The sequence below is a fragment of the Triticum urartu genome, chromosome 2 (assembly GCF_003073215.2).
Source record: "Triticum urartu cultivar G1812 chromosome 2, Tu2.1, whole genome shotgun sequence".
Classification (NCBI taxonomy): domain Eukaryota; kingdom Viridiplantae; phylum Streptophyta; class Magnoliopsida; order Poales; family Poaceae; genus Triticum; species Triticum urartu.
In genome coordinates, this window is record NC_053023.1 from 625,513,676 (window position 1) to 625,585,764 (window position 72,089).

Here is a 72,089-nt window from a genome sequence, read left to right on the forward strand (position 1 = left end):
CCCTCTCTGTGGGCTCCGGCGTGGGGACAACTTGTCCCTCGGCTGGCAGGAGATGGGCGATCTCCTTCGCCAAATATCCGGCTGCCCGGAGCTTAGTAATGTCCTCCTCCTTGACAGTGGAGACCATCCACTTGCCCTGACCACCAGATCTGGACATGGTTGCTTGAGTGGAAAGGAGACGAGAACTTGGGCGCTGGAGCTTGAGATCGGAAACGCGGAGACAGAGAGAGAGCATGAGGAGAGGAGGAGCGAATCCTTATCCCCTTATAAAGGCAGCAAATATTAAACGCCTCCTCACTCGCCTTAGGGTTCGCCTGTTACCTAGGATTGTATAAATGGCACGGTTGAGTTACCCATGCCCGCATTGATGAGAATCCCGCAATAAGGGGGCATGATCTCTGTTTCGACAAGACGTGCCAATAGCAATCGCGTCTCGAAGCATCGGATGGCATAAGAAAAACGGTTCGAAATTATAACCGGACAGACGTGATGTCATGTTGGGAAAAAGCTATCAACAGATTAGATTTGTGCAAATATTATATTCTCTCTGTGGTTGTGTATGGTGTGCGTAACTGGTCAGGATACTATCATTGCATCCAAAGACTATCTTGCAGTTCAGAGAAAGGGGAACCCGCCTTACAATGCCGAAGACAATCAACGCGCCAGACTCCTCTTCATTGAAAGCCAGGTTCAGGGGCTACTGAGGGAGTCCTGGACTAAGGGGTCCTCGGGTGTCTGGCCTATTATCCATGGGCCGGACTGATGGGCTGTGAAGACATGAAGACCGAAGACTGCTCCGTGCCCGGATTGGACTCTACTTGGCGTGGAAGGCAAGCTTGGCGACCGAAGATTCCTTTTTATGTAATCGACTCCATGTAAACCCTAGATCCCCTTGGTGTCTATATAAACCGAAGAGGATAGTCCGTAAAGGACACCACATGTACTCATTACCATATTCATAGGCTAGACTTCTAGGTTTTAGTCATTACAATCTCGTGGTAGATCAACTCTTGTAATACTCATATTCATCAAGATCAATCAAGCAGGAAGTAGGGTATTACCTCCATAGAGAGGGCCCGAACCTGGGTAAACATCATGTCCCCTTTCTCCTATTACCATCGATCCTAGATGCATAGTTTGGGACCCCCTACCCGAGATCCGCCGGTTTTGACACCGACACTGGGCGCAAAAGTTTCTGCTTTTCAGCAAGATCAAATCAACTATCACCATAAGCCATCCCAAAGGTCTTACTTGGCACAAATACTAATTAAAACACCAAAACACAATTACTACAGAGGTAATAATGTGTATTTTATTCAATAACAGTAGCAAAACAAAAAACACAAAAATAAAATTGGGTTGCCTCCCAACAAGCGCAATTGTTTAACACCCCTCGCTAGGCATATTGTAATAGATCCAGGTATTGACATCTTTGGTATGCAATCCATAAGTAGCTCTCATAATAGATTCATATGGAAACTTAATTTTCTTTCTTGGAAAGTGTTCCATGCCCTTCCTTAACGGAAATTGAAATCTTATGTTTCCTTCTTTCATATCAATAATTGCACCAATCTTTCTAAGGAAAGGTCTTCCAAGAATAATAGGACATGTAGGATTGCAATCTATATCAAGAACAATAAAATCTGCGGGCACATAATTCCTATTTGCAATAATAAGAACATCATTAATCCTTCCCATAGGTTTTTTAATAGTTGAATCCACAAGATGCAAAATTAAAGAACAATCATCAAATTCACGGACACCTAACACATCACATAAAGTTTTTGGAATCGTGGAAACGCTAGCACCCAAATCACACAAAGCCTGGCACTCATAATCTTTAATTTTAATCTTAATAGTAGGTTCTCACTCATCATAAATCTTTCTAGGGATAGAAACTTCCAACTCAAGTTTTTCTTCAAAAGATTTCATCATAGCATCAACAATACGTTTAGTAAAAGCTATAGTTTGAATATAAGCATGAGGAGAATTCAACATGGATTGCAACAAGGAAATACAATCTATCGAAGAACAATTATCATAATTAAAATCCTTGAAATCCAAAAGAGTGGGTTCATTGCTACTTAAAGTTTTGACCTCTCCAATCCCACTTTTATCAATTTTTGCATCAAGATCTATAAACTTCGAATCAGTGGGACACATTCTAGATAAAGTTGACTTGTCTCCAGTCCCATCTTTATCAAGATTTATATTAGAAAACAAAGATTCAATAGGAGTCACATCAATCACTTTAAGATCTTCATCATTATTTTCACGAGAAATTGAAGAACACGCTTTTACAAACCAATCTCGCTTAGCACGCATCCTAGCGGTTCTTTCTTTACATTCATCAATAGAAATTCTCATAGCTTTTAGAGACTCATTAATATCATTCTTGGGTGGAATAGATCTAATTTTCAAAGAATCAATCTCAAGAGAAATTCTATCCATGTTCCTAGCCAAATCATCAATCTTAAGCAATTTTTCTTCAACCATAGCATTGAAAATCTTTTGGGAAGTAATAAATTCTTTAATATTGTTCTCAAGATCAGAGGGCATCTTATTATAATTTCCATACGAATTGTTGTAGTAGTTACCATAATTATTAGAGGAATTACTAGGAAACGGCTAGGACTGAAATTACCTCTATACACGTTATTACCAAAATTGTTCCTACCAACAAAATTCACATCCATAGATTCATTATTATTCTCAATCAAAGTGGACAAAGGCATATCATTAGGATCAATAGGAGCACTCTTACTAGCAAACAATTTCATAAGTTCATCCATCTTTCCACTCAAAACATTAATTTCTTCAATCGCACGCACTTTTTTACTAGTAGAGGGTCTTTCGGTGTGCCATTGAGAATAATTAGCCATAATATTACCTAGGAGTTGAGTAGCTTCTCCTAATGTGATTTCCATAAAAGTACCTCCCGTGGCCGAATCTAAAAGATTTCTAGATGCAAAATTCAATCCGGCATAAAAAATTTGTATGATCGTCCATAAACTTAAACCATGAGTAGGGCAATTTCTTATCATCAATTTCATCCTCTCCCAAGATTGTGCAACATATTCATGATCAAGTTGCTTAAAATTCATTATATCGTTCCTAAGGGAGATGATCTTAGCAGAAGGAAAATACTTGCAAATAAAAGAATCTTTACACTTGTTCCATGAATCAATACTATTTTTTGGCAAAGATGAAAACCAAGTTTTAGCATGATCTCGTAGTGAGAACAGGAATAGATTCAATTTAACAATATTATTATCCACATCCTTCTTCTTTTGAATATCACACAACTCAAAGAAAGTATTTATATGGGATGCGACATCTTCACTAGGAAGGCCGGAAAATTGTTCTTTCGTAACAAGATTCAACAAAGCGGCATTAATTTCATAAGATTCCGCACTAGTGGCGGGAGCAATCGGAGTACTAATAAAATCATTGTTATTGGCATTGGAAAAATCTCACAACTTGGTATTCTCTTGAGTCATAGTGACAAAACAAACAATCTAACACACAACCAACCAAAAAGCAAACGAAAAGACGAACGGAAGAAAGGCGAATAAAAAGGGAAATCTTTTTGTGTTTTTCTGAAAATTGTTTTAGAAGTGGGGGAGAGGAAAACGAGAGGAAAATGGCAAATAATGTAATGCAAGAGATGAGAATTTATGGTGCGTACTTAGTGACTGCGACTTGAACAACGTCGGTATTTCCCAAAGAGGACGGGATGATGCATCACAGCTACGGTAGGTATTTCCCTCAGTGATGAGACCAAGGTTATCGAACCAGTAGGAGAACCATGCAACACTATGTAAACGGTACCTGCATGAAAAGAACAAATACTTGCAACCCGACGTGTTAAAGGGGTTGTCATTCCCTTTTGGGTAACGGTGCTAGAAATTGTCGAGTTGACGGGATAAAAATAAGATAGATTGGATAAATAGATCGCGAATAAATGCAAAATAAAATAAAGTGCAACAAGGTATTTTTGGGTTTTTGGAAATGTATATCTGAAAATAAAAGAAAATACAAATAGATCTTGAAGGCAAATATAATAAAGAAGAGACCCGGGGGCTGTAGATTTCAGGCAATGATCATTATATAGGCATCACGTCCAAGATTAGTAGACCGACTCTTGTTTGCATCTACTACTATTACTCCACACATCGATCGCTATCCAGCATGCATCTAGTGTATTAAGTTCATGGAGAAACGGAGTAATGCAATAAGAATGATGACATGATTTAGACAAGATCTATCTATGTAGAAATAGAACCCATCTTGTTATCCTTAATGGCATCGATACATACGTGTTGTTTCCCCTTTTGTCACTGGGATCATGCGCCGTAAGATCGAACCCATCACAAAGCACCTCTTCCATGGCAAGAAAATTTGATCTAGTCGGCCTAACTACACCAAAGATTCGAAGAAGAAATATGAGGCTATAAGTAATCATGCATATAAGAGATCAAAAGACTAAAATAACTTTCATGGATAAAAACATATATCTGATCATAAACTCAAAGTTCATTGGATCCCAACAAACACACCGCAGAAAGAGTTACATCAAATAGATCTCCATGAGACCATTGTATTGAGAATCAAAAGAGAGAGAGAGAGAGAGAGAGAGAGAGAGGAAGCCATCTAGCTACTAACTACGGACCTGTAGTTCTAAAATGAACTACTCACGCATCATCGGAGAGGCACCAATGAGGATGATGAACCCCTCTATGATGATGTCTAGATTGGATCTCTGGTTTCTGGAACTTGTGGTGGCTGGAATTGATTTTCGTCGACTCCCCTAGGGTTTCTGGAATATTGGGGTATTTATAGAGCAAAGAGGCTGTGCGGGAGGCCACCGAGGTGGGCACAACCCACCAGGGTGCGCCTGGGCCCCCAGGCGCACCCAGGTGGGTTGTGCCCCCTCGGGGCACCCCTATGGTACTTCTTTGGCCCATCGTGTGTCTTCTGGCCCGGAAAATTTCTCCAAAGTTTTGTTGCATTTGGAATCCGTTTGGTATTGATTTTCTGCGAAGTAAAAAACACGCAAAAACAGCAATTGGCACTGGGCACTATGTCAATAGGTTAGTCCCAAAAAATGATATAAAGTTGCTATAATATGATTGAAAAACATCCAAGAATGATAATATAACAGCATGGAACAATAAAAAATTATTAATACGTTGGAGACGTATCAGCATCCCCAAGCTTAATTCCTATTCGTCCTCTAGTAGATAAATGATAAAAACAAAAAATTTGATGTGGAATGCTGCCTATCATGTTCATCACATATTATTTTCTTTGTAGGATGGACATTTGGACTTTTATATCAAAGCAATAGTCTAGTTTTGACATGAAGATTTCAATACTAAGCATATCAACAAGCAACCATGTCTTTCAAAATATCAACAGTAAAGCATGTTATCCCTAGCCCATTCACTACAAAAAAATACACTTCCATGATGATACGTGTTTGTCATAGTAGGTCACGTTTTCTGTCATGCATGTACATCCATGACAAATTTATGACAGAATCAAGATAGTCATACATGTGCTGTCGTAGAAGTATTCCATGACATTACCAAAATTATCATCACGGAAGTGTCCACTTCCATGATGATAAATCGCGCGTTACAGAAGTGATTTCGTCAAGGGTGACCGAAACGTGGCATCCACCGTAATGGAACGCCGTTAAGCTATCGGGTCCGGTTTTGGATCCGATAACCCGTTAATAGCCCCGATCAATGGGTATTTTCCACGTGTAAAATCATCATTGGCTGGAGGAAACACGTGTCAGCTCACCGTTTGGACACATGTCATCCACTCTTTGGACCCAAAGCACCTATGATACGTCGACACGTGGCACGGCCCAACAAAGGCCCATTCCTGTGAAAAGGCAAGCCTGTTAATGGCCTGTTCGCATATGGCCCATTTACAGCCCGCTAACCCAGGGCATCTTTACGGCCTATCCAAATTAGTCCTAGTAGCGTCATCTGGGCTAATATAATTCCAGCCCGTTTTAACTTCCGGCCCATGTATGGCGTATGACGTCTTTTGCCCATATGAGGCCCTTAGTAACCCTCGGCCCATTAATGGCCCGTGGTAAAACTGGCCCGTAATTAACAGTATATCACTTTATACCCATTAACGACCCATTATTTCGTTGGCCCGTTTCCAGCCCATGTTATCTTTCGGCCTTCTCAGGGCCCATTTATTCTTGGGCTCATTTCTAGCATTCGTTTACTTTCAGCCCGTTGCTGTCATTTTCTGCTTGTGGGCCAAATACAGCCCGTGGTTATAGTCGGCCCGTTTGTGGCCCGTTAATATGTTGGGCCGTTTTCATAGCATCATCAAATACGGCCTATTAACGACGGCCCGTTATGGTCGGCCCATGAACGGACGATTTCAACTCTAGCCCATTTACGGCCATAATGTGGTCTGTTATTGGCCCATGTTTGGCCAACCGATCATACGGCCCGTAGAAGGCCCATTGATGATACGGCCCATAGAAGGACCATTGTGTCTATGCCCCATAGAAGGCCCATTGTTTCTACGGCCCTTAGAAGGCACATTGTCTCTACGGCCCGTAGGAGGCCCATGTTAACTACAGTAAATATGTAGCCCATTGTTAATGTGGCCTAGTTTTAAAAAATAGGTTATTGCGGCCATTAGCAAATCGCGGAAAAAGAACTGCACTGACTACAAGGAAACAAATAAACAAGACAACAGAAATAAATAAGCAAGCAACTTACGCAAGGCTATCATGGCTATTACACATATTACATCCACTAGGCATCAAAGTTCGCCACAAGTGTAAATATAGGGAACAAAGCAGCATATAAACGCCGCAGCAAAACAAGTCCAGAACTCAAACCACTTCAGAAGAGATCAAGAAACAATATCAAGGGTACCCATAATGCTGGCAAGATGCTTAGCAAGCTTATTAACTTTCTCTTGTTTGGCGCTTAAATCCTCCAGCACTTGCTGTTGCACCAGAAAGTATGCATCTGAATTCTGCAGGGACTTCCTCAGTCCTTCGACTTCCTGTCTCATAACATCAGATCGATGTCTTTCAACTTGAAGTTGAGACTCAAGAAGTCGAACTGATTCAGGCAGCAAGTTCAAAGAGCTGGTGCCAGCAGTAGTAGCCAGTAACTCGAACACTACATCAAGACATGACTTTGGGGTTGTCTCAGTATCTTCAATATAGTTTATATCAGCTTTCTTGGAGAACAACAGGGATGTCTCACTATCTTGAACCTGATCTCCATTACTTCCTTTACCATTGCATAACGGGGTACTCTTCTCCAATATTTTATCCGCGTTCTAAAGGAGAAACAAACAAACACATCACAGGTTTACAATGTAGTATATGAAACTCATTTTGGTAAACCAGTTCAGTAGTAAGGTGGACAGGATAACAGCATGAAACAAACATATATCTATGTACTATGGTCATTGTATGGTCTATATCATTCTAGTTTATGTTGCCAAATCAAGATAGATATAGTTCGAATCATATCTATTTAAGACAAAGCAGCATAGACAGAATATAAGTGTGGGAAACTACACAATAATAACAACACTTGTAATGTGCTTGGCATGAGAACATAACTGTTTATTCAATTGAAACTGAAATCAACATAGAGCAAGTTACAATAGCAAACACGTTAAAGAAACAGGTTTAAAACATACCTGTTGCACCATTGGAGTTTCAATTGCATCATTCAAATTTGAAATTAGTTGGTATGAGTAAATACAGTGCTGCAAGAGCAAAGTAGTATGAACCATAGCTATGGAACCTGACCTGAGAACAATTCTTCTTCTGCTTCAAGCGTTGACTTGGGGTTCAGAGTGGTGGTCCTCGTGCTTTGGGCACTGCAGTTGCATTACTAACTGCTTGTGTTTGGGTGCTCTATGGTGGAGATGGTGATGTGTCAATGGGGACTGGGTTACTATCCGCTGGGGTTGGGGTTAGAAGGGGTGCAGCTGGTTCTCCATCCAACTGGGTAGGGGTACAATCTGAGTGAGTCTGGGTTTTGTGTGGTGTGGCTGGTTCTTGGGCAAGTACAATCGTGGTTCTATCTCCATCGACAGGTAGCACGATCTTTTCTGATGACTGTGTTTTTTACCCCACAGATACTACCATCACCCCCTCCAATTGAAATGGCTGATAAACAAGAAAATTAATTGAATGTACAGACATTGTAAGATAGACAGGTGCAATGGACAGTAGGGAAGAAAACGGGGCATGAAATAATTCACTTTTATGTTGTCTAACCAAACAGAATAGCAGGACATAATTTCAAATATATGATGGCTAATTAAACAGGATAGCATGACACAATTTCACATGTATGATGGCTAACTAAACAGGATAGAATGACATACTTCAAAATATTATGACTATGTAAACAGGATGACATGACATAACTATACGATGTGTCTATTAAAGTGGTTAGCATGCCATAAATCACAAACATGCCGTCGATGGAAACATCATGGCATAATATAATTCACGGATAGAATGACATAATTCAAAATATGTTGACTATGTTAACAGGATGAGATGATATAACTATATTATGTCTTTAGAAAATGGGTTGGCATGCCATAATTCAGATACATGCTATCTATGTAAACATCATGGCATGATATAATTCAAATATATGATTTATATACTAAGGAAGTGAGCAGAGGGCAATCGCATATATGATGTGTCAACTAAGGAGATGGCATTCAATATCGTGTATATGATTTAAAAACTAAGCATTGCAATACAACATATGCATGATATGAGTAATATAACCCTGGCAAGTTTGAGCATACACCTCAGGGGGATAATAGGACTGGTCATCTGCCTCCGAATCCTCCTCTGAAGCGCTATCTGTAACCCGTAACATATCTGCTTCACCAGGTAGCATTGTCTGCTCTGAAGACCTTGTTTTCACTCCAGATTTCTCCATCACCAATTCAAATGGCTTATGCACAGGAAGAGCAGTTGAATATACAAGCATTGTCGACAAAAGCAATGAGAAATACAAAAAAAGACGGCATGATATAATTCACATATATGACGCTTAGCTAAACAGCATGGCATTGCATAATTCACATATATAATGCCTTGCAACAACATAGCATTGCATAATTCACATATATAATGTCTTGCAAAAAGATGGCATTGCGTAATTCACATATATGTTAATTAGACACTAAACAGGTGGCATTCACACAAATCATGTCTAAACTAAGCAAATGACATAGCAATGCAAGATACCATACGCACGATATGAGCAATATAAACCTGCCAAGTTAGAGCATGCACCTCGGGGGGGGGGGGGACTGGTCATCTGTCTCTGAATCCTCCTCTGAGGAGCTATCTGTAACCAACAAGACATGCGCTTCGTCAGATAACATTGTCTTCTATGAAGACCTTGTTTCCACTCCTGATTTTTCCATGACCGTGCTGAATGGCTGATGCACAAGAAGAGTAATTGAATGTACTAAAATTGTGGACAAATTTAACACGTAATAAAAAATGATGTCATGATATAATTCACATATAAGATGACTAGCTCACCAGGGTGGCATTGTAAAATTCACATATATGATGGCTAGCTAAACAAGATGGCATTGCATGATTCACATATACGATAAAGAAACTAAACATATGGCATTGACACAAAGCATGTCTAAACTAAGCAGATGACATCTTTGATGTATACAGTAAGCAATGCAAGGCACCATATGCATGATATTACCAACATTAGCATGCCAAGTTAGAGTGAAGACCTCATAGGGTAAATAGGGGTGGTCTTCTGCTTCTGAATCCCCCTCAGTACAGTTATCTTCCTCTTGATTACGATCCGAAATGGGTGGAGGGGGGCTGCCTTTGCTCCCACCATGGAGCGACGTCTGCATGAAATTTTATTGCCACGCAAGGCTCGTCTCTTTTGCTCTGCATGTTCAGTTCCATTGTGTACAATAACTGACATGGATAGGAACAAAACATTGTGAGATTATGTAAGGAGTGCATGCAAAAATCCATAGTGAAGGTAGCAAACTGTGGATAGACCCAAAACCAATGATAGCAGGCAGATAATAGCTTTAGTTAAAACTGTGGATACACCCAACATGAAACTCATAGTAGACACCCGAAATTAACCAGATAGTAGACAGATAGTATTGATTGTTGCCCCAATATGTACCGATAGTAGACATGAAACTCATAGTAGACACCATTTAAAAACTCAAGTTTCAGCATAAGTTTGGACCTGAGTCGGAGTCTAATAGGTGAACACGACAATAAAGTAGCATGTCATCATATTAAGCGATGCATAACGTAAGCAGACACGGAAGAGTGCGGCCTCTCTTGCGGGCCTGTGTAGTCCTCAAGGTCATCTGCTCAGTTGATGATGGTAATGCAGTTATCATGGCTGCCGGCGATGGGGAAGAACATTTGAGGCCGCGAAAGATAGTCTGGAGAGCGGATCCCTGCTGTGGTGAACCCTTCTGTCGTTGGAGCAGCTGAGCTGGGGTGGAACACAGCACCACAGGAGCATGACAAACCACACAATGTTTTCTTTGACACATATCTGTAACAGAAGTAATTGTGTAAGGGCTTGTTTGAATTTTAGGATTCTAACAATGCAAGGATAGGAAATAGACAGGAATAGGATAGGAATGCACGTGTAAAACAGAGAATTTAAAAACACAGGATTTCTGCCAATCTGGGTGTTTGGTTCACAAGAATTGTAAGATCACAGGATGCAAAGAAGCATGGTGAGATTAAGTCAAACCACAAGAAGTGTACAACCTCTTTGGCGAAGCCATGTCGATCTCAGCGTGATTGGGTTGGCCGGTGAGGATGCTCCGGCTGACTTGGCTGTCGGAGGAGGGCAAGAAGATCTTAGGCGTCTGGAGATGGAGCCCGAGGTACTACTCCGCGATGATGGAGGGTTTCATCGTTGGAGCACCTCCGGTGAGTTGTACGACACCGAGGCTGAAGCATGACAAGAGAGACAATGTTAACCTGAGTGGAATTCTAATAGCATCTCCAATAGATGACGTAAAATACATAACCACAAAGTGCTAGATGTATACATCAGCCACTCATCTCTGAACTTAACAGTCAAAACTGAATTTACCTATCAAAACTGAACTTAACTGTCGAAACTGAATTTTGCTATCAAAACTGAATTTTACTGTCGAAACTGAACGCACTAGAGGTGAGGCTACAAGTCAGTCGACTGACTTTTTCATCTCTGGTTAGTCGATTTTGCAACCGTTGGATACAAAATCAAGGGCATGCAGTTCATTTCCAACCTCCACCCCCCTGAGCCATCAGCCACCACCGGCCAAACAGTCGCCCCCCGCCCCCCCCCCCCCCCCAAAAACCCCCCCCCCCACCGGCCCGCTGGCCCCCGCCCATCCCTGTAGGCCCCCCGTGCCGAGCTTTTTCTCCGGCGATCCCCACGCCACCGCCCCACAAACGCCGGCGACCACCGCCCCCACCCTAAACCCTAAGATAGATAGTGGGGTACCTCTCCAGCGAGTCCCCTCCCTGCTGCGGCTGGTTCTTCCGTAACTCCGGCGAGCCACCCCACCCCCTGAAAATCGACTGACCCAAAAGTCAATTCAGTCGATTGAAGTGTAGCTAAATCGAAGCAGCATCGCAAGCAAGAGCAAGAGCGAGAGCAGCAGCGCGAGCAAGAGCAAGAGCAGACCAGGCAGGAGACCGAGAGCAAGAGCAGAGCAGCAGCGCGAGCGAGAGCTAAAGCAGCAGCAGCTCCTACTGATGTGGACGTCGCTGCCGAGGGAGTGATGCCATGGAGGAAGTGGTCGGCAATGCCGCCGTGGATGGAGCCGCGCCGTGTCGGCTCGGGACCGAGCGCCGGCAGCATCGTGAGATTGAATCAAGAAGAAAATGCGGTGATTAGTGTACAACTTCTTTGGTGGCGCCGATTAGGCCGCAGCTTCATCCGAGGAAATGGTGATGATGACGCTCTTCCGATGGTGTAGGTGAAGACAACGGTGTGGGAATGGAGGTGGTGCAAAAGACAAGGGGAACGTCGGGGCAACTCCTTGGAGGTGGAGGACGGGGTGGCTGAACCGGCGGGACGATCAGATCGACGACGGATCCTCATCCTGTACAGTGGATGAGGGACGTCGAGGTGTTGCTGTGGACAACATCGTCGGGGAAGAGGCTCCGGCTGGGTGGCGGACGGAGGAGGGTGTGGGGCTTCGCGGGTTTTGTCGGCCTCGGTGTACGAATGGGTGGGCGGATGGGATGGGAGTGGGGAACCATGGCTTAGGGACGCGCTTGTCCGAAATGTGGGGTAAGTTACGAAAGTACCCCCACCTATTTGAGGCGGTTCTTTCGGTTCAGAGGTATCACGGGTATTTCTCGTGTCGGGATTTCACATGAGGTGGGAGTTTTCGCGCGCGTTGTAATTTTGGAATAGCAAGGTGTGGGTTGAGATGGAGGGAGTTGTCGGAGCACAAGGAGACAAAGATATATCTTAAATATTTCGGGCTAACAAGGCGCGGGTTGAAATTTCTGGACAAGCCTAACGTGTACTGTACAAAATTAATTCGCACTACAAATGTCATTCAAAACTTTGAATTCATGTTATGTTCACTGAAAATATTTCGCTACGTGTATAATTCATGCAACCTAGTACTCAAATGAACGTTTTAGTGCATTCCAAACGTATATACTACCGCTTCAATATGAACTAAATTTGAATTCATTTCTCCATTTGAATAAGATCTACAATAATGATTGTTGTGAAGTCAAAGCATTTGAATTCGTTTCTCTGTTTTAATAAGATCTACAATCGTCATTATTGTCAAGTTAAACCATCGTTTGTGTATTATCTTCACAGAACACCACATGATTAGTCTCGAGTTACATATGAACTATGTGTACTATATGAACTCGAACTCGATTTTTTGAATCCACTTTATGTTGATTTCAAATCATAGTACATTTCAAGATCTAGCTAGATCTTCACAAACTAAACCATGTCTCATATGTATAATGTGTTTATCACATTATGTATGGTGCCCCGCCCCCTACACCTACAAGTATTTAGATGTGAGTTGCAAACACCACACATTACCACAAATTCAACTAAAATGTGAGAATGTTCGATATATAGTATTGTTTAGATTGTTCGATATTTAGTTGTAAGCTGCAAACGCCACACATTATCACAAATTCAAATAAAATGTGAGATTGTTCGATGTATAGTATGGTTTAGATTGTTCGACATTTAGTTGTGAGTTGAAAACGCCATGCATTATCACATTATGGTATAACATGTGCAAAACCACAACAAGCGTATCACCGCTATATTCATGCAAGCATATGTTTAAAACACTATGATCCTATTCAAATATATGAATCCACTTTCATATCAAATTATGATCTTTGTTAGTCTCTTACACCCACACAATCCTCTAACCTTTGTAGCTACCACTAACTTTCTCTCGTGCATGCACACGCCCTCCTCGCCCTCCCCCTCCCTCAGAATTCTATCCATCGCGCACATTCATTTTTTTTCTTTAGTCATTCTCCCACAGTCTCCACAACTCCTTCCCGACACACACCGATCGATAAACCTCTCCAGCGATGTCTGCCTACAACATACACACGCACCTTCAATCTCCTCCTTTATGTGTCCTTGCCTCGTGTCTCTCATACGGTCCCACACACGTGTAAACTCTCGCCCCTCTTTTCATTGATCTCACAACCGCACACTACTCCCCCTATCTAGCTAGTAGCTGGGCCTCTCGCACCACCTCCTAGCTCCATTCTCTCTGTCTATCCGTCTCGCCGGGCCTTATTTTCCTCTAACAAATGGACGTACACGGACCGATCTCCCGCTATACATATAGCTAGCTAGGTCCTTATAACTCGTTTTCCCCACGTGTTGATCGATCTACCTCATTAGTTATGTCTCTCCCTTCCTCCGACGAACAACAATTGATCTACCGATCTAGTTAGGTTTGCTTACCAAACACATGGTTCCCCTTCATCATCCATGGATGTGTCCTGACAGATCTATCACGCATAGGCACACACAGAAACACATCCCCACTTTTATTGATAATATTGCAGTTCCACCCTTAGTTTGTCTAGTGGGCCTCTCCCACCATCTTCGAGAAGCAACTCCATCACCCATCCAGCACTCTACCCCTCTCCCTCTCTCTCTCTGTCCCATCCTATTTCCCGTCCTTTAGTTATGTATGGATGTCGACCGATCTCCCTCAAGACATAGTTGCGTCTCTCCTTCTCAACACATATACGAGTCGTTCTACCTCTATAGTTAGGCCTCTACCTACCCCTACCCCCACCCCCTCCCACACACACAGATACATCGAGCGCTCTAGTCATGTCTCCCTGCCACACACAAACTTAACCTGTGCCCTCTGATGTTCTGGTAGCTAGGTCAGTCGCCCTATATCTTTGACTTGCACACACACACACACAATTTCAACGGCTCTCTTCATCGATCTCGCACCCACCCACTTGATCCTCTCTTCGACTCTATCGATATCTATGACCCTTCCCTCTCTTCTCGTGGATCGCCCGACCCTCTATATATGATATGGATAGGCCTCCATTTCACACACATTGCATGCAAAATTTTGTTTGAGATGTCATCGACACATATTCCCACAAATACATTCATGAAATCAACCTCCCCCCCCCCAAAAAAACAAAAAACACTCACGAATGCACAAGACATTTGTCTAGGTTTGTATCTCTCACACACACCCATGTAGGTGGGGGACGTGCACGAAGAGAAGAGGTGCATGCACGACGCACGTACTCCCGTCTCTTTCCCAACCACACCCGCGCGGGTACACGGTGGAGCTCATTTCTGTACGAAAAGGCAGCCCATGTGGTAATTTGACACACGTACTGGTTGTCCACTAGATGGAGGGAGGATCGTCTACCATGGGTGAACAAAGAAATAGCGACTTGACGCGTTATGTTAAAAAAAGAGGCAAACCATGTGGGGCCTACCTTAGAGGCAAGGCTCTATACACTGGAGTACTTTTGATGTGTCCCATCAACTCGTAGAACGAGGAGAAGCTTGGTTAGTATGCCGTCTCCCCCGCCCACGGGCGCGGTGGCTCGCAGGATGAGGTGAAGCTTGCTTACTAAGCCTTACGCCCGCTCCCTCGCCCACGTGCGCGGTGGCTCGCAGGACGAGGAGAAAATTTTACTAGTACTCCCACCATTTACTCCTCGTACCTACCTTGGTTAGAGAGATTATCATATTGTTTGGAATATATGTCCTTTAGTAGATTTCAATATGAACTTCTAGTACATACTCCAAACACTGGTGTATATAGACATATTTTAGAGTGTAATAGTATGTAGTCCATATTGCTCAACCTAGTATGTAGTCCATATTTTAGAGTGTAATAGTATGTAGTCCATATTGAAACAGGTGTAATAGTATGCACTCTCCCTCGACCCTCGACCCTCGCCACGTGGTGGACGTGCAGCAATTCATTCGGTCTCATATAGCCAGAACGATATATACTGCAGCACCATTATTGCTCGACTTCCCGAAGAGGCAAAGAGCCAATCGCAAGGTTAATAGTTTGGAGATGCCAAGTGCAAGGTTTATAGGAGAACAAGTAGTAGGTGCCGCATAATTTATAAATAAAGTTTTTTTCTTCAGTGGCACGTACGCAATATAAATAGGTTCATATGGAGAGAAAAGGAAACCGCTCCACTATATACATAGGCAGGACGAGCCTACACGGTTGCTTGCTGGGGTTGCTCTCTTCAGTTTTCACACTCTCTCGCACAAAACCACTCTGGCCACATATCTAACATCCCGGTGGATCACGTCCGTTAGGGGAGGGGTGTATGCTTACTGTAGATGCGGTCGTCGTCGCCGATGGCGAAAACCCACTGTCGGCACATCCCGATCAGGGGTACCCTCCATTCTCTCTCACAAAGCCGGTGAGGTTGCCCTCGTCCATTGCTCACTGCCGCGATGTGGGTAGTTGCCTCCTCCCGCCGCCCTCCTCTAGGTTGAGCTACGTCCCAACATCCCTTAGGTACAACTCCCTTTATAGCCGGCTTGCACCACTACTCCAGCTGCCCACATCACCCCATGTGGATATTTCTCTACTTCTTTGCCCCACACATACCTCTATTGGCTTCTACGTACTGTATTTGTGATGAGTTTCTGTCTCATCAACTAGTCCCAATAATCTTATTCTAATCACGCTTCTTCAATTTCTTTGCCACAGGGATGCTCATCTCGATTTTGGTGAAACTACACAAAATGATCCGATGATCAAAGTGTTGCAAACTTCATTTCTTAGGAAGCACCGACGTTGCTAGAAAATTAAAGCTTGGTTAGGGTTTATGGTTCAAGGGCTAGGGACTGCATGGATCATTTTTTTCTTTAGTTGTCTCTGTTTCAATGGCTACGGACTGCATGAGTAGTAGTAGTACTGTACGCCTTACGCCCGCTCCCTCGCCCACGCGCGCAGTGGCTTGCAGGACCAGGAGAAAATTTTACTACTCCCTCTGTTTACTCCTCGTCCCTACTACCTTGGTTAGAGAGATTATCATATTGTTTGGAATATATATGTCCTTTAGTCGATTTCAATATGAACTACTAGTACATACCCCAAACACTGATGTATATAGACGTATTTTAGAGTGTAGATTCACTCATTTTGCTCCGTATGTAGCATAAAGTTGAGATGCTTATTTTGGAACAGAGGGAGTACATATTTGCTATGATCTGTCAATCATTGAGAAGCAATAGCATGCATGTTAGTCTCCTTTGTATTTGATGAAATGTTGCAATGGGCAACCTTGGGCGCAAGATACATGTAACAGAAGCTGGAAGCTTCATATCATTGTACTATCTCGTTGATAAATTACAATACGTACTATACAAGTACTTCCTCCATTCCTAAATATAAGTATTTGTAGAAATTTCACCATGAACCACATACGGATGTATATAGATGCATTTTAAGTGTAGATCCATTCATTTTGTTCCGTATATAGTCCACCTAGTGGAATCTCTACAAATACTTACATTTAGGAATGGAGGGAGTACTATGTAAAGAGTTAGGTGTCGCACAGTGTCCTGAAAATATGGTGACAGTGTAAGGTGGGCCTTGTAATCACTGAGTCTGCGTGTTTTCACTGCTCTTGCACTCCTCCGCCGTAAGAATGGAGAAAATTGTAATCTAGTAGTACCTCCTTTCGCCAAAAGCATGGGACATCCAGCAGTCCTACCACCCTAGTAATAATGATCAATGAGCCGTCAAATCACGTAGACCCAGCAGTAAGTTGGACGGACGAAGCAACCATCACTCTTGAATCCGCTTCTCCCTTCAACGCAGGCGCCAGTGAGAGGTCGCGTCCGCTCTGCCCGGGCATGAATGCGGCACAGATTCTTTGGAGCGGCACTGACCGTTTCAGGCGGGAAGCACGCGCGGGCGATGGAGGGGCTTTGGGTGGGCCAGGCTGGTCAGGAGCGGGCGTGGCAGCTGTCCGCCTGTCCCTACCGGAGACCCGAAAACGAGAGGATGCACCGACTCTCGCGGCTAAAATCGTACACTACACACCATCTCTCTATAGGAGTAGGTCGATCTGTCTCTCTCTCTAACACAAACATGTTGTTAAACACACACACACACGCACATATACACGCACACACTGGTTCGTAGAATAGGAAAATCATGCGAGTGCGAAGCCACAGGAAGTGAGATACAAATGGAGTACGTACAAGAAGAGAAGAGGTGACGAATATTCCATCAAACCTGGACTCAGGAGTAGTACTCCCTCCGTCTAGGTGTTAAGTCATCCTACGGAAATCAGATATTCCCAAAATGTTTAGGCGTCGTCCATTAACTTCGCATCTCAATCCCCTCCTGGCCTCATTGATAGCGAGCGTTGTTACTTTGGGAGCATTTGGATCCTTAGCAAGAACATCTTATAGCATAGCCGGGAAAGGTTAGGTGTTTGGAACTGTTAAAATATGTTAGCTTTTGTGGGCCAGCTAGCTTGGGTGGGCTAGAAAAACCTTGCTAGCTCAGGAGAGCCAGATCGGCTCGCTTCCGACGGCAAACTTCGCGTAGTAGTAACATAGACTAGTAACATATGCATGTTGTACTAGTTCAAGTTACTCACCACTATGACCAGCCTAAGCAATGTAACCAAACGCTCCTTACTCTGCCTTGTTATCTCCCCCAGAAACCCAATGCATGGAGCGCAACTACGCATTGATCAGTCAAGAAATCAAAGTCGGCTTGCATGCGAGTTAATAAGTGGCCCTGATGGTAGCTAAAATGGCATCTCTTAGTTGTTTGGATCAATTGTTGCGTTTAGATACAGAAATCAGGGCTTTGATTGGAGGAATGACCGGTCAAGTTTCTCCTTCTCCTCCAATCTGCTTGCACCTTGGTCCCGCTGCACCTTCTAATGTGGCTTATTACACCTAGACAGAGGGAGTCGTACGAGATACGATGGCACACTGACATAGGTCGAATACAAGTACCCAAAATAGTGTGCATGTTATAATAAGGATTCACTTAAAATAGTACGTGAGCGAACAGAGGGATCAATTGGACAGTGTTCCCGAGCAGTAGCGCTATGTGTGAGGTAAGATACACCGCTGGTGCTTTTAATTTTTCTTATTAATTTGTTTGTTTCACCCTCTGGCTGGTGGGACCCAATGTACTACTAGAGAGAGGTAAGGTGACTAAGGCTGCATTATTTCTGCACCACTGTGGATAGTCTTACCACCAAAGCCACATGACACAATTATGATTTAAATCTCAATGACTCCCACACACAAAAAAACACGGCATGCTTGTCACACGAATGCAGGAATGTATAAATGGTTACTTTCCTCTCGTTGAACATAACGGGAGGGTTGTGTAGCTGGTTAGCCTGTTCGCTCATCAAACTTGAGTTCTCGGGCTCGATAACTACACTTGAGCATAATTTGTGCCAAGAGGATTCTTTGACTGGTCAAAATGGATGGATACGGAGCTATACGATCTTGTAGTGACCGTATAATCACCTCATCACATATAAGATGCAGCCTCGACGCTTGTTTTCTAGGGTTTGCACTCTTCACACTCTCTCCAGTATATATACACGTTGGAGCCTCAGCGCTCGTAGTTGCTCTCTTCACACTCTCTCACCCTCTCCAGATCTAAACAAGACTTCGTTGGCCTCTCTCTCTCCCCTCACTGCTGGTCTGCTTGTAGTTTCTCTCTTCACACTCTCACCCTCTCCAGATCTAAACAAGACTTTGTTGGCCTCTCTCTCTCCCCTCACTACTGGTCAAAGAGCTGGCAGGATCCGTCCGTCGGGATGGGAAGGAGGCTTAACGTTGTCGCCGTTGACGAGGGAGGGAATCCACTACTGGTGCAGCTGTTCACTTTCACCCAGCGGTGGCATGGGAGGGCCTCCGACCCCTTCTTCTTCACCGTCGTACATAGTGTGGGTTGAACGACCTCCGGTCGCCCACCGAACCACACCCCAAGAACCTTAAGGTATAATTTACTTATTCCACATGCATTTCTCTAGCTGCATGTGGGATTTTTCCGCTTCTGCACTCGAATCTAGGTGTTGGATCAAACAGGAAAGTAGTGGGGAAAGTTGTATACCATGAATCTAGGGTGTGGTTCAAAGAGGAAAGGAATGGGGGAAAGTAGTGTGAAAAGTTGTATAGCATGAATATAGGACGTGGTTCAAAAAGGAACGGAAGGGGGAAAATTGTATCGCATGAATCTAAGATGTGGTTCAAAGAGGACAGGAATGGGGGAAAGTAGTGGGGAAAGTTGTATAGCATAAATCTAGGACGTGGTTCACAGAGGAAAGGAAGTGGGGAAAGTACTAGTACAGACTGGCTATCCAACACCTACGTTGGTCGAAAAGGGAAAACAATGACAAATGCAGTACGCACATCTGTAACGAACTGATCTTTTGTTTTGGGGGACAAGGCTGTAGAGTTTGAGCAGGACTAGATTTGCTGCACTCACATAGGGAAAGGTGTCTAAAGATAACAAAATAGGGACCAACACAAATATGCTCCTTGGTTGTTTGTTCTTTGTTGCAACAGACTGCGCATCACCCCAGTACATCAATAGATGCACATGGTGCTGGTGCGTCCACTGTCCTGTGCAACTCTTTAGCTGTTGTTAATCTAAGTCTCTGTTTCGTTAAAACCTCCCTAGTCCCTACCTGCTTGGTTCCAGGGACTAAATATGGACTAGTGGTTATTAAATGACATGCTAAAAGACCATGTTACCCCTAGTAATGAACTAATAGAGACAAGGTGCGATGCGTAGCAGGGGCAACTATTGGAAAAAGTCCCAAAAAGACTCTCCCTCGGGGTCTTCTTTCTTTAGTCCCAAATGCCCACTTTTAGTCCCTAAAAGTCCCTCATGTTTGGTTTAGATGGGACTGACACAGAGTTTTTTTAGTCCCTCCACCAAAATATCCCTGTAAACAAGCACCCTCTAATAATGCCGCTGGAAAATTGATGCAATGCCACAGTTAAAAGCAAATTACATGTTTAATGAATTTTGTTGTTAGTGTAATCTCTTTGTTAATATTAATCAATGTCACCATTTGAGAAATGCTACTGTCTTGCTTTCTTTCCCATTTAGGTAAGGTAGATGCTTCTTTTTGTTGGCTTCTGTGTCATCCACCGTTATTGACCACTAGTTGTTTCCTTTGCACCTCTGTGTAAACAGGGTTATCTACTTTACCTCGTTGCCATTGTGAAGTTTTGTTGCACTGCACAAAACACTTTTGTTTTAAGAGTGTTTTGTGAAGTTCAACCAAAGTGTCACACCGATAATATTGCTTGATTGCTTGATCTTAGTGGAACTGCACAAGAGGAGATCTTACTTCCTATCTGTGTTGGCAAATTTGGTTCAGATCTTCTTGTTGTGATTTGTTTGAATTCCGCGTCATGAGAGGTCAGTACTAGCCTTCTTTCACATGATTATGCAGTGTTCTTTCATATGTTGTGCTACTTGTACGGTAATGTTGCTTGATTTTAGTGAACTGCACAAATGGAGACAAGACTTCCAATCTGTATGTGCACCGCAATATCCCATTGTGGTTAGATAAGGATATTTCACAACTGTTGGCCTGTATTTTGCCACTTTCATCAGAAAATTAATGTCATTTTTAGTGCTATACTTGTGCAACCTAATTTACATGCCAAATATTACATTGAAGGTGAAGCTTGTCTGTTATTGAACCAAGTGATGAAGGGGAAGAACAAGCGGAAGAAAAACAAAAATCAACTCCTGGTGCTGTAATGAAGCACTGGAACTGTGATGACACAAGTAATGATATAGTTTTGCATCTTAATTTATTGCTATGGCTGGAACGAGCAATTATTTTTCCACTGATTTTATGCCACTCTTAATGTAATACGTAATTATCTCTACTTCTGAAACGGGGATCTTCTTTGAAGATACCATATATTTTAGTGGAACTGCACAAGAAGATGTTGGAAACATTAATCTAATCGAGGAGTATATAGTAAGCATGGCCACCACAGTAGATAGCAAATGGTTCCGGAGAAGTTCTTCATTTGTATGCTCTACACAATAAGCCTCCTGACAAAGGTTGGTACTCGCCCACTGATTTCATCCATATGATTGAGCTTTGTCATCTCTATTGGTGTTGTGCTACTGTTTAGATATTTTCATCAAAAAGTGGTATTGTCCTTGAGAAGTGCTTCATCTATGTTGTTTTAAATATTTCATTTCCTTTTTTCGAGCAAACAGAGATGCTAGCATTTAGTTATCCTCTTGTCTTTGCACAACAGGATCATCCTCCTCTGAAGAAGAATATGGAGTACGTGAAGTGACTAGTTCCGATTATGCCAGGATAAAGAAGCCCTATCTATCTTCCCATCAGAAGGAGCAGTTGAAGGATGGTTACATTACCCCCCACAAGACCAAACTAACTTCAGCTCAGAAGGACTGACAAATCTCCATTTTCTTGCTGTGATGCGCGAGTACAATGTTGTTCTAGGATTCTTTCCGGTGAGTTCCATTTTTCTAAAAGTGTGCTTTGCATGGACCATGTAGGTGCCTGTTTAAACTGTCAATTCATAGTATAGTTTGCTTTATAGGTGACTGACAAATCACTTTTTTGTATTTGTGCAAATAGGGGTGCTCAGCTTGATTTCAATGGGAACTGCACAAAATGTTCATCAATACATGGCATCATACATTTCCACCACAAGAAAGGAGGTGCCGATAAGTTCAAGGCGTTGCAACATATAAAGGCGAAATCATACAAGCTACGCACGAATTTGGTTGATTTTGGTGGAACTGCACAAAAAGAACAACTGGTTTATTTAGCACGAGGTGCCATGTCAATGTCTGAACTGATGGCAAACCCTTCCCATTCCACAATCGTAGGCATTTGATATTTTGGAATGGGAAAACCTTGTCAAATTTTGCTCATTGATTTTAGCAATAAGACATCTGTTTGATATTTTCAAATGGGACGCCCTTTGCTGTCAGCAGCGTCGATCCATTTTTTCTTTATTCTTTAGTTGTGAAGTAAAAATTGGCTCTGACATGTGAATCGCTGAGATGCATAATCATCGATTGTTTTGAATATTCTCTATGAATTGCCAGGCCTGTGTGTTTGATTGCAATGTACAGGAACGCTAAAAAGCTGCTCAAACTCTTTGTACTCCTTCTGTTCCTTTTTACTTCGCACCTTGTGAAAGTGCATCCTTTTTTCTATAAGATTGGTCAAAGTAGAGATACTTTGAGTGCAGACAAAACTTGTACTCAGACTAGAAAGGACCGGAGGGAGTACATGTGAAACTACTGCAAACGAGGTGATCACCCTGGGAATAATGCTAGTATGTATTGTTTTGCATGTTCATCCAATGCAAGTGATACAAGAATTCGAACTAATCGAAATAAATTCATTCATACACGATTGGATTTCATATAAACATGCCGGATTTCATTACATTTCATACATTCTTCAACTAAAAGGGGTGCGCTGGAGGTATAATTAATTAACTGAAGCTACCCACCTGTGTCCGGCTGAGCCGAACTGAAGCTTTAGTGACTTAAATGCAGGTGCAGTTGCGTAACTGACATGTGGCCCAGATGCCTGTTGGGCCCACATGTCAGTCAGCCAACTGCACCAGCATTTAAGTAGAAGCAGCATCCTTCTCCAACATAGCTCTCCGACTCCACGTCGCCGCCAAGAAGCTAACCGGCCGTCAGTGGGTCAACCCGCCTAGCTTGTCATAGCAATTAGGGCAACTAGGAGCCCAATGATCAGGATCCCCACATGACAAACACCTTTCTTCTTGTCATTCTTCTTCTTGAAGTTTGTGTGTTGCACAGCCTTGTTCTTCCCATCAAACTTTGCTTTACCATCAAACTTGCCCTTGTTATTGAACTTGTGGGGCTGGAAGTTCGTCTTCTGTACCAGATTGGCACTATATCCTCCCTCAATTCCTCGAGCATGTGTGTCCTTTGCTCTCGCCTTTTCTTCCACATCAAGAGTGCCAATGAGATCCACGATGGAGGAAGCTTAGTGATGATACCTCTGGCAACAAAATTGTCCGGTAACATACAACTGAAGTGCTCAAGTTCTCTAGCAAATGACTGTATCTCATGAGCTTGCTCAACCACGGAGTGCTCTTCAATCATCCTATAATCATAGAATTGCTCCATGATGTACAGTTCAGTGCCAGCAACTGGAGGGTAGCAGCGGTGGCCTTACTTGGACCCGAGCAGCGGCGACCTACCATGTTCTACTCTTCCTCATTTTCTGTGTGGCGCAGCCTCGTTGGCAGCGGGGCGGGGCCTCGGCGGAGCCGGCGATGTCCTTTGTCTCGTTGCCGGTGGGCGGCGCCTCGGCGGAGCGAGGGAAATCCTCCCCCTCGTTGCCGGCAGGGTGGGGCCTCAGCGGAACCAGCGGTGTCCTCTGCCTCGTTGTTGGCACCGCGGGGCCTCGGTGGAGCAGCGCCTCGTCGACGCCAGCGGAACGGGGACTCATCGGAGCCGGCATTGTCCTCTGCCTCGTCCTCGGTCTCGCCAAACAGCGCCTTGCCCGCTTCATCGCTCTCTTTGTAGGCGACCGCAGCCTCTGCCACCCGCATGCGGTACCGCCAGCGCTCGAGGTGGCCCTCGCGGGCGGAGCGGTACGAGTCGAGCAGCGCCTCCTGCTCCGTCCGCTCCGCGACGATCTGCTCCTCCGCTTGCAGGTGATCCTGGAGGAGATGGTGGTTGTAGGCGGCGTCGGCCTGCGCCTCCTGGAACTGCTCCTCACGCTTCTGCCTCACTGTGTCCATATATTGGGCACGGACCTCGCCAATGGTCATGGTGCCATGCACCGGCGAGGATGGCGCGAAGGAGGGGGTTAGCGCCGGATCGTCGACTACCATGTTCTCCATTGGGACGTCGTCGTCCTCCGGCTGCCTGCCGGCCAGCCAGTAGGCAGCAATGGCTGCCATCTCCTTGTGGTCCGTCGTCCGCCCGTCCCGAAGAGCGCTGGAGCGCAAGGAAGCCATGGTGGGCAGTAGTGGTGTGGACAGGAGAATAGGAACAGATGCAGATGACTGCGGCTATGGCCGGCGCAGCAGTTTATATTGCAATGGTGGGCGACGGAGGGGCGGACGTGTGGCGCCGGAGTAGCCGCCTTGGCAACCGCGTATCGTTAATGTGGGCGGTAGAAGGATGGACGGACGGCACTTGTGTCATTTGAAGGCGGAGAAATCGCATGCACCAGCAAGCGGGGCGGGCGGCGCTGACCGTTTCGGGCGGAAAGCGCGCGTGGGCGAGGGAGGCAGTCTGTGTGGGCTAGGGCAGTCAGACTCGTGCTTGGCAGCGGGTCGGTCCAGCAGCCGGACATGCTGGCTCACTAGCTACCTCGCCGAGCTGAGCGACGACAATCAGGCGATGGACGTAGCTTCCGACCAGGAGCCGGCGCCACTGTCCAAGCCGGTTCATGCCGTGTTCACCATAGAGCAGGTGCGGCCGCACTTCGACGCCCTAATGGCGGAAGAGCTACTAGCGCAGGACGACCTGTGTTGCAACCTCCGTCTCCTCAACGAGCACCGGTGAACAAGCGAATGACAATGTCATCACGGACATGTGGCCCTATGATCCTGGCTTCCCGAGTGAGCAGCGGGCGCTGTATCAGACCATCCGTAGGGCCCGCGAGGCCCTCTCCATCATCTTTTGAGTTGTTGCGCTCGCCATGGCGCCGCTGTCTCGCATTGTCAACATGGTCAACGGACATGAGGATGAGGAGATCACTTTACTTGGAGAGGATGACAGTGGGGACTCACCAGGGCCATAGCTGCACGTACGCAAGTGCCTCCTTATTAGTATATAAAAGTATATTTTTTTTGCTTCCTCCTGGTTTCCTGACATCACGGTCCCACACCATTGTCAACCTATGTAGTCAATAAACGAGAGAATTGCACAAGAATCGGCTGACAGCTGGGACCAAGCAGCTCGAGCAGTATTTGTGTTTTTGAGGTGTGAGGCCAACTCCACCGCACTACCCTAAATCTATACCCATTTTGTCCGGATTTTGTCCGTATGGGGTAGAAATAGGGAGAACAAACGCCGGACAGAGGCCGCACAAACTCGCTGCACGCAGCGCTACTACCCCATTTCACCCCATACGTCGTGGTCGTGGGTGCACATGGTGGGCCAGGTACAGAAAATGAGAGAGTGAGATGTGGGGTCGACGCGGACACAGACAGACGACGAGGACGCGAAGACGTCCGCTTTCTGTCCGCTTTGGCCCCAAACCGAGAGCAACTTTTGTCTGGAAATGGGGCAAAAGAGGACACGGGACGGACAAAACATCTGTATGCTCCCATGCGATGGGTCGTTTGATTTGTCCATTTTACCCCAACGGACACAAACGGACGATTTGGGGTAGAAATGGGTCACGCGGTGGAGTTGGCCTGAGCACTGCAGAGTTTTTCTTGAGCGATGTTTAGCCCATATATTAATTTTTCTCCTCTGAACAACAACGAAAACATCGCTTCAGCTATTAACTGGGCGGGCTGTGGCCCCACTAGCCCAGGCCAGATATCCAGCCCAGATATTAACTTTTTTTCAAGCTAAAAATGGCTAGCCCAGCTATACTTTTTTAGGAATACCCAGGCAAGGTCAAGTTGCTATTCTCCACCCCGCTGGGCTGCAAATCTTTCCTAGGAGGGATGCATTAGGCTTAACAAGAAAATGGGCTTTAAGAAATAATAAATGGGATGTAATTACAAAAACTGGGCACTAACTATAAAAATGCACCAAACACGTAATTACTTTATAAAATATTATTTTTGGATATTGAAATTTTTAATTTCATTAATTGTTGGGAGCGCAATGTTTCACTGGATTTTTACGTAATATAAATTTATATTGAAATTGTATTTAATCTCACTAGAAATTTCGGGATAAAAATATTTTAGATCCCATCAAAATGTGGGAAATTTTATTGAATTCTGTTTTGAACGGTTGGTTGAAATGGGCTGTACTTTTAACAAACTATAAATGGGCTGTAGTAAATTCCATTAGAATTCAAAAATTGGTTGCACATTCTTACAAATCTCAAATGGGCTATAAGTTCTCTACCACACACTTGTGGGCTTACTAAGTTGACGCGTCCCCTAAAAAAAGAGTTGATGCGGATGCAAGGCTTTGTCAACTTATAGTCAACACACGGTTCTAGCAGCAGTGGTCGTTAGATGTCCATCCAACGGATGCCATGCTTCTTCTTCAATCTCGGATATTCTAGCTTCAGCTGCCCAAAAAATGATTCCTCCCCCTGACATCTGGGGCGCACCGCTTTGGAAGCTGACCTGTGGGCCTACTAAGTTGACGCGTACCAAGGGCTTTGTCAACTTAGTCAATATAAACGATTCTAGCTGCAGTGATCGTACGATGTCCATCCAACGGCCGTCGTGCTTCCTCAACCTCTGGTCTTCTTGCTCCAGCCACCCAAAGCAGCGCCGGCCGTGCCACCTGCTCCTGCCTCTCGTGGCCGGCTGTGCTGCCGCGCAGGCCTCACCGCCCCTACTACTCCCACCGGTGGCCGGGGCATCCCTCCACTCACCCACACCCCCTGTTATTCTGCGGCAGCGGCAGCCTCACATCGCAGCCGAACCAGTGAACCCTCGTACTCCTCTCCGCGTGGGCATCCACTACCGCGTCTTCCCCAGCTCCGCATTGTCCCCTTCCTAGGCCTCACCGTCGTCCACCACCCTGGTGCTCTCAGCGCGGCGTGGTCAACGTGGTCCACGGAGAGGCTGGCAGTTGGGTCCACGGAAGCCGCAAGGAAGTGCCTCCTTATTACGTGGAAAATAATTATTCCTCCACCTGACAGCATGGACCCACCGGACGGGCCACCGTATTTGGCGAAAGAAACGTTTCCCCCCTGACTGCTGAGACCCACTGGACGGGCCAACGTATTTCGCAAAAAAACGTTTCCCACGCTGTCAGCTCGGACCCACCGGAGGTGCCTCCTTATTACGCACAAAAAAATGAATACCCCCTGCTTGTTGGGATCCAGCTTGGTGGGAGGCTGACTTGTGGGCCTACTAAGTTGACGGGGACGGAGTTCTTTGTCAACTTAGTCAATATGAACAATTCTAGCTCCAGTGACCGTACGATGTCCATCCAACAGCCGTAGTCCTTCTTCAACCTCTGGTCTTCTTGCTCCAGCCGCCCAAAGCAGCGCCGGTCATGCCGCATGGTCCTGCCTCCCGTGGTTGGCTGTGCTGCCGCAGAGGCCTTACCGCCCCCTACTATTCCCACCACTGGCCAAGCCCTACAGCGACGGCAGCCTCACACCGCAGCCGAACCAGTGAACCCTCATACTCCTCTCCGCGTGGGCATCCACTGCCGCGTCTTCCCCGGCTCCGTGTCGTCCCCTTCCCAGGCCTCGCCGTCGTCCAGCGCCTTGGTGCTCTCGGCACGGCGTGGTCAATGTGGTCAACGACCGACTTCCATCGGAAGAGTACTGTACGTGGAGAGGCTGACAGCTGGGTCCACGGCCGCAGCTGGGTCCACTGCCACAGCCAGTTTTTTTGTGATTTGCCAAGTAAGTCGCTTTGTCAGGCCTGTTGGGCTGCAAATCTTTCAAGACGAGGAGAGCTTCATTCGCCTGGCCGAGAAAATGGCCTATCAGTAATGAGAAATGGGATGTACATTTTTAAAACACATCAAACCGGCAATTAGTTTCAAATTTCTTTTTTTCATTTCAAGATTTTAAATTGCATTGATTTTTATGCGTGGACAATTTGTTGGATTTTATATTGATATACCTTTATTTTATAAATCAGTTTGAATGTGACTCGAAATTTCGGGATTAAAAACAGTTCAGACCGCACCGAAATATGCAAAATTTCGTATAATTGTTTAACCGTGGCCACAATATGGGATATAATGCTAACAAAAAAAATGTGGGCTCCAAAAAAACCCTTAAGAATTAGCAAATGGGCTGTAAATTATTAGAAATAATGGCAGATGGCTTGTATGCTGTTTTCCGCAGATTTAAGGCTTTCCTAAGAAAAAGGTTGACGCACAAGCAGTGACTGTTGGATTTCCATCCAATGACCGTCGTGCTTCTTCAATCCCTGCTCTTCCTGCTCCAGCCGCTCAAACAAGCGCTGGAGGGACTGCCTGCTCCCTCCTCCCCGTGGCCGGTTGTGCTGCCGCGTAGGCCTCACCGCCCCACCGTACTCCCACCGCTGGCCTAGCCATCCCTCTACTCACCCACACCTACTGTTATTCTCTGGCGACGGCAGACGAACCAGTAAACTCTCGTACAGTCGTACTCCCCTCCACGTGGGAAACAACTACCGAGTCTTCCCTGCCTCCGTGTCGTTCCCTTCCTAGGCCTCGCTGTCGTCCACCGCCCTGGTGCTCTCCGCGCTGCCTGGTCTACAGGGTCAACGACCGACATGCATCTGAAGTGGACTGTACATGGAGAGGCTGACAGTTGGGTCCACGGCCGCACGCAAGGAAATGCCTCCTTATTACGCGCAAAATAATGATTCCTCCACCTGACATCTGGGACCCATCGAAAGGGCCTCTGTATTTCGTGAAAAAAACGTTGCCGCCGCTAACAGCTTGGACCCACCAGCTATATCTTTGCACGCAAGGAAGTGCCACCTTATTACGCACAAAAAATGAATACTCCCCCTGCTAGCTGGGACCCAGTATAATGGCAGGCTGACTTGTGGGCCTACTAAGTTGACGGGGATGGAGGGCTTTGTCAACTTAGTCAATATGCACGATTCTAGCTCCAGTGACCGTATGATGTCCATCCAACGGCCGTAGCGCTTCTTCAACCTCTGGTGTTCTTGCTCCAGCCGCCCAAACCAGCGCCGGTCATGCCTCGTGATCCTGCCTCCCGTGGCCGGCTGCGATGCGGCGGAGGCCTCACCGCTCCCTACTACTCCCACCGCTAGACAGGCCATCCCTCTACTCACCCACACCCCCTGTTATTTTGCGACGATGGCAGCCTCACACCACAGCGAACCAGTGAACCCTCATACTCCTCTACGCGTGGGCATCCACGGTCACGTCTTCCCCGGCTCCGCGTCATCCCCTTCCTAGGCCTCGCCGTCATCCACATCCCTGGTGCTCTTGGCGCAGCGTGGTCAATGTGGTCAAGGAATGGCTTCCATCGGACGTGGACTTTACATGGAGAGGTTGACAGCTGGGTCCACGGCCGCAGCAAGGAAGTGCCTCCTTATTATGCACAAAATAATTATTCCTCAACCTAACAATGGGGACCCACCGGACGGGCCACCGTATTTTGTGAAAAAAAACCATTTCCCCCTGACTGCTGGGACCCACCAGCTACATCTTTGAATGCAAGGAAGTGCATCCGGGCAAAAAAAATGATTCGCCCCCTGACTGCTAGGACCCACCAGCTACATCTTCGCACGCAAGGAAGTCCCTGACAGTCGGGACCCACCTGGTCGAAGTGTACGTAGCGTTGTCATTCTGGTCGCGAATGTGTATGTACATACTGGTCGATGTAGAGGCGCGCACATGTCATAGTAGAGGCGCGCACGTAGCATGTACACATACGTACAGCGGCCAGTGTGCAAGAAAGAAAATACGGCCATGTACATACATACAGGCAAGAAAGAAAATACGGCCACGTAGCATGTACACATACGTATGGCCAGGGCTCGTGTACATGGCTGGGTCGGACCGGAGAAATAACATCGTCGTCGTGTTCATGGGGAGCCAACCGGCTGGGTCAGAATGGAATGCGTCGTCGTGTTCATCGGGAGGGCTTGGACGGAACAGCCGATGGAAACGAGGCCTGGCATACCGCAGAACGGAGGAAACGGCCTTGTGTTCGACCGACCACGTTCGAAACGGGATCCTGTTCATCGGGAGGGGTCTGGCGTACCGCAAAATGGAGGAAACGGACCTCCTACGGTCGAAACGGGGGTCCTGTTGATCGGGATGGGTGTGGCGTACCGCAAAACAGAGGAAACGGACTTGTGTTGGAGCGCTACGGTCGAAACGGGGGTCCTATTCATCGGGAGGGGTGTGGCGTACCGCAAAACGGGACTCCACGGGATACTGTTCATCTCCACCGTCGACCTCCTCCAGCGTCCACGGGCTACTATTCATCCACGGGCTCCTGTTCATCCATCCCCCACCGCGCGCTACTCCACCGGCTACTGTTCAACCAGCCCTCTCCACGGGCTCCTGTTCAACCACCCCTCCACGGGCTACTGTTCATCCAGCCCTCCACCATCTACTATCCATCCTGCCCTCCACGGGGTGGTCCTGTTGATCCAGCCCTCCACGGGGTCCTGTTCATCCAGCCCCAACCGGCTCGATCGATCGGGGTCCTGTTCATCCAGAGGCAACACCACGGGGTCCTGTTCATCCACCCCTCCGGGAACTGTTCATCCAAACCCTGCCAGCAACACTCATTGTTCATCCAGAGGCAGCATCGATCGGCTTCATTTAGCAGCAGTAGCGAAGGAATCGCTCGATCGGGTTCAGTTAACAGCCATCGATCGATCGCTCGGGTTCAGTAACGTGTAGCATGCAGTGCAATCGGTCGGGTTCAGGTAGAGCCCAACGCCTCGCTCGGGTTCAGTTAGAGCTCAACGCCTCGCACCCATGCGTGTGCGTGTACGAGAGAAACGCGCATCGCTCGGCCCCGACAACCCACCGTAACCAGGAACACCCCGATATTTTCCTCGCCCTCGCTTCTACCACAGTTTTTTCCGTCATGGACGGCCCAAAGAATGTCATGCAGTAGCGTCTCCGGCCCGCCCAGGACGAAAAGCCCATTTTTTGTCATGACTTTTTGTCATAGAAGTAGGATCCTACCACATCTATGATGATACCAGGTTTTGTCATAATTATCGTCATAGAAGTGTCATAAGTATGACAGAAAAAAAATATCGTTCGGCCCAAAATGTCACGGATGTGTCTTTTTTTGTAGTGATTGTGCTCAATCATTGATCCATTCATGAAGCACACTCGCATATTAGCTACACCCAATGTTCAAGTACGATCATAGTGCCCCTTAGGTGGTGCTTTATAAGAGAAGATGGAGACTCAAAATAAAATTGCATAAAGTAAATAGAAAGGCCCTACGTAGAGGGAAGTAGGGATTTGTAGAGGTGCCAGAGCTTCAAGCGAAAAAGATAGAGATAAAACATTTTGGGTGGCATGCCTTTACTCTCAACGAAAACGATTGAGTAATTCCTAATACTTTCCATGCTAGATATATCATAGGCAGTTCTCAAATAGAAAATAAAGTTTATTCCTTTTTCCACCATACTTTCACATTCTACAGCTAACTGAATCCACGGGTGTCTGATATGTCTCCAACGTATCTATAATTTTTGATTGCTCCATGCTATTATATTATCTATTTTGGATGCTAATGGGCTTATTTTTACACTTTTATTATATTTTTGGGACTAACCTATTAACCGGAGGCCCAGCCCAAATTGTTGTTGTTTGCCTATTTTAGAGTTTCGCTGAAAAGGAATATTAAACGGAGTCCAAATGGAATGAAACCTTCGGGAGTGTTATTTTTGGAACAAACGTGATCCAGGAGACTTGGAGTGGACGTCAAGAAATAATCGAGGAGGCCACGAGGCAGGGGGCGCGCCCTCCACCCTCGTGGGTCCCTCGTTGATCCACCGACCTACTTCTTCCTATTATATATATCCATATACCCCACAAACATCCAGGAGCAGCACAAAACCCTATTTCCACCACCGCAACCTTCTGTACCTAAGAGATCCCATCTTGGGGCCTTTTTCGGAGCTCTGCCGGAGGGGGCATTGATCATGAAGGGCCTCTACATCAACTCCATGGCCCCTCCGATGATGTGTGAGTAGTTTACTTCTGATCTTCGGGTCCATAGCTAGTAGCTAGATGGCTTCTTCTCTCTCTCTCTGGATCTCAATACAAAGTTCTCCTCGATTCTCTTAGAGATCTATTCGATGTAATCTTATTTTGCGGTGTGTTTGTTGAGATCCGATGAATTGTGAGTTTATGATCAAGTTTATCTATGAACAATGTTTGAATCTTCTCTGAATTCTTTTATGTATGATTGGTTTATCTTTGCAAGTCTCTTTGAATTATCAGTTTGGTTTGGCCTACTAGATTGATCTTTCTTGCAATGCGAGAAGTGCTTAGCTTTGGGTTCAATCTTGCGGTCCTCGATCCCAGTGACAGAAAGGGAACCGACACGTATTGTATTGTTGCCATCGAGGATAAAAAGATGGGGTTCACATCATATTGCATGAGTTTATCCCTCTACATCATGTCATCTTTCTTAAGGCGTTACTCTGTTCTTATGAACTTAATACTCTAGATGCATGCTGGATAGCGGTCGATGTGTGGAGTAATAGTAGTAGATGCAGAATCGTTTCGGTCTACTTGTCTCAGACGTGATGCCTATATACATGATCATGCCTAGATATTCTCATAATTATTCACTTTTCTATCAATTGCTCGATGGTAATTTGTTCACCCACCGTAATACTTATGCTCTTGAGAGAAGCCACTAGTGAAACCTATGGCCCCCGGGTCTATTCTCCATCATATAAGTTTCCCATCTACTTTATTTTGCAATCTTTACTTTCAATCTATATCATAAAAATACCAAAAATATTTATCTTATTATTATCATGTCTATCAGATCTCACTCTTGAAAGTGGTCGTGAAGGGATTGGCAACCCCTTTATCACGTTGGTTGTGAGGTTCTTATTTGTGTGTGTAGGTACGAGGTGACTCGCGCGTGGTCTCCTACTAGATTGATACCTTGGTTCTCAAAAACTGAGGGAAATACTTACGCTACTTTGCTGCATCACCCTTTCCTCTTCAAGGGAAAACCAACGCAGTGCTCAAGAGGTAGCAAGAAGGATTTCTGGCGCTGTTGCCGGGGAGATCTACGCCAAGTCAAGACATACCAAGTACCCATCACAACTCTTATCCTTCGTATTACATTATTTTCCATTTTCCTCTTGTTTTCCTCTCCCCCACTTCACCCTTGCCGTTTTATTCGCCCTCTTTTCCTTTAGCCCTCTTTTTCCATCCACCTTCTTCCTGTATGTATCTTTCTTTGTGTTTCCATGTGCCTTCTATTTGCTTGCATCTTTGCTTGCTAAAAATCTATTGATATGGATCCGCTTAAAGTATTCTACTTGGATCATCTTTGATCCTTATGCGCTCGTGCTGAAACCCCAACTAGCCTAGTTGATGGGAAATCTTTAGATGAGCATGCTCATTTTGTGCGTCACCATTTGTCCGAAAAAGGGAGACTCTTATGGGATCAAATAAACAGATTGCTATGTTATGCTTGGAATCTTTGTGAAATTTGTGATCTTACTTGTTGCTCTAAGAACCCTAAAAACACCCCCTACCTATGTGAGTTTAATGATGATGAAATCTTATCTTTTTATGCAAAGGGTGTTTATCATTACTACGATTTCGAACAAATTGAAGAATTTTTTGCTTTTAAGGGTGCTAATGAAGTTGCTTCTTTGATTGAAAAGTATTATATTACTCTCTACGAATCTGAAAATTTTGACATACTTAAATATTGCTATGAAAACTATGCTCATAATGTCTATGTCAAAGAATTTATTGAAAGAATGACCATTGCTTCGGAAGAAAATAATGATATGCACGAACCTATAGATAATCATGATTCCAATGATTCTATTGAAATATCCCTTGATGAACATGATGCTTGCTATTCTTGTGGCCATGGTGCCAATATTTATGAAGATGAATTTTCTATAGTTCCTTATGTTAAACATGAGATCGTTGCTATTGCACCCATACTTTATAGTTCCTTCGATGAAAAGCATGGTTGCAATGATGTTATCATAAATTCTCTTAATGTCAATTGTGTCAATGATATGCAAAACCTCAAGCTTGGGGATGCTAGTTTTGCTATGACTACTATTTGTTGCAATGATCATGATTGGGGTGATACTTCTTTTGATCTTGAAAATTTATTTAAGCCCCATGATGAATATGAGATTGATAATGGTTTTTGCAATATTATTGAAAGTGGGTTTGGAAGAGTGTTAACTTTAGATCCCACATATTTGGAGAATGTTCAATCTTATGAAGTTTTTGATAAAAGTGGGTTTGGAGAGGTCATGACTTTAGTTAATGTTAATCCCACTATTTCGGAAGAGTGTCAACTTTGCATGCATGTGGATCATGTTGAGAATATTTTATGTGATAGATATATTGTTGAATTTGCTTATGATCCTACATATAATTATTATGAGAGAGGAAAATATGGTGGTAGAAATTTTCATGTTACTAAATTACCTCTCGTTATGTTGAGATTGCTATGGTTTCTTTCCGCTTCCTTGCATATGCTAGTTTTTTCTTGCCTTAATAATTTGTTTTCCCATAATATTCCTATGCATAGGAAGTATGTTACACTTAGATGTGTTTTTCACGTGTTTTATGATGCTCTCTTTGTGCTTCATGTGAGCATCGTTGAAATTTTATGCCTAGCTAGGGGCGTTAAACGATAGCGCTTGTTGGGAGGCAACCCAATTTTATTTTTATTCTTTTCTCATGTTTAGTAATAAATAATTTATCTAGGCTATGTTTTGGTTGTGTTTTTTGTGTTTAATTAATGTTTGTGCCAAGTATAACCGTTGGGAAGACTTGGGGAAAGTCTTTTTGATCTTGCTGTAAAGAACAGAAACTTTAGCGCTCACGAGAATTGCTGCCATTTTTTATTGGAGAGTGCTATTTAGTTAATTCATTTTGCAGATGATTAATAGATAAATTCCTCACGTCCAGAAATTTATTTTAGAATTTTTGGGGTTCCATAAGTTTGCGTTAGTTACAGATTACTACAGACTGTTCTGTTTTTGACAGATTCTGTTTTTCGTGTGTTGTTTGCTTATTTTGATGAATCTATGGCTAGTAATAGAGTTTATAAACCATAGAGAAGTTGGAATACAGTAGGTTTAACACTAGTATAAATAAAGAATGAGTTCATTACAGTACCTTGAAGTGGTGTTTTGTTTTCTTTAGCTAACGAAGCTCACGAGATTTTTCTGTTAAGTTTTGTGTTGTGAAGTTTTCAAGTGTTGGGTAAAGATTTGATGGATTATGGAACAAGGAGTGGCAAGAGCCTAATCTTGGGGATGACAAAGGCACCCCAAGGTAAATCCAAGGACACAAAAAAGCCTAAGCTTGGGGTTGCCCCGGAAGGCATCCCCTCTTTTGTCTTCGTTCATCGGTAACTTTACTTGGAGCTATATTTTTATTCGCCACATGATATGTGTTTTGCTTGGAGTGTATTGTATGATTTGAGTCTTTGCTTTTTAGTTTACCACAATCATCCTGGCTGTACACACCTTTCGAGAGAGACACACATGAATTGGAATGTATTAGAATACTCTATGTGCTTCACACATATCTTTTGAGCTATATAGTTTTTGCTCTAGTGCTTCACTTATATCTTTTAGAGCATTGTGGTGGTTTTATTTTATAGAAATAATTGATCTCTTGTGCTTCACTTATATTATTTTGAGAGTCCTTTAGAACAACATGGCAATTTTCTTTTAGGCATGATAAAACTTTCATATAAGTGCATTGAATACTAAGAGAAGTTTGATACTTGATGATTGTTTTGAGATATGGAGATGGTGATATTAGAGTCATGCTAGTTGAGTAGTTGTGAATTTGAGAAATACTTGTGTTGAAGTTTGTGATTCCCGCAACATGCACATATGGTGAACCGTTATGTGATGAAGTCGGAGCATGATTTATTTATTGATTTCCTTCCTTATGAGTGGCGGTCGGGGACGAGCGATGGTCTTTTCCTACCAATCTATCCCCCTAGGAGCATGCACGGAGTACTTTGTTTCGATAACTAATAGATTTTTGCAAATAAGTATGTGAGTTCTTTATGACTAATGTTGAGTCCATGGGTTATACGCACCCTCACCCTTCCACCATTGCTAGCCTCTCTAGTACCGCGCAACTTTCGCCGGTACCACAAACCCACCATATACCTTCCTCAAAACAGCCACCATACCTACCTATTATGGCATTTCCATAGCCATTCCGAGATATATTGCCATGCAACTTTCCACCGTTCCGTATTATGACACGCTTGATCATTGTCATATTGCTTTGCATTATCATGTAGTTGACATCATATTTGTGGCAAAGCCACCGTTCATAATTCTTTCATACATGTCACTCTTGATTCATTGCATATGCCGGTACACTGCCAGAGGCATTCACATAGAGTCATATTTTTTTCTAAGTATTGAGTTGTAAGTAAAAAGAAGTGTGACGATCATCATTATTAGAGCATTGTCCCAGTGAGGAAAGGATGATGGAGACTATGATTCCCCCACAAGTCGGGATGAGACTCCGGACGAAAAATAAAAAAAAAGGGGAGAGAAAAGAAGCCAAAAAAAAGAAGGCCCAAATAAAAAATGAGAGAAAAAGAGAGAAGGGACAATGTTAGTCCACACTTGTGCTTCAAAGTAGCACCATGATCTTCATGATAGAGAGTCTCCTATGTTGTCACTTTCATAAACTAGTGGGAATTGTACATTATAGAACTTGGATTGTATATTCCAATGATGGGCTTCCTCAAATTGCCCTAAGTCTTCGTGAGCAAGCAAGTTGGATGCACACCCACTTAGTTTCTTTTGTTGAGCTTTCATACACTTATAGCTCTAGTGCATCCATTGCATGGCAATCCCTACTCACTCACATTGATATCTATTAATGGGCATCTCCATAGCCTGTTGATACGCCTAGTTGATGTGAGACTATCTTCTCCCTTTTTGTCTTCTCCACAACCACCATTCTATTCCACCATAGTGATATATCCATGTCTCACGCTCATGTATTGCGTGAAAATTGAAAAAGTTTCAGAACATCAAAAGTATGAAACAATTGCTTGGCTTGTCATCGGGGTTGTGCATGATTTAATACTTTGTGTGATGAAGATAGAGCATAGCCAGACTATATGATTTTGTAGGGATAACTTTCTTTGGCCATGTTATTTTGAGAAGACAAGATTGCTTAGTTAGTATGCTTGAAGTATTATTATTTCTATGTCAATATTAAACTTTTATCTTGAATCTTTCGGATCTGAACATTCATGCCACAATAAAGAAAAATTACATTGAGAAATATGTTAGGAAGCATTCCACATCAAAAATTATTTTTTTATCATTTACCTACTCGAGGACGAGCAGGAATTAAGCTTGGGGATGCTTGATACGTCTCCAACATATCTATATTTTTTTATTGCTCCATGCTATTATATTATCTATTTTGGATGTTAATGGGCTTATTTTTACACTTTTATTATATTTTTGGGACTAACCTATTAACCAAAGGCCCAGCCCAAATTGTTGTTTTTTGCCTATTTTAGAGTTTCGCCAAAAAGGAATATCAAACGGAGTCCAAATGGAATGAAACCTTCGGGAGCATTATTTCTGGAACAAACGTGATCCAGGAGACTTGGAGTGGACATCAAGAAACAATCGAGGAGGCCACAAGGCAGGGGGCACGCCCACCCCCCTGGGCGCGCCCTCCACCCTCATGGGCCCTCGTTTCTCCACCGACCTACTCCTTCCTCCTATATATATATATATATATATATATATATATATATATCCATATACCCCGCAAACATCCAGGAGAACCACAAAACCCTATATCCACCGCCGCAACCTTCTGTACCCAAGAGATCCCAGTTTGGGGCCTTTTTCGGAGCTCCGCCGGAGGGGGCATTGATCACGGAGGGCCTCTACATCAACTCCATGGCCCCTCCGATGATGTGTGAGTAGTTTACTTCAGACCTTCGGGTCCATAGCTAGTAGCTAGATGGCTTCTTCTCTCTCTTTGGATCTCAATACAAAGTTCTCCTCGATTCTCTTGGAGATCTATTCGATGTAATCTTCTTTTGCGGTGTGTTTGTCGAGATCCGATGAATTGTGGGTTTATGATCAAGTCTATCTATGAACAATATTTGAATCTTCTCTGAATTCTTTTATGTATGATTGGTTTATCTTTGCAAGTCTCTTCGAATTATCAGTTTGGTTTGGCCAACTAGATTGATCTTTCTTGCAATGGGAGAAGTGCTTAGCTTTGGGTTCAATCTTGCGGTGCTCGATCCCAGTGATAGAAAGGGAACCGACATGTATTTTATTCTTGCCATCGAGGATAAAAATATGGGGTTTACATCATATTGCATGAGTTTATCCCTCTACATCATGTCATCTTGATTAAGGCGTTACTCTGTTCTTATGAACTTAATACTCTAGATGCATGCTGGATAGCGGTCGATGTGTGGAGTAATAGTAGTAGATGCAGGATCGTTTCGGTCTATTTGTCTCGGACGTGATGCCTATATACATGATCATGCATAGATATTCTCATAATTATTCGCTTTTCTATCAATTGCTCGACAGTAATTTGTTCACCCACCATAATACTTATGCTCTTGAGAGAAGCCACTAGTGAAACCTATGGCCCCAGGTCTATTCTCCATCATATAAGTTTCCCATCTACTTTATTTTGAAATCTTTACTTTCAATCTATATCATAGAAATACCAAAAATATTTATCTTATTATTATCCTCTCTATCAGATCTCACTCTTGCAAGTGGCCGTGAAGGGATTGACAACCCCTTTATCGCGTTGGTTGCGAGGTTCTTATTTGTGTGTGTAGGTATGAGGTGACTCGCGCGTGGTCTCCTACTGGATTGATACCTTGGTTCTCAAAAATTGAGTGAAATACTTAAGCTTCTTTACTGCATCACCCTTTCCTCTTCAAGGGAAAACCAACGCAGTGCTCAAGAGGTAGCAGTGTCGTCCATACCAACACTTTCCAAGGAATTTATTATTTGACAACATAAAGTAAATTCATTTTTCATTTCGGGACCGGGCATCCCTAATACCTTTGCCGTACTCTTGTGCAATGACAAGTGAATAAACACTCATCTTGAGAATAACACGTCTAGCATGGAAACATATCATCCACCCCCTACCGTTTCATGAGCGGTACGAGCACACAAAAGAGAAGTTTATTTTGAAAATTAGAGATGGCACATACAAATTTGCTTAGAACAACAAAAGAATACCGCATATAGGCAGGTATAGTGGACTCATATGGAAAAATTGGTTTAAGGATTTTGGATGCACAAGTAGTGATCATACTTAGTGCAAATGAAGGCTAGCAAAAGATTGAGAAGCATCCAACCAAGAAACGAAAAATCACATAAGCGAGAATTAAGCATGACTAACACTGAATAATGCACCACAAGTAGGATATAATTTCATTGCATAAATATTGACTTTCGTGCTTGCATAGGGAATCACAAACCTTAACACCAATATTATTACTAAAGCATAATTACTCATCAACATGACTCACATATTATATCATCATATCACAAAACTATTACAAAGAATCAAGTTTATTTTGTCCAATGATCTTCATGAAAGTTTTTATTATATCCATCTTGAATATCTATCACTTTGGGACTAATTTCATATGTTGCTTCTGAAAGCTCAAACAAATCTATGTGAAGAACATGAGCATAGAATTTTTCTTCTCTCAAAATAATTTAAGTGAAGCATGAGAGAATTTCTAAAAAAAATTACTAACTCTAAAATAAATCTAAGTGAAGCATGAGCGCATATCTTCAAAAATAATAAAGCACGCCGTGCTCTAAAAGATATAAGTGAAGCACTAGAGCAATTCCATAGCTCAAAAGGATTTAAGTGAAACATAGAGAGAAATTCTAACAAGTCATAGCATAATTTTGGCTCTCTCAAATAAGTGTGTCCAGCAAGGATAGATTACTAAAAATAAAAATAAAACAAGCAAAGACTCGTATCATACAAGACGCTCCAAACAAAACTCATGATATGTTACGAATAAAAATATAGCTCCAAGTAAAATACCTATGGTCGTTAGAAGAAAGAGGTGATGCCACTCGGGCATCCCCAAGCATAGTTGCCTGCTTCTCTTTTAGATAATAGCTTGCGATGCCATGGGGCATCCCCAAGCTTAGGCTCTCCTTCCTCCTTATTCCTTCATCCATCATGATCTCACCCAAAACTTGAAAACTTCAATCACACAAAACTTAACAAAACCTTCGTGACATATGTTAGTATAACAAAGCAAATCACTACTATAAGTACTGTTGCAAACCCATTCATATTTTATTTTTGCATTATATCTACTATATTCCAACTTTGCTATAGCTTATACCCTCCAATACAAACCATAGATTCATCGAAATAAGCGCACAACGCAAAGAAAACAGAATCTGTCAAAAACAGAACAGTCTGTAGCAATCTGAAAACTTTTGATACTTATGTAAATCCACAAATTCTGAAAAATTAGGACAACGTGTCCAATTTTTATATTCAATCCTGTGTACAAAAATCATTATTTTATCACACTCCTATTAAAAAATAAAATTATTTTTCTCGACCCTAAAGTTTCTGTTTTTCAACAAGATCAAATCAACTATCACCCAACATGATCCCAAAGGCTTTTCTTGGCACAAACACTAACTAAAACATAAAAACACAATCATAATAGTAGCATAATTTTGCAAACACTCAATAACAGAAACAAAAAGACAAAATAAATTTTATTCATTGGGTTGCCTCCCAACAAGCGATATCGTTTTATGCCCCTAGGCATAATGCAAATATCATGTTGTCATCTTTATTTCGAGATCCATAAGATGCCCTGATGATTGATTCATACGGTGGATTAATTCTTGTTCTAGGGAAGTGTTCCATACCCTTCCTTAGTGGAAATTGAAATTTAATGTTGCCTTCTTTCATATCAATCACGACACCAATAGTACGTAAAAACAGTCTAGCAAGTATAATAGGACAAGATGGATTGCAATCAATATCAAGAACAATAAAACATATGGGAACATAATTCCTATTTTCAATAATAAGAACATCATTAATTATTCTCATATGCTTTTTAATAGTAGAATCCGCCAAGTGCAAATTTAAAGAACATTCTTCGATATCAGTAAGACCAAGCACATCACATAAAGATTTCGGAATTGTAGAAACACTAGCACCCAAGTCACATAAAGCAAAACACTCATAATTTTTAATCTTGACTTTGATAGTAGGCTCCCATTCATCATGTAATTTTCTAGGAATTGAAATCTCTAATTCCAACTTTTCTTCCAAAGCTTTCATCATGGCATCAATGATATGTTTAGTAAAAGCTTTATTTTGTTCGTAAGCATGGGGTGAATTAATCATGGATTGCAACAAAGCAATACAATCAATCAAAGAGCAATTATCATGATTAAAGTCTTTGTAATCCAAAAGAGTGGGCACATCACTAGTTAAAGTTCTGACCTCTCCAAACCCACTTTTATCAATTTTCTCAACAAGATTTTCACCCTCCAAATTATCGGGGCGCCTTCTAACTAAAGTTGACTCTTCTTCAGTCCCTTTTTCATCAATTTTGATTTTACTAAACAAGGAATCAATAGAAGTAACACCAATCATTTTAAGATCTTCATCATTTTTATGTAAGCAATCACTAGAAAACGCCTTTTATAAAAATCCACTTTTAGCTGTAAGCATAGCGGTTCTTTTCTTACTTTCATCCATAGAAACATATAAATCTTTAATTGATTCTTCAACCTTAGGCACAAAAATTTCATCTTGAGATTTTCTACATCATGAGAAATTCTATCAATGCTTCTAGACATATCATCAATCTTACTCAACTTTTCTTCTATTGTAGTATTAAAATCCTTTTGAGCATTGATAAATTCTTTAATATTATTCTCAAGATCAGAGGTGTTCCTATTATTATTATAAGAGGGATTACCATATGAATTACCATAACTATTAGAAGAATTTCCCGGAAAAGGTCTAGGATTAAAATTACCTCTATATGCATTGTTATTAAAATTGTTCCGCGAGACAAAATTCACATCTATGGCATCACTATTTTGCTCAATCAAAGTAGAAAAAGGCACATCATTAAGATCAATAGAAGCATGTTTAGTAGAAACCAACTTCATAAGAGCATCAAATTTTCACTCAAGGAATTTATTTCTTCTACCGAATTAACCTTTTTACTAGTAGGAGCTCTTTCGGTATGCCATTGTGAATAATTTGCCATAATATTATCAAGCAATTTAGTAGCTTCACCCAAAGTAATCCTATATACCTAGGAGATTCTCCCCCACTAACCTATTTATCTAAACATGCAAGCTATCCACGTCATCAACCATGTCATCTCAATTGCGTTAACCATTGTATCAGTTGTAGCTCGAAGCCTACAGCCGTGATTATCTCCACCGATCCTCTAATGTGCGCGCTACTATTAATGCCCAATTGACCATCGCTCTGTTACGTGGGTTCAGCGCAATCTCCTCCTCTTTGAAGTAAATATGCCCTAGAGGCAATAATAAAGTTCTTATTTATTTCCTGATATCATGATAAATTTTTATTATTCATGCTAGAATTGTATTAACCGGAAACATAATACATGTGTGAATACATAGACAAACATAGTGTCACTAGTATGCCTCTACTTGACTAGCTTGTCGATAAAAGATGGTTGAGTTTCCTAGCCACAGACATGATTTGTCATTTGATCAACGGGATCACATCATTAGAACAATGATGTGATTGACATGACCCATTCCATTAGCTTAGCACTTGATCGTTTAGTTTACTGTTATTGCTTTCTTCATGACTTATACAAGTTCCCATGACTATGAGATTATGTAACTCCCGATTATCGGAAGAACACTTTGTGTGCTACCAAACATCACAACGTAACTGGGTGATTATAAAGGTGCTCTACAGGTGTCTCCGATGGTGTTCGTTGAGTTGGCATAGATCAAGAATAGGATTTGTCACTCCGATTGTCGGAGAGGTATCTATGGGCCCTCTTGGTAATGCACATCACTATAAGCCTTGCAAGCAATGTGACTAATGAGTTAGTTATGGGATGATGCATTACGGAACGAGTAAATAGACTTGCCAGTAACGAGATTGAAGTAGGTATTGAGATACCGACGATCGAATCTCGGACAAGTAACATACCGATGACAAAGGGAACAACGTATGTTGTTATGCGGTTTGACCGATAAAGATCTTCGTAGAATATGTACGAACCAATATGAGCATCCAGGTTCCGCTATTGTTATTGACCGGAGACGTGTCTCGGTCATGTCTATATAGTTCTCGGACCTGTAGGGTCCGCACGCTTAAAGTTCTGTGATGATCAGTATTATGAGTTTTTGTGTTATGATGTACTGAAGGTAGTTCGGAGTCCCAGATATGATCATGGACATGACGAGGAGTCTCGAAATGGTCGAGACGAAAAGATCGATATATTGGACGACTATGTTCGGACACCGGAAGTGTTTCGGGAGGTTTTAGACATATACCGGAGTACTAGGGGGTTACCGGACCCCCCCCCCCCGAGTATATTGGGCCTAATGGGCCTTAGTGGGAGAATAGGAGGGGCGGCCAGGGCAGCCGCGCGCTCCCTCCCCCTCTAGTCCGAATTGGACAAGGAGGGTGCGGCACCCCCCTTTCCTTCTCTACTTCTCTCCCTTCCTATCCTACTCCTACTCCTTCTTGGAAGGGGGAGTCCTACTCCCGGTGGGAGTAGGACTCCTCATGGGGTGCGCCATAGGAGGCCGGCCCCCTCCCCCTCCTCCACTCCTTTATATAAGGGGAGGGGGGCACCCCTTGGAGACACAACAATTGATCATTGATCTTTTAGCCGTGTGCGGTGCCCCCCTCCACCATAATCCACCCCGGTCATATCGTAGCGGTGCTTAGGTGAAGCCCTGCGTCGATAGCTTCATCAACACCATCACCACATCGTCGTGCTGTCGAAGCTCATCCCGGAAGCTCGACTGGATCGTGAGTTCACGGGATGTCATCAAGCTGAATGTGTGCTGAACGCGGAGGTGCCGTACGTTCGGTACTTAGGATCAGACGATCGTGAAGATGTACGACTACATCAACCGCGTTGTCATAACGCTTCCGCTTACAGTCTATGAGGGTACATAGATGACACTCTCCCCTCTCGTTGCTATACATCACCATGATCTTGCGTGCGCGTAGGAATATTTTTGAAATTACTACGTTCCCCAACAGTGGCATCCGAGCCAGGTTTATGCGTAGATGTTATATGCATGAGTAGAACACAAGTGAGTTGTGGGCGATACAAGTCATACTGCTTACCAGCATGTCATACTTTGGTTCGGCGGTATTGTTGGATGAAGAGGCCCGGACCGACATTACACGTACGCTTACGCAAGACTGGTTCTACCGACGTGCTTTGCACACAAGTGGCTGGCGGGTGTCAGTTTCTCCAACTTTAGTTGAACCGAGTGTGACTACGCCCGGTCCTTGTTGAAGGTTAAAACAGCACTAACTTGACGAACTATCATTGTGGTTTTGATGCGTAGGTAAGAACAATTCTTGCTCAGCCCATAGCAGCCACGTAAAATTTGCAACAACAAAGTAGAGGATGTCTAACTTGTTTTTGCAGGGCATGTTGTGATGTGATATGGTCAAGGCATGATGCTATATTTTATTGTATGAGATGATCATGTTTTGTAACGGAGTTATCGGCAACTGGCAGGAGCCATATGGTTGTCGCTTTATTGTATGAAATGCAATCGCCATGTAATTGCTTTACTTTATCACTAAGCGGTAGCGATAGTCGTAGAAGCAATAGTTGGCGAGATGACAACGATGCTACGATGGAGGTCAAGGTGTCGCGCCGGTGACGATGGTGATCATGACGGTGCTTTGGAGATGGAGATCAAAGGCACAAGATGATGATGGCCATATCATAACACTTATATTGATTGCATGTGATGTTTATCCTTTATGCATCTTATTCTTATTTGATTGACGGTAGCATTATAAGATGATCTCTCACTAAAAATTTCAAGGTACAAGTGTTCTCCCTGAGTATACACCGTTGCAAAAAGATCGTCGTGCCGAGACACCATGTGATGATCGGGTGTGATAAGCTCAACGTTCTTATACAATGGGTGCAAGCCAGTTTTGCACACGCAGAATAGTCGGGTTAAACTTGACGAGCCTAGCATATCCAAATATGACCTCGGAACCCTGAGACCGAAAGGTCGAGCGTGAATCATATAGTAGATATGATCAACATAGTGATGTTCACAATTGAAAACTACTCCATTTCACGTGATGATCGGTTATGGTTTAGTTGATTTGGATCACGTGATCACTTAGATGATTAGAGGGATGTCTATTGTGACGCCCTGAGACCGACGCGCCAGGTCTCTTCCAGTTATTCGCCGACGTTGTCATGTCTTTAGCTTGCGTGTTGCATTCATCATTGCATCATGTGCATTGCATCATGTCATCATGCAACCCGTTTTAAAACTCACTAAATAAATTGCATGGATCTTCGGTCCATTTAAATCGAGGGAATTCACATGGTGATTCTCTTTGTAACATATCCTCCCAATATTAGGGAGCTAAATAAAAATATTCCATTCATGTGGAATTACCTTGACACACTTGCAAAATATTTCCCCATACCTTCGTCCCATGCATCATCTCCTTCTCCTTTCCTTCTATTTCCTGTCTTTTGCTAGTCCCATTTTCCCCTTCTCTTTTAATGTCCATTCTTTTCCTATAAATTCTAGACTGTGCCAGGACCACCTCCTCCAATTTTCAGACACTTTGGACTTGTTTTGGTTGGATTCATAAATGGCTCAAGTTTGAATCTAATTCAAACTTGAATTATTTTTCTATCTCTAAAATATTGCCAAACCATTTTATTCTATTTGTGCAAAGTTCCGGCGCTCCAAGAATATTTTATTTTCTGAAATATTCTTTCCCTAACCCTCTCTTTATTTTTCCTTCTCTCTATTTGTTTTTCTGTTAAAGCAAATTAGAGAGGAATGAGAGAGAGGAGTTCATCCTAGCCCAGCAGCCAGGCCCATCCTTTCCCCATGCGTCGGCCCATCCATCCCTAGGCCCAGCCAGCCTCTCCCCTGCTCTAACCTAAGCCCATCTCCCATCCTAACCCCTAGCCCGACCGCACCCTAGGCCCTGATCCTAATCTCTCCTCGACCCCTCCTCCTCGTTCCTCCTCCCGCCGCCACTCTCACCACGCGCGCATTGGGACAGGGAGAGGAGCTCCCCTCGACGGCCGATCCCCTCACAGCCTCCGGCCACCTGCAGGCCGACCCCCGCGCCCGGTCCCTCTGCCGGCGACCTCCGCCGCTTTGCCGTCTCTGCTTCTCCTTGTCGGCAGGACCCCTGCACCTCCTCCATGGCCCTCCTCCTCCGGTCTCCTCGTCGTCCTGCCATGGACGCCGAGCTCGAAGCTCCGGCCGTCCCTGCCTCCATGGCCTTGCTGCCGCCGCCATCCCTCAACTCCTCCAGCGAGCCCCGTGGCCGGTCTGCACCGGACTCCATCTCTGCTCCGCCGCCACCACGCTCGACCCCAAGCTCTCCCCCTCGTCGCCATCTCCAGCCCCGTCTCCGCCGTTGTCTAGGCCGCCACTGGCCCTCCACGGCCATGGGATCCTCCCATGCCTTCTTGCCATGCCTTCCCTGCTCACCTTCATGGACGCCCCTGCCGCATGTTGCTCCACTTGCCCCATCGAGCTCCTTGGCCTTTGCTCATGCCCCGTCACAGCCGTCGTTTGCCTTCTCAAGCAGTGTCGTTCGCCTCGGCTTCGAGATCACCATGTATGGCCAGAACCCCACCAAGTTGTTGCCTCTTGCTCCTGCGATGTGTTGCATGAACGCATTCGAAACCGGATTGGAACCTCAAGCGCCAAGTACCCTGAAGACCCCGTCCTCGTCAAGTTCCACTTGGACAAGTGTACCTCTACGTCCTGGACTGCCAAGTACATGGATACGCTAAGTTCCGCTTTGAACGTGTACGACTACACCCGGTGATGCGACAAGTACCCCGACAACGTGTACATCTACACCGCAAAGACCGGACCGACAAGTACCCCGACGTCGTGTGTACCACTACCGTCGCCCCGAGGACGTTGGATTCGTTAAGTACCTCTCCGAAAATGAAACGTATACCGCTACCGTCGCAAGAATCGAGACCGACAAGTCCGAAGACGCAAGTACCACTCCGGACCATGTACGACGACCGTCGCCGAAGACCCGTGTAACACGAACGTCAAGTTCAACTACTGTCGTGAGAAATGCCTACTTCCCTCTATGAACTCGTTCTGCCCGAAACACATGCTTCGAAGGTATACCACCAAGCCGACGTCCGTGAACGAATTCTTGCGATGTTTGAGATGCTCGTGTTTGAACCATGTCCAATTGTCACTCGTTTCCTTGTCGCCAACTCGGGGGACACCCGGAATCCGGGATCACCCCACCATCTTTTACATGATCCCGTCATTTTTTTCCTTTTGCACCGGTATTTCCAGGAGCTACCGGAACCGTTATCGTTGCCGTGGCACCCCTTTCTTTCCACCACGGCGACAAATGCTTCTTAATGCTCTTGCCAACTTTTAATAAAAATTGCATAAACTCGAACATGTCATCCGCATCATGTTAACAACTCTAAGATATTTAAAAATTTTGTTTGCTTTAAATTACTAATGCATATGGGGATTTACCGGATTTGTTGTTTGTTATATCCGGCCCCATTTAAATTGTTTAGATGGTATAGTTTTGTTATGCTTCACCTCTTGCCATGTTAACCAACATTTAATATTGTCGAGTACATAACCGAGAGAGAACTAAATAAGTCATGTAGTGTTTTCTTCAATATGCAACTCCATTGCATATTGAGCTCCACTTAATTTCACTACTAGGAAAAGGGCTATAGATGAAATTGACACTAATGGCGCACCAGAAAAGTGGTGCGCTACTAGTATATACTAATGGCGCACCATGTGCTGATGCGCCATTAGTGTGGAAGACACTAATGGCGCACGAGACACACGGTGCGCCACTAGTAACAAATTTTTTTTCATTTTTCCAAACATACTAATGGTGCATCCAGGCAAAGTGCGCCATTACTAGTTCTAACTAGTAATGGCGCACCAGCCACATGATACGTCTCCGTTTTATCTATAATTTTTGATTGTTCCATGCCAATAGTATTCAACTTTCATATACTTTTTGGCAACTTTTTATATTATTTTTGGGACTAACATATTGATCTAGTGCCCAGTGCCAGTTCCTGTCTGTTGCACGTTTTTGGTTTCGCAGAATATCCATATCAAACGGAGTCCAAACGGGATAAAAACGGACAGAGCTTATTTTTTGGAAAATATGGAAAAATTTGGAAGGAAAATCAACGTGAACCAGTGCCCGAGGTGGTCACGAGGCAGGGGGCGCGCGTGCCCCCCTGGGCGCGCTCCCTACCCTCGTGAGCCCACCGTAAGGCGGTTGACGCTCTTCTTTTGCCGCAAGAAGGCTAATATTCAGAAAAAAATCATGGCGAAGGTTTCAGGCCAATCGGAGTTATAGATCTCCATATATACACGAAACGGTGAAACAGAGCCAGAACAGAACGCAGAACCAGAGAGAGGCAGAGAGATAGATCCAATCTAGGAGGGGCTCTCGCCCCTCCCACGCCATGGGAGCCAAGGACCAGAGGGGAAACCCTTCTCCCATCTAGGGAGGAGGTCAAGGAAGAAGAAGAAGAAGGGGGACCCTCTCCCCCTTGCTTCCGGTGGCGCCAGAGTGCCACCGGGGCCATCATCATCACCATCATCTTCACCAACAACTTCACCGCCTTCACCACCAACTCTTCCCCCCTCTATGCAGCGGTGTAATCTCTCTCTTACCCACTGTAATCTCTACTTAAACATGGTGCTCAACGCTATATATTATTTCCCTATGATGTATGGCTATCCTATGATGTTTGAGTAGATCTGTTTTGTCCTAATGGCTATTTGATGATCGTGATTGGTTTGAGTTGTCTGTTTTGTTATTGGTGTTGTCCTATGGTGCTCTCCGTGTCGCGCAAGCGTGAGGGATTCCCGCTGTAGGGTTTGCAATCTGCTTATGATTTGCTTATGGTGGGTGGCGTGAGTGACAGAAGCACAGACCCGAGTAAGTAGGTTGTTTGCGTATGGGATAAAGGGGACTTGATGCTTTAATGCTATGGTTGGGTTTTACCTTAATGAATCTTTAGTAGTTGCGGATGCTTGCTAGAGTTCCAATCATAAGTGCATATGATCCAAGTAGAGAAAGTATGTTAGCTTATGCCTCTCCCTCAAATAAAATTGCAATAATGATTACCGGTATAGTTATCGATTGCCTAGGGACAAACAACTTTCTTGTTGACAAAAGCTCTCTACTAAAACTAATTTAGTTGTGTCTTTATCTAAACAGCCCCTGGCTTTTATTTACGTGTTCTTTACTTTCTTGCAAGCTTACCCAAAAACACCTACAAAGTACTTCTAGTTTCATACTTGTTTCCGGTAAAGCGAACGTCAAGCGTGCGTAGAGTTGTATCAGTGGTTGATAGAACTTGAGGGAATATTTGTTCTACCTTTAGCTCCTCGTTGGGTTCGACACTCTTACTTATCGAAAGAGGCTACAATTGATCCCCTATACTTGTGGGTTATCAAGACATTTTTCTGGCGCCGTTGCCGGGGAGCAATAGCGTGGGGTGAATATTCTCGTGTGTGCTTGTTTGCTTTATCACTAAGTAATTTGTATTTGCTGTTCTTAGTTGTTTTCTATCTTTAGTTATGGGTAGGAAACGCAAAATACCAAAAAATTAGTTGTACCTACTGAACCGATGGTTGAAGAACCACTCAAAATCTATCACACTGTTGAAGCTTATTACTTGGATCATCTTCGATCCCTATGTGCTCGTGCTGAAACCCCAACTAGCTTAGTTGAGGGCAAATCCTTAGATGAGCATGCTTGTTATGTGTGACACCGAATATCTGAAAAATGGAAAATTCTATTGGGTCAAATTCATCGTTTGCAATGCTATGCTTGGAATTTATGTGAAATATATGATTATACTTGTTGTTCTGAAGACCCTAAGAAACACCTTCCCTACCAATGTTTGTTTAGTGATAATGGAATCGTATCCTCTTATGCTAAGGGTGTTTATAGTTACTATGATGTTCAACAAATTGAAGAATTTGTTGCTTTTAAGGGTGCTTTTGAAATTGCTTCTTTGTTTGAAAAGTATGATGCTACTCTTTACAAATCTGAAAATTTTGCCATATTTAAATATTGCTATGATAATTATGCTTCTAATGCTTATGTTAAACCATATATTGAGAAATACTCCGCTGTCCAAGAAGAGACTAATATTTTGCTTTTGCAGGAGTCTATGGAAGAAGAAATTGATGAAACTGTGAGCTCATTGGATGAAAAAGATGATGAGGAGAGCGAAGAACAAAAGGAGGAAGAGCGGAGTAGCTACCCGTCCCCACCTTCTAATGATAGTAACTCTTCAACTCATACATTGTTTAAATTCCCTTCGTGCTTACCGAAGGATGATTGCTATGATGACTGTTATGATCCCGTTGATTCTTTTGAAATATCCCTTTTTGATGATGCTTGCTATGCTTGTGGCCAAGATGCCAATATGAATTATGCTTATGGAGATGAACTTGCTATAGTTCCTTATGTTAAACATGAAATTGTTGCTATTGCACCCTCGCATGATAGTCCTATTATCTTTTTGAATTCTCCAAACTACACTATATCAGAGAAGTTTGCACTTATTAAGGATTACATTGATGGGTTGCCTTTTACCGTTGCACATGATGATTTTGATAGATATAATATGCATGTGCTTGCTGCTCCTACTTGCAATTATTATGAGATAGGAACTATATCTCCACCTCTCTATGTTACCAACATGATAAAATTGCAAGAAACTGTTTATACTATGCATTGGCCTTTACTAGGTGTGCATGAATTGTTCTTTTATGACATGCCGATGCATAGGAAGAGAGTTAGACTTCGTAATTGCATGATATATGTTACTTTGTGCTCACTACTAAATTACAAATCTTTGTTAATTAAAATTGGCTTTGATATACCTTGGGATCCGGGTGGATTCATTACTTGAGCACTATATGCCTAGCTTAATGGCTTTAAAGAAAGCGCTGCCAGGGAGCCGGAAGTTTCAGAGATTCATTTATTTCTGTTGTGTGCTTTTATAAAGTTTAGAAATAAAAATAATGTGCCAAGGTTTTCCTTTAGGATGTTTGCATTTGCTTGATGGTTTGTATGGTGCAGGACAGAAACTTTGGCTGTAGTGCGCGATTTTACATTTTTAGCTGAAATGTCAAATGGGTCTGATTCTTTTCACACTGTATTCCTATACAAATTTTTTATTTTTCATAATTTTGGTAGAATTTTTCAAGTATCATAAGTATGGTGAATGTTCAGATTATTACAGACTGTTCTATTTTAGACAGATTCTGTTTTTGATGCATAGTTTGCTTGTTTTGATGAAACTATCAATTTATATTAGTGGATTAAGCCACGAAAAAGTTATATTACAGTAGACACAATGCAAAAACAAAATATGAATTGGTTTGCAACAGTACTTAGAGTAGTGATTTTCTTTATTATACTAACGGATCTTACCGAGGTTTCTGTTGGAGTTTTGTGTGGATGAAGTGTTCGATGATCGAGAAGGTCTCGATGTGAGAAGAAGGAAGAGAGGCAAGAGCTCAAGCTTGGGGATGCCCGAGGCTCCCCAAGTAAATATTCAAGGAGACTCAAGCGTCTAAGCTTGGGGATTCCCCGGAAGGCATCCCCTATTTCTTCAACAAGTATCGGTATGTTTTCAGATTCATTTCGTTCATGCGATATGTGCAATCTTGGAGAGTCTTTTGCATTTAGTTTTCATTTTTCTTTTATGCACCATGCTGGTATGAGATAGTCCATGGTTGATTTATAGAATGCTCTATGCACTTCACTTATATCTTTTGAGTATGGCTTTATAGAATGCTTCATGTGCTTCACTTATATCATTTGAAGTTTGGATTGCTTGTTTCTCTTTACATAGACAACCGCCATTTGTAGAATGCTCTTTTGCTTCACTTATATTTGTTAGATCATGGGCATATCATTTGTAGAAAGAATTAAAATCTCTTGCTTCACTTATATCTATTTGGAGAGATGATAGGAGCTGGTCATTCACATGGTTAGTCATAAAATCCTACATAAAACTTGTAGATCACTGAATGTGATATGTTTGATTCCTTGCAATAGTTTTGCGATATAAAGATGGTGATATTAAAGGAAATATGCCCTAGAGGCAATAATAAAGTTACTATTTATTTCCTTATATCATGATAAAAGTTTATTATTCATGCTAGAATTGTATTAACCGGAAACATAATGCATGTGTGAATACATAGACAAACAGAGTGTCACTAGTATGCCTCTACTTGACTAGCTCATTAATCAAAGATGGTTATGTTTCCTAACCATGGACAAAGAGTTTTCATTTGATTAACGGGATCACATCATTAGTTGAATGATCTGATTGACATGACCCATTCCATTAGCTTAGCACCCGATCGTTTAGTATGTTGCTATTGCTTTCTTCATGACTTATACATGTTCCTATGACTATGAGATTATGCAACTCCCGTTTGTCGGAGGAACACTTTGTGTGCTACCAAATGTCACAACGTAACTGGGTGATTATAAAGGTGCTCTATAGGTGTCTCCAAAGGTACATGTTGGGTTGGCGTATTTCGAGATTAGGATTTGTCACTCCGATTGTCGGAGAGGTATCTCTAGGCCCTCTCGGTAATGCACATCACTGAAGCCTTGCAAGCATTGCAACTAATGAGTTAGTTGCGGGATGATGTATTACGGAACGAGTAAAGAGACTTGCCGGTAAAGAGATTGAACTAGGTATGGGATACCGACGATCGAATCTCGGGCAAGTAACATACGGGTGACAAAGGGAACAACGTATGTTGTTATGCGGTCTGACCGATAAAAGATCTTCGTAGAATATGTAGGAGCCAATATGAGCATCCAGGTTCCGCTATTGGTTATTGACCGGAGACGTGTCTCGGTCATGTCTGCATTGTTCTCGAACCCGTAGGGTCCGCACGCTTAAGGTTACGATGACAGTTATATTATGAGTTTATACATTTTGATGTACCGAAGTTTGTTCGGAGTCCCGGATGTGATCACAGACATGACGAGGAGTCTCGAAATGGTCGAGACATAAAGATTGATATATTGGAAGCCTATGTTTGGATATCGGAAGTGTTCCGGATGAAATCGGGATTTTACCGGAGTACCGAGAGGTTACCGGAACCCCCCGAGAGGTATATGGGCCTTAGTGGGCCTTAGTGGAAGAGAGGAGAGGTGGCCATAGATGGGCCGTGCCCCCCTCCCCCCCTTGGTCCGAATAGGACAAGGAGAGGGGGCCGGCCCCCCTTCCTCCTCTCTCTCCTCTTTTCCCCCCTCCGTGAATCCTATTCCAACTAGGAAAGGGGGGAGTCCTACTCCCGGAGGGAGTAGGACTCCTCCTGGCGCGCCTCCTCTTGGCTGGCCAGCCCCCCCCCCTTGAGCCTTTATATACGGAGGCAAGGGGCACCCCTAGAGACAAGTTGATCCACGTGATCATATTCTTAGCCGTGTGCGGTGCCCCCTTCCACCATAGTCCTCAATAACATTGTAGCGGTGCTTAGGCGAAGCCCTGCGACGGTAGAACATCAAGATCGTCACCACGCCATCGTGCTGACGGAACTCTTCCCCGACACTTTGCTGGATCGGAGTTCGGGGATCGTCATCGAGCTTAACGTGTGCTAGAACTCGGAGGTGCCGTAGTTTCGGTGCTTGATCGGTCGGGCCGTGGAGACGTACGACTACATCAACCAAGTTAACGCTTCCGTTGTCGATCTACAAGGGTACGTAGATCACACTCTCCCCCTCTCGTTGCTATGCATCACCATGATCTTGCGTGTGCATAGGAATTTTTTTGAAATTACTACGAAACCCAACAGTGGCATCCGAGCCTAGGTTTTATGTGTTGATGTTATATGCACGAGTAGAACACAAGTGAGTTGTGGGCGATATAAGTCATACTGCTTACCAGCATGTCATACTTTGGTTCGGCGGTATTGTTGGACGAAGCGTCCTGGACCGACATTACGCGTACGCTTACGCGAGACCGGTTCTCCCGACGTGCTTTGCACAAAGGTGGCTAGCGGGTGACAGTTTCTCCAACTTTAGTTGAACCAAGTGTGGCTACGCCCGGTCCTTGCGAAGGTTAAAACAGCACCAACTTGACAAACTATCGTTGTGGTTTTGATGCGTAGGTAAGATTGGTTCTTGCTTAAGCCCGTAGCAGCCACGTAAAACTTGCAACAACAAAGTAGAGGACGTCTAACTTGTTTTTGCAGGGCATGTTGTGATGTGATATGTTCAAGACATGATGCTAAATTTTATTGTATGAGATGATCATGTTTTGTAACCGAGTTATCGGCAACTGGCAGGAGCCATATGGTTGTCGCTTTATTGTATGCAATGCAGTCGCGTTGTAATGCTTTACTTTATCACTAAGCGGTAGAGATAGTCGTGGAAGCATGAGATTGGCGAGACGACAACGATGCTATGATGGAGATCAAGGTGTCTCGCCGGTGACGATGGTGATCACGACGGTGCTTCGAGGATGGAGATCACAAGCACAAGATGATGATGGCCATATCATATCACTTATATTGATTGCATGTGATGTTTATCTCTTATGCATCTTATCTTACTTTGATTGACGGTAGCATTATAAGATGATCTCTCACTAATTATCAAGAAGTGTTCTCCCTGAGTATGCACCGTTGTGAAAGTTCTTTGTGCTGAGACACCACGTGATGATCGGGTGTGATAGGCTCTATGTTCAAATACAACGGGTGCAAAAAGTTGCACACGCAGAATACTCAGGTTATACTTGACGAGCCAAGCATATACAGATATGGCCTCGGAACACGGAGATCAAAAGGTCGAGCGTGAATCATATAGTAGATATGATCAACATAGTGATGTTCACCAACGAAACTACTCCATCTCACGTGATGATCGGACATGGTTTAGTTGACTTGGATCACGCAATCACTTAGAGGATTAGAGGGATGTCTATCTAAGTGGGAGTTCTTTAAGTAATATGATTAATTGAACCTAAATTTATCATGAACTTAGTACCTGATAGTATCTTGCTTATGTATGTTTGATTGTAGATAGATGGCCCGTGCTGTTGTTCCGTTGAATTTTAATGCGTTCCTTGAGAAAGCAAAGTTGAAAGATGATGGTAGCAATTACACGGACTGGGTCCGTAACTTGAGGATTATCCTCATTGCTGCACAGAAGAATTAAGTCCTGGAAGCACCGCTGGGTGCCAGGCCTGCTGCTGGAGCAACACCAGATGTTATGAACGTCTGGCAGAGCAAAGCTGATGACTACTCGATAGTTCAATGTGCCATGCTTTACGGCTTAGAACCGGGACTTCAACAACGTTTTGAACATCATGGGGCATATGAGATGTTCCAGGAGTTGAAGTTAATATTTCAAGCAAATGCCCGGATTGAGAGATATGAAGTCTCCAATAAGTTCTATAGCTGCAAGATGGAGGAGAATAGTTCTGTCAGTGAGCATATACTCAAGATGTCTGGGTATTGTAATCACTTGATTCAACTGGGAGTTAATCTTCCGGATGATAGCGTCATTGACAGAATTCTCCAATCACTTCCACCAAGCTACAAGAGCTTCGTGATGAACTATAATATGCAAGGGATGAATAAGACTATTCCCGAGCTCTTCGCAATGCTGAAAGCTGCGGAGGTAGAAATCAAGAAGGAGCATCAAGTGTTGATGGTCAACAAGACCACTAGTTTCAAGAAAAAGGGCAAAGGGAAGAAGAAGGGGAACTTCAAGAAGAACAGCAAGCAAGTTGCTGCTCGAGAGAAGAAACCGAAGTCTGTACCTAAGCCTGAAACTGAGTGCTTCTACTGCAAGCAGACTGGTCACTGGAAGCGGAACTGCCCCAAGTATTTGGCAGATAAGAAGGATGGCAAGGTGAACAAAGGTATATGTGATATACATGTTATTGATGTGTACCTTACTAATGCTCGCAGTAGCACCTGGGTAATTGATACTGGTTCTGTTGCTAATATTTGCAACTCAAAACAGGGACTATGGATTAAGCGAAGATTAGCTAAGGACGAGGTGACGATGCGCGTGGGAAACGGTTCCAAAGTCGATGTGATCGCGGTCGGCACGCTACCTCTACATCTACCTTCGGGATTAATATTAGACCTAAATAATTGTTATATGGTGCCAGCGTTAAGCATGAACATTATATCTGGATCTTGTTTGATGCGAGACGGTTATTCATTTAAATCAGAGAATAATAGTTGTTCTATTTATATGAGTAATATCTTTTATGGTCATGCACCCTTGAAGAGTGGTCTATTCTTATTGAATCTCGATAGTAGTAACACACATATTCATAATGTTGAAGCCAAAAGATGCAGAGTTGATAATGATAGTGCAACTTATTTGTGGCACTGCCGTTTAGGTCATATCGGTGTAAAGCGCATGAAGAAACTCCATACTGATGGACTTTTGGAACCACTTGATTATGAATCACTTGGTACTTGCGGACCGTGCCTCATGGGCAAGATAACTAAAACGCCGTTCTCCGGTACTATGGAGAGAGCAACAGATTTGTTGGAAATCATACATACAGATGTATGTGGTCCGATGAATATTGAGGCCCGTGGCGGATATCGTTATTTTCTCACCTTCACAGATGACTTAAGCAGATATGGGTATATCTACTTAATGAAACATAAGTCTGAAACGTTTGAAAAGTTCAAAGAATTTCAGAGTGAAGTTGAAAATCATCGTAACAAGAAAATAAAGTTTCTACGATCTGATCGTGGAGGAGAATATTTGAGTTACGAGTTTGGTGTACATTTGAAACAATGCGGAATAGTTTCGCAACTCACGCCACCCGGAACACCACAGCGTAATGGTGTGTCCGAACGTCGTAATCGTACTTTACTAGATATGGTGCGATCTATGCTGTCTCTTAGTGATTTACCGCTATCGTTTTGGGGTTATGCTTTGGAGACGGCCGCATTCACGTTAAATAGGGCACCATCAAAATCCGTTGAGACGACGCCTTATGAACTATGGTTTGGCAAGAAACCAAAGTTGTCGTTTCTGAAAGTTTGGGGCTGCGATGCTTATGTGAAAAAGCTTCAACCTGATAAGCTCGAACCCAAATCGGAGAAATGTGTCTTCATAGGATATCCAAAGGAGACTATTGGATACACCTTCTATCATAGATCCGAAGGCAAGACTTTTGTTGCTAAGTTCGGAAACTTTTTAGAGAAGGAGTTTCTCTCGAAAGAAGTGAGTGGGAGGAAAGTAGAACTTGATGAGGTAACTGTACCTGCTCCCTTATTGGAAAGTAGTGCATCACAGAAAACTGTTTCTATGACACCTACACCAATTAGTGAGGAAGCTAATGATAATGATCATGAAACTTCAGGACAAGATACTACTGAACCTCGTAGATCAACCAGAGTGAGATCCGCGCCAGAGTGGTACGGTAATCCTGTTCTGGAAGTCATGCTACTAGATCATGATGAACCTACGAACTATGAAGAAGCGATGGTGAGCCCAGATTCCGCAAAATGGCTTGAAGCCATGAAATCTGAGATGGGATCCATGTATGAGAACAAAGTGTGTACTTTGGTTGACTTGCCCAATGATCGGCAAGCAATTGAGAATAAATGGATCTTCAAGAAGAAGACTGACACCGATGGTAATATTACTGTCTACAAAGCTCGACTTGTCGCAAAAGGGTTTCGGCAAGTTCAAGGGATTGACTACGATGAGACCTTCTCACCCGTAGCGATGCTTAAGTCTGTCCGAATCATGTTAGCAATTGCCGCATTTTATGATTATGAAATTTGGCAGATGGATGTCAAAATTGCATTCCTGAATGGATTTCTGGAAGAAGAGTTGTATATGATGCAACCAGAAGGTTTTGTCGATCCAAAGGGAGCTAACAAAGTGTGCAAGCTCCAGCGATCCATTTATGGACTGGTGCAAGCCTCTCGGAGTTGGAATAAATGCTTTGATAGTGTGATCAAAGCATTTGGTTTTATACAGACTTTCGGAGAAGCCTGTATTTACAAGAAAGTGAGTGGGAGCTCTGTAGCATTTCTGATATTATATGTGGACGACATATTACTGATTGGAAATGATATAGAATTTCTGGATAGCATAAAGGGATACTTGAATAAGAGTTTTTCAATGAAAGACCTCGGTGAAGCTGCTTACATATTAGGCATTAAGATCTATAGAGATAGATCAAGACGCTTAATTGGACTTTCACAAAGCACATACCTTGACAAAGTTTTGAAGAAGTTCAAAATGGATCAAGCAAAGAAAGGGTTCTTGCCTGTGTTACAAGGTGTGAAGTTGAGTCAGACTCAATGCCCGACCACTGCAGAAGATAGAGAGAAAATGAAAGATGTTCCCTATGCTTCAGCCATAGGCTCTATCATGTATGCAGTGCTGTGTACCAGACCTGATGTGTGCCTTGCTATAAGTCTAGCAGGGAGGTACCAAAGTAATCCAGGAGTGGATCACTGGACAGTGGTCAAGAACATCCTGAAGTACCTTAAAAGGATATGTTTCTCGTATATGGAGGTGACAAAGAGCTCATCGTAAACGGTTACGTTGATGCAAGCTTTGACACTGATCCGGACGATTCTAAATCGCAAACCGGATACGTGTTTACATTAAACGATGGAGCTGTCAGTTGGTGCAGTTCTAAACAAAGCGTCGTGGCGGGATCTACATGTGAAGCGGAGTACATAGCTGCTTCGGAAGCAGCAAACGAAGGAGTCTGGATGAAGGAGTTCATATCCGATCTAGGTGTCATACCTAGTGCATCGGGTCCAATGAAAATCTTTTGTGACAATACTGGTGCAATTGCCTTGGCGAAGGAATCCAGATTTCACAAAAGAACCAAGCACATCAAAAGACGCTTCAATTCCATCCGGGATCTAGTCCAGGTGGGGGACATAGAGATTTGCAAGATACATACGGATCTGAATGTAGCAGACCTGTTGACTAAGCCTCTTCCACGAGCAAAACATGATCAGCACCAAGGCTCCATGGGTGTTAGAATCATTACAGTATAATCTAGATTATTAACTCTAGTGCAAGTGGGAGACTGAAGGAAATATGCCCTAGAGGCAATAATAAAGTTATTATTTATTTCCTTATATCATGATAAAAGTTTATTATTCATGCTAGAATTGTATTAACCGGAAACATAATACATGTGTGAATACATAGACAAACAGAGTGTCACTAGTATGCCTCTACTTGACTAGCTCGTTAATCAAAGATGGTTATGTTTCCTAACCATGGACAAAGAGTTTTCATTTGATTAACGGGATCACATCATTAGTTGAATGATCTGATTGACTTGACCCATTCCATTAGCTTAGCACCCGATCGTTTAGTATGTTGCTATTGCTTTCTTCATGACTTATACATGTTCCTATGACTATGAGATTATGCAACTCCCGTTTGCCGGAGGAACACTTTGTGTGCTACCAAACGTCACAACGTAACTGGGTGATTATAAAGGTGCTCTACAGGTGTCTCCAAAGGTACATGTTGGGTTGGCGTATTTCGAGATTAGGATTTGTCACTCCGATTGTCGGAGAGGTATCTCTGGGCCCTCTCGGTAATGCACATCACTGAAGCCTTGCAAGCATTGCAACTAATGAGTTAGTTGCGGGATGATGTATTACGGAACGAGTAAAGAGACTTGCCGGTAACGAGATTGAACTAGGTATGGGATACCGACGATCGAATCTCGGGCAAGTAACATACCGGTGACAAAGGGAACAACGTATGTTGTTATGCGGTCTGACCGATAAAAGATCTTCATAGAATATGTAGGAGCCAATATGAGCATCCAGGTTCCGCTATTGGTTATTGACCGGAGACGTGTGTGTAGGAATTTTTTTGAAATTACTACGAAACCCAACAGATATTAGAGTCATGCTAGTGGGTAGTTGTGGATTGTAGAAATACTTGTGTTGAGGTTTGTGACTCCCGTAGCATGCATGTATGGTGAACCGTTATGTAACGAAGTTGGAGCATGATTTATTTATTGATTGTCTTCCTTATGAGTGGCGGTCGGGGATGAGCGATGGTATTTTCCTACCAGTCTATCCCCCTAGGAGCATGCGCGTAGTACTTTGTTTCGATGACTAATAAATTTTTGCAATAGTTATGTGAGTTCTTTATGACTAATGTTGAGTCCATGGATTATACGCACTCTCACCCTTTCACCATTGCTAGCCTCTCTAGTACCGCGCAACTTTCGCCAATACCATAAACCCACCATATACCTTCCTCAAAACAACCACCATACCTACCTATTATGGCATTTCCATAGTCATTCCGAGATATATTGCCATGCAACTTCCATCATCATCATATACATGACTTGAGCATTTATTGTCATATTGCTTTGCATGATCGTAAGATAGCTAGCATGATGTTTTTAAGGCTTGTCCATTTTTTGATGTCATTGCTACGCTAGATCATTGCACATCCCGGTACACCGCCGGAGGCATTCATATAGAGTCATATCTTTGTTCTAGTATCGAGTTGTAATCATTGAGTTGTAAATAAATAGAAGTGTGATGATCATCATTAATAGAGCATTGTCCCAAAAAAGAGAAAGGCCAAATAAAAAAAGGGAAGGCCAAATAAAAAAAGAGAGGCAAAAAAAAGGCCAAATAAAAATAAAAAAATAAAAAAATAAAAAACGGACAATGCTACTATCATTTTTCCACACTTGTGCTTCAAAGTAGCACCATGATCTTCATAGTAGAGAGTCTCTCATGTTTTGTCACTTTCATATACTAGTGGGAATTTTTCATTATAGAACTTGGCTTGTATATTCCAACAATGGGCCTCCTCAAGTGCCCCAGGTCTTCATGAGCAAGAAAGTTGGATGCGCATCCACTAGTTTCTTTTGTTGAGCTTTCATACATTTATAGCTCTAGTGCATCCGTTGCATGGCAATCCCTACTCCTTGCATTAACATGAATCGGTGGGCATCTCCATAGCCCATTGATTAGCCTCGTTGATGTGAGACTTTCTCCTTTTTTGTCTTCTCCACATAACCCCCTCATTATTCTATTCCACCTATAGTGCTATGTCCATGGCTCACGCTCATGTATTGCATGAAAGTTGAAAAGGTTTGAGAACGTCAAAAGTATGAAACAATTGCTTGGCTTGTCATCGGGGTTGTGCATGATGTGAATGCTTTGTGTGGTGAACATGGAGCATAGCCAGACTATATGATTTTGTAGGGATGAGCTTTCTTTGGCTATGTTATTTCAATAAGACATAATTGCTTGGTTGGTATGCTTGAAGTATTATTATCTTTATGTCAAAGGATAGATTATTGCTTTCAATCACTCGTGTCTTAATATTCATGCCATGATTAGACATATGATCAAGATTATGCTAGGTAGCATTACACATCAAAAATTATCTTTTTTATCATTTACCTACTCGAGGACGAGCAAGAATTAAGCTTGGGGATGCTGATATGTCTCCGTCGTACCTATAATTTTTGATTGTTCCATGCCAATATTATTCAACTTTCATATACTTTTTGGCAACTTTTTATATTATTTTTGGGACTAACATATTGATCCAGTGCCCAGTGCCAGTTCCTGTCTATTGCATGTTTTTGGTTTCGCAGAATATCCATATCAAACGGAGTCCAAACGGGATAAAAACGGACGGAGCTTATTTTTGGAAAATATGGAAAATTTGGAAGGAAAATCAACGCGAACCAGTGCCCGAGGTGGTCACGAGGCAGGGGCGCGCCTGCCCCCTGGGCGCGCTCCCTACCCTCGTGAGCCCACCGTAAGGCAATTGACACTCTTCTTTTTCCGCAAGAAAGCTAATATTCGGGAAAAAAATCACGGCGAAGGTTTCAGGCCAATCGGAGTTACGAATCTCCATATATACACGAAACAGTGAAACAGAGCCACAACAGAACGCAGAACCAGAGAGAGACAGAGAGATAGATCCAATATCGGAGGGGCTCTCGCCCCTCCCACGCCATGGGAGCCAAGGACTAGAGGGGAAACCCTTCTCCCATCTAGGGAGAAGGTCAAGGAAGAAGAAGAAGAAGGGGGGGTCCTCTCCCCCTTGCTTCCGGTGGCGCCGGAGTGCCACCGGGGCCCATCATCTTCACCAACAACTTCACCGCCTTCACCACCAACTCTTCCCCCCTCTATGCAGCAGTGTAATCTCTCTCTTACCCGCTATAATCTCTACTTAAACATGGTGCTCAACGCTATATATTATTTCCCTATGATGTATGGCTATCCTATGATGTTTCAGTAGATCCGTTTTGTCCTAATGGCTATTTGATGATCGTGATTGGTTTGAGTTGTATGTTTTGTTATTGGTGTTGTCCTATGGTGCTCTCGTGTCGCGCAAGAGTGAGGGATTCCCACTGTAGGGTTTGCAATATGCTTATGATTTGCTTATGGTGGGTGGCGTGAGTGACAGAAGCACAGACCCGAGTAAGTAGGTTGTTTGCGTATGGGATAAAGGGGACTTGATGCTTTAATGCTATGGTTGGGTTTTAACTTAATGAATCTTTAGTAGTTGCGGATGCTTGCTAGAGTTCCAATCATAAGTGCATATGATCCAAGTAGACAAAGTATGTTAGCTTATGCCTCTCCCTCAAATAAAATTGCAATAATGATTACCGGTCTAGTTATCGATTGCCTAGGGATAAATAACTTTCTTGTTGACAAAAGCTCTCTACTAAAACTAATTTAGTTGTGTCTTTATCTAAACAGCCCCTAGCTTTTATTTACGTGTTCTTTACTTTCTTGAAAGCTTGCCCAAAAACACCTACAAAGTACTTCTAGTTTCATACTTGTTTCCGGTAAAGCGAACGTCAAGCGTGCGTAGAGTTGTATCGGTGGTCGATAGAACTTCAGGGAATATTTGTTCCACCTTTAGCTCCTCGTTGGGTTCGACACTCTTACTTATTGAAAGAGGCTACAATTTATCCCCTATACTTGTGGGTTATCACCACACAGTGCGCCACTACTGTATTTTTTTATTCTTTTTTTTTGCAAAACTACTAATGGCGCACCGTGGCACAGTGCGCCATTACTAGTTTAAACTAGTAATGGCGCACTACGCAACGGTGTGCCATTAGTATATATATATTGTTTATTATTATTTTGCAAAACTACTAATGGCGCACGGCCAGCAGGTGCGCCATTAGTATGTTGGGTTACTAATGGCGCATGGGTGGGTGGTGCGCCATTAGTAACCTGGGACCAGCTAGATATTTTGGACAGCCACACCTACACACTCACTTTCCCCATTTCATTCCCTCCACCTCCTTCTCCAAGATTGTCGGCTGCCTCCTCCTCCTCACCTCATTTGCACCATAGATTCATCAAAATTAAGTGGTTAAATTACCTTTTTTTGATAGGTAAGTAAGGGGAAAGCCATCTTTATGTTGTAGATCTACTTTTTTTCTCCCTAGCTCGCTCCAACAACGTTCACATGCACTTTTTTTGGCCTATCTAGATCTATGTATGTTTGTGGTGTTGCATATGTTTGTGGTGTTGCATATATGTTTGTGTTTGCAGGTACCGGTATTTGAAATGCAATAGTTGCCAATATTTTGCCGGAATGTTGATTCATTTCCGTTTCGGCGAGAATTTTGGCACTATGCATTTTTTTGTCCTATTTTTAGGGAAAGTCATGCCAAATTTTTTCTTGGTTCTAAAATATCGTTTTGCTCTACCCCGCAGGCGACCATGGTCCGCGCAATGACCGAAGGCATCGTGAATAGGTTTTTGAGCTCCGCGAAGGCCGAGATGCTTCAAAAGAACAAGACGGAGATAAGATGTCCGTGTCGAAGATGCAAGCTAAAGAGCCTTATTGCGGACCCGGATTCCGGGCAGGTGCGGGACCACCTGCTCTTGCGTGGTTTCATGGATGGCTATCGGTGGCAAGGTGATGAAGATGATTATGAAGTCATCCATGGGGGCAGGGCAAGAAATGAGGAAGGGCAGCAAGACAACCACCGCGGCTCGGGCAGGCGAGAAGACGAAGAATCTCCAGGACATGATCATGACGGTGATGTTGTACACAGTCATCATGTAGAAGATGCCGGACATGATGATGAGGAAGATGCCGGAGCAGACGAAGGGCATGATCATGAAGATGAAGATGCCGGCGGAGCAGACGACGATGGACCATCGATGGGCTGGGTGCAGGACCCTCATATTCAAGAGCTGCTTCTCAAGCAGACGGATAACGGAAGAGCTGCCACCCGAGAGAAAGCCAAGCTGGATCAACTGGAGATAGATGCGGTTACTCCATTGTATGAAGGATGCAGGCCTGAGGATACCCGCCTGAAAGTAACGCTCATGGCTCTGGAGATGAAGGTAAAACACAAAATGACCGACGCATGCTTCGACGAGAACATGTCATTCTGGCACGAATGTCTTCCCAAGGGGAACAAGTGCCCTACCAGTTTCAAGGAGGCGAAGAAAATCGTGTGTCCTCTGGATTTACCGCACGTGAAATACCATGTGTGCATGAACAATTGCATCATTTATCGGGACGAGCACGCGGAGTCTACCATATGTCCGGTGTGCGGCGTCACTCGATACAAGAAGAGGAAGAAAGCTCCTCAAAAAGTGGTGTCGTACTTTCCGATCACTCCTCGTCTGCAGCGGTATTTCGCGGACCCTAAGCTAGCAAAGCTCCTGCGTTGGCACGCGGATAGGGAGGAGAAGAAGCGAGAAGATGACGCAAATGATCTGGAATAAATAAAAAAGACAAAATGCTGAGTCACCCTAAGGATGGGAGCCAGTGGCAAGCGTTGAACTTCGAACACCCAGAATTTGGGAAGGATCCAAGGAACATCGTGCTGGGCGCGAGCACCGATGGAGTCAATCCGTTTGGCAGTTAGAGAAGCACACATAGCACCTGGCCTATGTTTGTGTGGATGTACAACCTTCCCCCCTGGTTGTGCATGAAGAGGAAGTACATTCACATGAGTATGCTAATTGAAGGGCCGAAACAACCAGGGAACGACATCAATCTATATCTGGGGCTGCTGAAAGAGGAGCTAGGCACGCTGTGGAAAACGCCAGCCAATACGTGGGACGCCGCAGAGAAAGAATATTTCCCTATGAGAGCCGCACTGCTCACGACGGTGCATGACTATCTCGGTTACGAATATCTCGCGGGGCAGGTGGTCCACGGATTTTTTGGATGCGTCACGTGCATGGATGACACAACGTATCGCCAGCTAGATAGAGATCCCGGGTCTTCGAAAACCGTGTTCATGGGACATCGAAGGTGGCTTCGCGACGATGACCCGTGGAGGAAACACAAGGATCTGTTCGATGGTGAAACCAAACCCCGAAGACGCCCGCGTACGAGGAGCGGCGAGGAAATAGACGAGCTGTTGAAAAATTGGAAAGATTGCCCACTGCCGGGAAAGAAGCAAAAGGCGCCAGAGCCAGGAAAGAAGCGAAAGGCGCCAGAGCCGCTGCTGAAGGTATGGAAAACAAGGTCTGTTTTCTGGGACTTGCCGTACTGGAAGATCCACCGTGTGCCTCACAGCCTTGATGTCATGCATATCACGAAGAACGTGTGCGAGAGTCTGCTTGGTACCCTGCTCAACATGCCAGAGAGGACCAAAGATGGGCCAAAAGCAAGGGCAGACTTGAAATCAATGGGCATCAGGCAGGAGCTTCACGCTAATGATGATGATGATGATGAGGCGAAGCAGGACAAAGAAAGTCGTCGCAAAGGCAAAAAGGCCAAGAAGATCGGAAATGACTACCCTCCCGCGTGCTCCACTCTAAGTCAGGAGGAGATCGAGCAGTTTTTCACCTGCCTCGTAGGAGTAAAACTTCCTTACGGTTACGCGGGGAAGATAAGCAGATACCTAGACCCAGCGAAGCAGAAGTTCAGCGGGATGAAGTCTCACGACTGTCACGTGCTGATGACGCAGATACTTCTAGTTGCAATCCATGGGATCATGGACGCGCACGTCCGTGAAACGCTATTTGGCCTATGCAACTTTTTCAACATCATCTCTCGGAAGTCGGTTGGCGTGAGGCAACTCAGAAGGCTACACGAAGAGATCATGGTGATACTATGCGAGCTTGAGATGTACTTCCCGCCCGCATTCTTCAACGTTATGGTGCATCTGCTGGTCCATATCATGGAGGATATCATCCAACTCGGGCCGACGTTCCTGCACAGCATGATGCCGTTCAAAAGGATGAATGGTGTCATCAAAGGATACGTTCGCAACATGTCACATCCAGAGGGAAGTATAGCCAGGGGCTTTCTGACCGAAGAGTGCATCTCCTACTGCACAAATTATCTAGGCATCGAGAACCCCATTGGTCTGCCCGTCAACAGGCACCTCGGCAGGCTCGCTGGATGGGGTCACTTTGAGGGTCGCCGTGAAATGCATGTCGACTTCGAGGGTCGACTCGCCGACTTTCAAAGAGCAAACCTAGTCGCGCTACAACACATATACATGGTCGATCCTTGGGTGGTAGAGCACAAAACCTTTATTGAGAAGACGTACAATGACCGAGGCCAACAGAGGACGGACGGAGATATAATCAAAGAGCACAACTCATGTTTCACGCGTTGGTTCAAGTAGAAGCTTCTGTCGTACCCTTTACATGAGGATTCTTCCATGGAAGAACAACTCATATTCGCCTTGTCACAGGGCGCCGAGCACAACCTGATGACCTATGAGGCGTACGATATCAACGGCTACACATTCTACACTGAGGACAAGGACATGAAGAGCTATGAGGACGCCACGGAAGACACCGATCCTGACTACACAACCCCTAGCGGCGTCGGGCATGACACCACTGATGGTGCCGCCGAGGATGCCACCACTGATGATGGCGGTGCACGCACAGATGGCAGCCAACCGAAGAGGCAACGGAAGGACCGGCGCCCGAGCGTGCTCGGCACCGTCAGGGAGGAATTTACTGAAGTGAACTCCGACGGGCATCCGACGGTTCCCAAACAAGTAGTCAAGGGGTACTCGGTTCAGCTCGGGTGCATTCTCTAGAGCACCGTCTCGATCAACACCGAGAACCTAAGGCATAAGGACCGGGGGAATTTGCGCAGCCTCCTCTTCACGAAGCTGCACGAACGATACAAGTTCCCTGCTGAGTTTGCAAACACACGCCTCTCAGGGAATAAAGTGAACGGTGCCGCCCTCACGAGGATGAGCACGGCCCTGTCTACTTGGAAAAGCACGATGAAGGCAATGATTGAAAAAGGTGATAGTTATGAGAAGATCAAGGCGAAATATCCTTTGATGAGCGAAGATGACTACAAGGAGTTCAAGATCAAGTGCGAGAGCAGCGCAACGTCCGAATCAAGTCAGTGGGGGAAAGAAATGCGGAAGTTGAACTTAGGGGTCCACCAACTCGGTCCCGGCGGTTACAGAGTGGCGGAGCCTATATGGGACAAGGAGGACGCGGAGCATGCCGAGCAAGGCCTACCGCCCCGCTTCAAGAAATACCGTGACAAGCAGACCAGGAACTTTCTCAGGGCCCGGTACAAGGAGGACCCGGTAACAAAGGAGCTTACCACAGATCCGAAGACCAGGGCGCTTGAGCTTGTTCTGGTAAGGAATACATCCCCCGCGTAATTAGCTCCATATGGTTGCATTCTAATTAATCCCCAATATTTCTAAATGGTTCACGTTCCTTCCGCAGGACAATGAAAGCAGTAGCGCGGGGTCGTCTCAGAGCTCCCCTTTCGACACCCCTTTAAATAGGGCGTTGAACGTAATGAAAAACAAGGATAAGCTCAGTAAGCCGACGTCAGCTAGTCGTGTGGCCGGCAAAGGCTTGTCCACAAAATGGTCGTCATACTATACCGTTGGTGGGTGAAAGGAGAAAAAGACCAGCTCGGAAAGCCAGTCGCGCGAGGTTGAAGCACTCAAGGCACAAGTGGCACGGATTCCGGAGATTTTCCAAGAGCAAGTGCAAAAACAACTGGGAACGATGCTCAACGCCATGGTGCCTACGTTGATTCATGGGCTAACGACGTGGATTGCGGGCGGCCAACAGGGACCTCCCCCGGTTCCCAGCTTCACAGCGAGCAACTCGCACAACGCGCAGGCGGCACCATTGGTGTCTCCGGTGGAGGCGGTATTCGTGTCTCCGACGCCGGCACGGGCATTGGAGCTTAATGCACCCGGGTGTACGCCGGTCGGCACCTCGCCAGCAAGCGGCCCCTCCATCAGTTGCACGCCCGCCGTTGGTGGTGCCTCGACATTAGCCGAGCTCGACGGCATCACGGTAACTAAGCCTCTCGGCCGATGACTTCATCTCCTTGCCTTTGACTAGGCATCCCTGACACCCTACATGTTTTCGCAGGGCGCCGCCGACGTTCCTTGCACTCTCCTGCACTTCGTGGGCGGCGAGTTGGTCGATGTCGCCAAGGGCAGAATCATTCAACCGGGCAACCCCGTGTTCCACGGTAATCCGATGCCACCCATAGTGTATAGGGTTGAAGTGGTTCAGGTGCTGCCAGGCTGCGATGAGCTGTTACGTCCGATTCGACCCGCTGGGGCCGACGAAGAAGATGAGATGACCCTCAGCACCTGCGTAAGCTGGCCCCTGCTTTGGCCGAAGAGCCAGATTCGTTTGGGGGCGGGGGACACCACCCCACAGACAAGACCGCCAGTCATGCCGGCGCCAAGCCATGGCAAGAACGCCGCAACGCTACCGGACATGCCATACATCCCTATGGCACAGGATCCGAACATGCATATGGCACAGGATCCAGACGACAACGACAACGACGACGGTACATTTACCAACGTTGATAAGTACTTTGCCGAACATGGGTACGGTGACGAGTTCTGCGGGCCTCCTTCTCAAGAACCCAACCAAGACGACCGCGATCTAGCTGGTATGGCGGAGAAACCCAATTGCAACAGGCATCGTCTGGCGTTTAGTTCTCAGGAGACGCCTCCATCTGCCGCCTTCACCGAGTCTCAGATAGCTGAGGTGCGAAATATTATCAGCCCCAACACGCTCAAGAAGGCGGTCTGTAAGCAGAACTCGGTCCCATTACAACAGTCAAGAAGAAGGGACGGAAACGAAAGACTAAAAAGGACGCCGGTGTGAGCCAGCCGGCACCGAGTACGATTCGTGCTCAGGACGGGCCACCTTCACCTAAGGATATCTCGAGGAGGGTGCATGTGGCGGGTAGGGCGATGCTACCGACAAATATGCTCAATGCTGCAACCGGTGCTATGCGGAGTCTGCATGACAGTGTTCTTTCTTTGGAGAAGCGGTGTCTCAGAGAGAATGATGTGGCATACCCGGTTTTCGTGGCCAAGGTGCCAGAGGGCAAGGGCTTTGTAGATGGCGCCATCGGGGGTACGATCGTCCTGCGGTTTGATGACATCTTTGCTATGTTTAACCTTCATCCGCTGCACTACACCTTCGTTCGGCTATTTTCGCTGAGTATGGAGATGCAGATCATTAGAGACAAGACCCCGGGCATCGTGATAGTTGACCCCTTCTACATGCGTGCCAAGCTCTTGGGCAGCGCTGGGGACCGCCAAGTCGCGAGTTCACACCTCGAAGGCGTCATTCTGGCAAACCCAGATAAGGATAACTTCCTCGTGGCTTACTTTCCCGAGTAAGTCATCCCTTAACCTCCCCGTAACATATGATTTCTTAGATTTCGATCGTTCTTTTTTTTCTAACATTCCGTGTTCTGTGCAGTGACATACATTGCACACTCATCCTCTTAAGCGCGAAATATTCCATGGCCACGTATTTCGACCCGAACCGTGACTCCAAGATGGACTACACAAATATCAAGAAAGTTCTTGATGATGTTCTCCCCGGCTATGCCAAATCTGGAGGCACCTTCACCAGGCCAGTTCGTAGGTACGGCAGGCACGTGTTCACCCACAATACTAAGTTCTGCTACGTCAAGCAGCCGCCTGGCGGTCAGAAGGATGCCTACTACGCCCTCCATCACATGTGGGCGATCGTACGGGACCATCATCACCTTCTGCTACCAGATAATCTCAAAGATTGGGCCGCGAGCTTGTCGGCAATCCAGGATGCGGACATCAGACAAGAATTCTTTCGCATCCAGTCGGAGTTTGCGGACATCATCCATCAAGATGTCCTTCATACCTCGGGGCAGTTCTACCTCAGAAATCAACCGTCCAACAGTGAGATAGACACAACGCTACAAATGCAGGCTGACAACGCCCGCGATTTCATGACCATCATGACAGACGACGGCTTCATCCACGCTCCGGTCCCATGAGTCGAGTCGAAAGTAGTGATGCTATGTGTAGTTCTGAAACATTGATTGGCTCATGTTGTAATTAAAATTAATGAATTGTATGTCTCTTTGGTTTCGACAATCGTTCAACTTAGATGTAATCGATGATATTTATTAGTAGGACCATGAATCTTGCTATTAATGTCTTGCTTTTCTCTTCCGATCCTTTTGTTGCATACTTATATATTGCTTATGTATTGTCTGTTGTTTGGCTTGTGCATAGAGATGCCGTCGTATGTTGTGTACAAGGGTAAGGTTCCCGGAGTCTACGACGACTGGGAGGAGTGTCGGAGACAGGTTCACCGTTTCAGCATTAACAGTTACAAAGGGTACACCACTAGGGCGGAGGCGGAATCTAGATACGCCCGCTATCTAGCGGGAGAGAGGAGGGAGCGTTGGAGGAACCGGATGAAGACCAGTTTCATCGCGATGATGCTCATCGTGATGACCACAGCTCTCTTCTATGTGATGGTAGTTTAGATGATCGATATCGACTTGTAATGTAAAGACAAACTCGCTACTCACGGTCTCGAGACTTGTAATGTTTTATCTTTGTTCGGTCTTTTGAATTCGGAGACTAATATGATGAATTGTATTCGGAGACTAATCTTCTATTGTATTCGATGAATCTGCTATTGCTGTGTGCTGCTGTCTATATTCTGTCCAATAATAATTTTGTAACCTGTGCAAAAATCAGAAAAGTAAAAAAAACATAATATTCATACTAATGGCGCATCACCTCAAAGTGCACCATTAGTATGCCAAAGGATACTAATGGCGCATCACTACACAGTGCGCCATTAGTATGCCAAAGGATACTAATGGTGCATCATCCCACAGTGCGCCATTAGTATGCCAAAGCACATGGGTAAATATGGCCCCCTGGGAGGCATACTAATGGCACATGGTGGTCTATACTAATGGCGCACGGCGTGGTGCGCCATTAGTATACTAGATACTAATGGCGCACCAGTGGGGCGCCATTAGTAAAAAATACTAGTGGTGTGGTACTAGTGGCGCAC